We start from the raw sequence: 72089 nt of genomic DNA, 5'->3' as shown, positions 1-72089 counted from the left end.
TGTTTGAGTGATATTTTGATATGGACGTCTTGAGCGAGTAAGGTGGTCCACATCTTGATCTTCACTAGCCTTGACTAGAGGGTGTTCTGTGAGGTAAACATCTTCATCATTATCCTCCCAAACTTCATTGACGATACTGAGCTCTCTTAAGCTTATGATTTCAGCTTCTAGGCTTATTATTTGCTCGACTAGATCGTCGATCACTGCGATCACTTCTTGCATTGTGGATTCTTGAGATAAGATTGGAACCAATGACCTGTTTTCCCTAGGTATAGTGCTTGGACTGTGTAAGGATGCCACTATAGCTTCTAGCTCTGAAACTTGTCTACTGACACTCTTTGCACATGCGACAAAATCAACGATAGTATGAGAGATGGTCGAATAACTCTCCTCATTTTCTAGTGCATTGACCTCATCTTCAGCTGGAGAAATGAGGTGTGAGCAATCCAAGGTGGATTCCTCATTGGTGATCATCAGAATTCCAAGAGGATTCTGAGTATTGTTAGGCTTGCTTGCAGGAGGTATAGGTGAGCGCTCATCTTCAATCATGTCCTGAATGACATGTTTTAATTTGAAACATTTCTCTGTATCATGCCCTTTGCCTCTATGGTACTCGCAGTAGGCATTCTCATCCCAGAACTTAGACTTCTTCTCTGGGCCAGGCGTAGGTCCTATAGGTTGGAGCTTGCCTTGTTTCATTAGTCTTTTTAGAGCGTTGAAGTACGAGTCACCAACGTTGGTGAACTTCCTTTGCGAGTTATTCTTCTTGGTAGATGATTCGACAAGGTTGACCTCGTCGGTCTTTCTAGTGGATCTATAAGAACGACTCGTTGCGCCTTGATATCTGCGACCTACCGTTTTTGACAAGAGTCCTTTACGGATGTCGTCCTCAATTCTTGTTCCTAATACAGTTCCTCAATTCTTGTTCCTAATAAGAGTTGCATGCTAGTCTTTCTCCACCTACTTAGGAAGTCGGTGAATCCTTCTCTCTCATTTTGGGTAAGAACCTCTAGAGTGCGCATATTGACTTGAATTTCAGCATTATCTGCATACTGTTTGGTGAACTCAATTGCAACATCATCCCAAGTAGCAATTTTCTTGTGTTCCAAAGAGTAGAACCATTGCTTAGGATTAGTGTCGAGAGATGAAGGAAAGATCCTTAGGAACATCTCTGGCTTGATGCCTTTGATATATATATAATATTTGAAGGCACGAATATGGTTCAACGGGTTTTCATGCCCCTTAAACTTCGGGATGTCAGTCATGTTGAAGTTAGTTGGCAGTTGAGTGTTTACTGCCTCATACTTGCGATTGTTTTCCCTGTAGATGTCATCTCCCTTGAGGTACATTAGTTGCTCCTCCAAATATTGGAGTCGCTTTTCAGCTTCAGTAGGTCCTGGTGAAAGGTTGACTTTTGGTTGTCCAACAAAGGGTGGAATATTATCGTGTATGACCATGTCGGGAATGGCATCCTCTGCAGGAGGAAGTCTAGCTTCAACAGCGACAATTCGGCCTTCGATGGCATTAAGGCGAGCATAATCTTGGTCTTTGCTTGTCTGGAGACGAATGAGTGAAGCTAAGATTTGATCATTACCATTTACGGACGGCTGAGGTTGACCATTAACGCTTCCGTGACTATTTCCCACCATTTTGGAACTGAGGATAAGAGATCGACGATGAATCAAAACACGATTGACCATTTTCACACACTTACTCAAAAGAGACTCGACTCGTGAAGTGGACGTCTGCCGCTGTATCAAGTGAGGTTTGAAAAAGACAAAATTTGAAATGTTTCTCCTAGACAACTGTAGTGTAGTTGTAGGAGTGCTGACTTGAAGTGAGGTTTGAAATGGGTTTGAGGCCCGAATTTTGACTCGACACCTGGACAGAGTTTCGGCTTATATTGCGCTGTTTTAGGCCATTTCGAAAATATTTACATTTTGAAAAGGATTTTATTTTACAAAATTTCGTCATGGTTTTGTTTACAAAATTGTGATCACGTATATGATACAAACATACATATGGGCATTATAACGGTATGCTAAGTGCATTTAAAGGGTGTTGGCTTAAAAGGTGGGTTGCCATACTAAGCAATCAAACCCTGGTCTGTGGAGAGGCCCGTGCCAAACAAGAGTAAGGGCGGTTTCTAGTCCATTTCCTCGAGTAGTGATGGATCTTGATACAAAGATGAGTATGTACTACGGTATGGTTGACGTCAATAACTATCCATCCTTAGGCCCAGATAAGAATTTGGACCGTCCAGGCGGGACGATTGGTCGAAAGGGTTGGGTTAGGCCTAGGAAAGCCGAATAAAATGACCTAAGAAGGTCGAGTAATGAAAACCGACAACTGTCTAGTATAAACTATTCCCTAACCTTGTTCAAGTTTTACCTTGGGTAACATGTAAGTGTATCATCCCCAGCGGAGTCGCCAAACTGTGGACATGGGCCATCCACGCCGCGCGCACCCGTGCGTTGACTTCAAGGCGGCGGCACTACTCCCACAGAGCCTTGGTTTGCCAAAGCACGTCATGGGCCGTTACCGATTAGTGAGGCATTAAAATCGGTGAAAGGTTGAATATACCTGTATTTGTGGAGTCGCCATCAATATATTGTGGAAAAATTGGAAATCGTTCGAATACCTCGTGCCATATCAAGACACAAAGTAATGACATGAACACCAAGAACTCGTTACCCTTAACATTCTATGTCTATAATGACTCTCGAAGATGCCAATAGATACGGATGTCAAGAGATAACTGGAGTAAGGGGTGAGGGTACGTATTAGGAAGCTCTTTAATTCGAACACCTAATCCCGCCCGCCTCGATAGCGGCCTCTACTAATTATTAGGGAAATCGTTCATATTTGATATGTCATCGATGTAAATGCATGCAATGCAACATCCAATGTTTTCGTCCTAGCATGTGAATTAACTAAGTCGGTTAACACGTAATTTAGCACTTAATGTGGGTCGAAGTTGGAAGTTAGATTCAATTACATGTGAAAAATCAAGTAAATAAATCATACATAATAATAAATACGACAAATAAATTACAATAATTACAATGATTACAAAGCGTATTTTATCCACGACAAAAGCACGCTCAAAACGGGATTTCGAAGAAGGAAAGAAAATAAAATTAGAAATAAAAGTATGAAAAATATGTCAGATTAGGAGCGATAATACGATTAACAGTCAATTTAATACGTAATTACGAGCTACGTCAGAGCGAGAAAGAGTTCAGGGACAGAAGCCAACCCCGAACAGGCGCAGAATCTGTTGCGTCTTCTGGAAGAGGCGCAACTCTTCATGCGTCTGTTCTTGAGCTGGGCTTTGTCTGTAAAGTCAGAACCGCGGATTGTTAATGTTCATTGTTGAATTTAAGGTCAATTATTGATATTAGACTCAAGTAGAGGTGATTTAATTAATTTTATATATGTGGAAACGCCATAAAACGAATTAAAGACGAGAATTTATAGCGATTTATATGATTATACGACGAACTCGTGTCAGAACACAAAAAGAACTTTGAACTTGAAAACGAAATAGAATCAGATAAATTGAAATCAAATAAAGAAAATTATATACAAAAGATGAATTCCAGAGACTTGATATGAACGAATCGAACCTCTAAAATCCGGGTTTGAATAAGATGACGAAAACCCGCAAATATTAATTATAAGGGATTCAAGTCGAATTAATCGTTATATTTTGAAAAGGATTAATAAAGACATGATTTATGTACTGATATGAACAAAAGACATAAAATAAATAAGGGAAATAAGAAAGTTGCAGAAGATCGAGAAAGGAGAAGAAGGGCAGGAGCAGCGGCAGCCTCAGGAAGAGGCGCATCATATGCTGTGATTCTTCGAACAGGCGCAGCTGCTGGTGCATTTCTTCTCGACATCAGACCTCCGCTGTTTTGTAAATACGGTTTTAAAAGATGTTTTTTAAGACGGTTTTGAACGTGCTTTTCATATAAACCTTACATTAATGATACAAAATAAAAGTACAATAAATAAGATGGGATTTTACACCCTCAGACTTACATATTTGACGAAACGACATTGACTAAAGCTATTGTTTAGTGATTGCTCAACTCGAATATGCATGGAAAGTGCCCTTGTTAAAGGATTTAAAAGATTGATTAGATTGATTAAGTGGAGTTGGTCAAATTGGTCGTCCTATGCAACGTGACTGCTGGTAACTTTGATAAAAGATTGATTTGCTAAGGCACCTTGGTTGTGACACCCCCATATACCAAGGAGCCTTAACAAGACCTTCCCTAGCATATAAGGGCATCACCATCTCGGTTGCCTGAGGTAAGTAATCATCAAAAGTCGATAAAAGAACATTTATAATAACTTTACAAGGGATACAACCAAACTACTAATACAAAAGGTACATCTCATCAAAAGTATATAAACTACTTCTATCTTTACTCGTCAAGACTCATCCCGCCAAGACTCCAGCTACCATCCAAGACAACACCTGCTAAGACTGACTGCTCACCATAAGGGATCACGGCAGACACAACAGAAATAAACAAAAGACAAACCACACAAGGTCAGTAACCGAAGAGACACACTAACCACTAGCATAACAACATAGAACAACAACATTCACACAACCCACATCTCTACAATTCAATCACCGTCACCGACTGTCCACTGGACCAGCCCTGCCAGTGGGGGACCGCAGCCGTACCCACCAAATCCCCGCTCATCATACCGAGCGATAACTCTGTCCCATTAATGTGCACATCCCCTCCCGTGGCGGGTTCCACGGAGGGCGAAACTAGGGCGTGAAGCCACTCCCGCAAGTGACTCCACTCAGCCGAGGACGCACCTCGAGAACCATAGACAACCAATCACATACAGCTGCATCATAACAACAACCAATGGAACAATAACACACCAACCGATTACCATATACATTCAACCACACGGACACAACAACAATACGACAACCGTTACACTAGACAACCAACAGAAACTGAGTAGGCGAACCTACCTTTAGTTAAGCGCAGCCATTCCTTGATCAACCACATGACATCAACCAAGCAAGCAACCTCTATACAAACAACATACAAGCCTATTACTACCACTATAACCCTACAAGGAACAACAAAGACAAAGATGATGATGGTGACATACCTACGCATCTCACAACGGCCTTAAGACCGCTACCCGACTCAAGCAACTAATCCTCAAGGCACTAGCATCCTCAAAGGCTCCCATAGAAGGTATTTTGGTGAAGGGAAAGGAGGGAGGCGACATCTAGGTCTGAAGGAAGGAGGCGGAAATGATTTGCGGTTCTAACAAAACACGATTATAAACCCACGCTGGAAAGACGCTACTCGATCGAGTAACTAACTTACTCGATCGAGTAGTCCCTACTCGATCGAGCACCAAAGCTACTCGATCGAGTAGCCTCTACTCCATCGAGTACCACACATTCCCAAGGTCAATCATGCCATGAGGCAACTCTTGCACACATCCCTAAAGGCTATCACATGCCCCCAAGGTCGGTCAACATTGGTCAACGGGTCCCTAAAAGGACGGGTATTACATTGGTATTTGAGGGTGTTACAACATCCCGCTTCATATTAGGCCACCAAAACGTTTTCTTGAGGTCCTTATAAAGCTTGTCACCTCCCGGGTGAACTGAATAAGGAGAGCTATGAGCCTCCGTCATGATCACCCTTCTCAAATCCGCATCACTAGGAACACACCATCTCCCATCGAAAGGAACACTCGCATCTGTGTGGATAGAAAACCTCGACACTGTGCCACTCTCTACCCTTGGCTTCCATTCCTGAATCTTTGGATCAAGCTTTTGTTTCTTTTTTATATCATCATATAAGTCCGGCTCGATCGTCAAGTCCCCGATGGCATCCCCTTCCCTAATCATATAAATCCTCATCTTGGACATCTGTTCCCTCAGATTCAACAAGGACATGGCTGTACATAACGAATGAATACTCTTCCTACTCAAAGCATCTGCGACAACATTGGCCTTACCCTCGTGATAAATGATCTCCATCCATCTTCTCTGTCGCAGGTTAAGCTCTTTCTGAGTGTATATATACTTCAGACTCTTACGATCTGAAACACCTTAAAGGTTGCCCCAAAAAGATAGTGCCTCCAAATCTTAAGAGAAAAAACAAATTCACCCAGCTCCAAATCGTGAGTATGATAGTTCTCTTCATACGACTTCAGCTACCTCGACGCATAAGCTATAACCTTCCCATTCCGCATCAAAACATAACCCGGGCCATTATTTAAAGCATCGGTGTATACTTCAAAGTTCTCACTTCCCTCAGGTAGAGCTAGGATAGGAGCTGTGCTCAAACACTCATTTAAGGTTTGGAACGCCATCTCACAAACTCTCATCCTAACGAAATCTAGTCTCTTTCCTCATCAAAGCTGTGATAGGCCTCGCGATTGTAGAAAAGTCTTTCACGAACCTCCTATAGTAGCCAGCTAAACCCAAGAAACTCCGAATCTCAACAACATTCTTCGGTGATTCCCACTTGGTTACTGCCTCAATCTTGCTAGGATCCACCGACACACCCTCTTTAGATATCACGTGACCCAGAAAAGCCACCTTCTCTAACTAAAACTCACACATAGATAACTTGGCATATAACTGGTTATCTCGCGAAGTCTGCAAAACTAACCTCCGATGTTTCCTCGGGCTCCTCCTTGGTCTTACAGTAGACCAAGATGTCATCAATGAAGATGACCACAAACCTGTCCAAGAACGGGCTAAAAATATGGTGCATAAGATCCATGAAATCTGCTGGTGCATTCGTCAACCCAAAAGCCATCACTACGTACTCATAGTGACCATATCGTGAGCGAAAAAGTGTCTTAGGAATAACCTCCTATGATATCCTCAACTGATGGTACCCCGACCTCAAGTCGATCTTAGAAAACACTCCTGCAACACTCAGCTGGTAAAAAAGATCATCAATCCTTGGCAATGGATACATGTTCTTCACCGTGACATGATTCAGCTCCCTATAGTCGATGCATAACCTCATGCTCCCACCTTTCTTTTTCACAAACAACACTGGTGCTCCCTACGGTGAAACACTAGGCCAGATATACCTATTGTCTAAGAGATCATTCATCAGCTTTTTCAACTCTTCCAACTCTTTAGGTGCCATACGGTACGGTGCTTTAGATATAGGACATGTTCTTGGTGTGAGCTCAACATTAAAGTCGATATCCCTCTTAGGTGGTAACCCCGGTATCTCATCTGGAAAAACATCACTAAACTCCCCAACCACATGTATATCGGACGCCGTCAGTTTCTCCACACGCGTATCTCTCACTTGGCAAAGAATCAAGGAACACTTCTTCCTTAGACATGACTTTAAAGTCATCACAGCAATGAACTTACACTTTGGTCTCACAACAAACCCTTATATGACACGCTGACACCCTTGGGAATCTTTAAGGAAACTTTCTTTTGTCTGTAATTTATCTTAACATCGTACTTATCTAACCAGTCCATCCCGACGATGACCTCAAATCCATCCACATGAAGCTCTAACAAGTTGACCGGTAAGTCTACCTCTCCTACCAACATGGACATATCACTATATAACTTAAATAAGACACCGACTCCCAGAAGTTATAAACACACTATCTTTTACAAGTTCATATTCTCCCAAACCCATAGCTAAGGCATGACCCTAGACAACAAAAGAATTGGTTGCCCCGGAGTCAAACAAAATGAAAGACGGTGTATTATGAATAAGAAAGGTACCGGTAACTACATGAGCATTGTTCCTGCCTCCTGCTTGCCCATCATAAAGAGCTTCCTGGTGCTTTTCTGACCTCCACCCTGGACCGAGGTATTCGAAGTAGTCGGCTTAGCTGCCGATTTCTGAGTCACACTGTTATTCGGGTGCTGATAGGACCCTCCATTGTTGCGGTTGAAGCCGCCATTATTGTTGTTCTACCCTCCACGATTGCCCGATGACCCAGATGGCCTGTTGCTAGCAAAACTCTGACCCAAAGCCTGAGAAAATTTCCCTTGATAAGTCCCCCGGAAAGCCTCCTCCCACTCTGGCACCGGTACAATCATGTCTCTTGTGACCTACTCCGCCACAAATGAAGCAGGTAAGGTAGGAGTTATTACTAGTACTTCGACCACAACCTCTTCTCTACGCTCGAGATCCCCCTGCATACCCAGACCCTCCAGAAAAAGCCCTCGACTGACCATGGTTTCTCTTCTTGTGGCCCGACTGGTTGCCACTCTCACTCTATGTCTTTCTCTTCTCAGCGTTTCTTTCCTTAGCCTCCTTGGCCAAGTCCACCAACCTCTCAACATGCCCAGCTCGTGCATATACCTCTTTCAGATTGGTAAGTACTCCAGCTGGTAGTCTATCCATGATCTTAAGTGCCAACCCCTTTTTAAAACGAAAAGCTAAACCTCGCTAACCCAGTTGTATATCCTCTGCGTTACGTGACAACTCTAGGAACCGGTGATAGTAATCTGTGACAGTCATATCATCAACCATGGTGAAAGAAACGAACTCAACCCTCAGCTTGTGACGGATGTGCTCCGGCATAAATTGCTCCCTCATAGCGCTCTTCATACCTGCCCACGGTATAGCATCATATCCCTCGTCCTTGTGGTATGCTCTAGCATCCTCTTTCACATTCTGCCACCAAACCCCAGCCTCACCCTATAGGTACTACGCCACTTACACCACTTCTATCTCCACCAGACACTTCAAAACCTCAAGAAGACTCTCCATCTCACGGTGCCAGTTATCGAGCAGCTTTGTCTCGCTAGTGCCCTCATAAGTCGAGGGGTTGAAGTGAGCAATGATGGTGCTTAGATGGGATGCATCCATCGAGTTCTCACTTCCCTTTCCTACGTTCTTAAGAGCCTCCATGAGTGTATCTTGCTACTCAATCATACGGGCGACCTCATCCACAGTCATCTCAGTGGCTTCGATGTATGCTGCTGACTTCTTTGGTGGCATTTTGAGCTGATAAAAGCAAGGAAATGTAAGCACGTAGCCTACGACTCAAAATAAACAAGTCCCTCTGCCAAAGAAGTGCTCGGTCGAGTATGGACTACTCGGTCGAGTACTAATACTACTCGGCCGAGTGTTTCACTCCAGTAGACAACGTCAAAAACAAAGAGAACATACTCGGTCGAGTATGGATGTTACTCGATCGAGTATGCCTCACTCAGTCGAGTATGCCTATTACTCGGCCGAGTGCTCATAACCAGTAGCTACTGCTACGTACACATCAACCAACACTCGGTCGAGTGCTTGGTTACTCGGCCGAGTATCCCCTACTCGGTCGAGTACCCGCCTTGCTCGGCAGAGTCATGCCAAAAACGAGCTATAAACTTACGTTAACATAATTTAACATGCAATTCTACATATACAATACTTCACTACCCTTTTGAAAGCCAAGTAATAAATCACATGTCATGCTCAAGTCTATCATGTTCAACTATGCAATTTACTTTCTCATATATCACCATGTTCAAATTACGCAATTCACTTTTCATTCCATCCAACAACTTCACAAGATTCATAACTACAAGTACGACACACACAACTTTAAACACACAATGGTCCCCAAGACTCCCCCATGTTGGCTGGCTCGAGATTGTAAGAGCCTCAATGCGACTTCGGGACGTCTCCTAAGTCTTTGCGGTAGCTCTAAACAACTATCCCCGGGTTCATTTTATTTAGACTCCCTATGTTCATTAGGTTCATTGATTTTAGGTTCCAGAATCATCGCTCTGATACCACTTTGTTATACCCCCACATACCAAGGTGCCTTACCAAGGACCACCCTAGCATAAGAGACTGTTACCATCTCGGTTGCCCGAGGATAGTCTATCAAAAGAAACCATTCCACAACATTTATTAAAGTATATAAGTTAAAGTTTACAAGTTCAAAAACCAAATCCAAAACAAATGTTCACTAGTACTCAAAACAACTAAATCTAAAACAGCTAATCTCGTGACAGCGGAAGCTAGACTCGAAGTAATGACTCCCCATCTCGTCCCCATAGCTAAAGACCATCATCACGTGTCACATTGTACCCACCATCCCGGAATGGATCACCACAAATTTCACAAAACAACAACAAGGTCAGTTCAATGTATAATCAAAATAAGACAAAATGCAACAAAGATAAACAGCTGTTCCACCATCAACCTCCAACCTCCAACTCCCAATCACAACACATAACTAACTCACGAGCAAACCACGAACTTGAGAGAGATTAGAGATGATTAAATTTACGTTGAAGGTTTAGGTTTTGGTAAAAAGTGATTATGAAACTGTAAATCCCGTTTTTATAACTCTAATCCTCTCTAAATCAAACCTCGGAAATAAACATCCTCCGTCCGGATACTCGGCCGAGTATCCCCTACTCGGTCGAGTATTCCTGGACAGTAGCCTGACCAAAAATACATGATGCACTACTCGGCCGAGTAAGCCATATTCGGCCGAGTAACAGACTTAGAAAACATTAGTATTACAGATGATCACGATGGGTCGCAACCCATAGATAAGGGCCTTTTGTCAATCATCCGAATAGAATTCCTCTTTCCCCGCATCTTCTTCCGCCATTCTAGCTCATAATTTTCTTGCCTGACGAAAACTATCATGGCAGTTGGCTTCGTCAAACTCGATAAACCCGAAGTCTACAAAACCTTGCTTGTATGTCGACACAGGGTACACTTTTTTATCCGCGGTGAAACCGAAGTCATGAAGCATTTGCGTCAACCATCCAAAATCAGGGTTTAAACCCTTTCCATTCTCATCATAATGAACCGGGAGATTATGGAGAATGCAAGTAAAAGGCTGTGCGTAACGAGAACGTGATTGTAGTTCCGATACACCAACCATATTTTATTTAGAGAGAAATTATAGAGTAAATGTTTGATAATTTAGATTTTGACCTAAAACATTATGAAGACATATTTATAGAAATATTTTGGTCAAAATGAATATTATTGGTCAAATTGAATATTTATTAATGTTCTTATAAAATTTTGCATGCAGTGGTCAAACTGAGAAATTTAATCAAATAGTGACAACAGTTGAATTAAAAAACCGTTCTTTCATAATAGAGAATGATAACAGTTACAAGAAACCCGTAGCTATAACATAACAACGGGTACCACAAACAGTTGATGGTGTTAATTTAGTAACGGTTTTCGAAATGCCGTTTTCCTAAACTGGTAACGGTTGTCTAACAACTGTTGATAAGAGTGATTGTATAACGAGTTTTTGATGCTTGTTAAACGTTTTTGATAATTTTTTGTTAAGCAGTCATTGTCACATTATAATAACAACAATTTTCGAGGGAAACCGTTATTCTTATTAACGCGGTCTAGGTTTTCGCCAATATTTGGAAAACGGTAATCTAATTGTCGTTATTATATGGATTAAACCGTTGTGATACACTCGTTATTTATGGCCATATTTGGCGTAGTGATTTCAGTGGATTTGGAAATTGAATATTTCTCCAAAATTGAAATTTTTCTTTGAAAAGCTTGTGTTGATGGCCTCCCACCAAAAGACAGGCTTCTCAAAAGTCATATTGATGTCCACCTCATTGTGTTTTGTGCAACTATCCTATTGAAAACAGAGATAACTATTTTTTTACGAATGTCCCTTGATTGGATCTGTTATCCAAGACAAGAACATTATTAACTTCAACAATTTTTTGTCAAATTATGAAAATATTGCAAGTCAAAGTTTTATAATGAAACTTAATTATCTCAAAGACTTAATTCCAAAAGATAATTTCATTAAGATTATTTTTATTTGGTGAAATGCATGGTTCTATCGAAATGACATTATCTTTAATAATGTTCATACCAATATCAACAAACTTATTACTTTATTTAATAATGGCATTAAGACTTGGAATGAGACTAGACATAAGGATCTCAGCAATCCCGAGAAAGACGAGTGAGCTAGAAACACTTCTAGTAAGGAAGAAATCTGGTGGTAGAAACCTATAAACCGTTTCCTAACGTTAAATTTTGACGGTTTGAGAATAGAAGGTGTTAGAATACATTGAGTTGATGATGCCAAGTCCCCTTGTTATTTGATTGTTTGCTTTTAGTTGAAAATGATTAGTGATTGAAGCAATCAAATGGACTTTCAACAATGATTCAAGATGATCAAGGTAATCAAGAAAGTCAAGACAATTATATTATCCTAGCCTTAGTCGAAAAATGTAAGAGTAAATGTAACATTCTCATTCAAGTCAAGTTATGGCAAAACCATGCAACAGTACGTTGTACTGTGGTTTCTGATACTACCGTATGAAGGACGTTTTCAACAAAATGTTTAAGTGTTAAAACTTTGCAAATTTCAAACCTTAAACATTTGAATCTTCAAAAGCTTAAAAACAATCTGAAATTTTTGAGTCACAAATCCACTTGAATAAACCTCTAGATTTGTACAAACACCTTTTACATAAATGGTAAATTGGACTTATCAAACTTTTAAAGCTAGAAAAGTTTTTTGCCATTTTTATAAAAGGTCGCATGTTGAGTGTATTAGCTTAAGTTTTCTGATTTCTTCAATAACTTAAGCCCCAAGCCTATAGTCTAACACTTACCATCACTCAAAGCTACTATTTTTATATTGGATTTACTTTCCCTAAGTTGTACTTACTTGAGATCAAATCCACTATAAATAGAGTGTCTTAGTCTCATTTATTTCTTAAGACATTCCAAAACATTTATTGTGAAACATTGCAAATCATTTGTGCATTTAAAGCTTTGTTCTTCAAGTGTTTGCAAAACGTTTTTTTTCAGATTTTAAAGTCTTCGTTTGTTTTCGAAAAAGCTGTAAACCTCCAAGTATCAGTTCGTTGTACTGTGACATAATGAGTTTGTTCCATGATTCTCGTGTTAGATCTTAATTGTGATCTCTATCTTCATTTAGTGAACTCTTGAGATTCAAGATTCTGTAACGCCTTGAGACTGAACCCATAAACTCTTGAAGCGGAGTAGCTTTAAGTTTGAGTGCAACCGGAGTAGGTTGGCGAGTTATTTTCATTGTAAGGGGTTTAGTAAGTTTGAGTAAATTTCTAAACAAGCAATAAAATAACGGTTGGACGTAGGCCTCAGAGTAGAGGCTGAACCAATTTTTTAAAATGTCGTTTGTTTGTTCATTTACTTTTACGTTCTTTCACTTTGCTATTTCTCGCTTGTACCTAGTCAAGTTCTGTGTCACAGTCACCTATACTGTGACATAAAACTGCTATACCTTCTTGTGAACTTACATTCAATTAAGTTTCTCAAGTCTTGTACTTCAATATTATTTACTTAAGTTAATCAATTAACTAAGTTAAGGATAAAATTTTTAAAAGGTACACCTAATTCACCCCCACCCCCTCTTAGGTGTTTATCGTTCCTAACTCTTCAATTGGTATCAGAGCCTCGTGCTCTTAATATTGGTTAAATCCAAAGAGTTGATCCTATAGTTATGGACGATTCAAAACACACTAAGTATCCCATTTTGAAGGGAGAAAACTATGCCTGGTGGAAACATTGCATGGAGTACTACGTCAAAAGTGGGGACTATGAATGTTGGTTAATCATTCAAAAGGGTCCCCTCAAAATCGAAGTGACTAATGCTGATGGCACTAGTACCTTGAAAAGTGAGGATAATTATGTTGAGGCCGATTATAAGAAAATCGAGAAAAACTCTAAGGCCATGTCCATTCTTAAATATGGGATCGGTGACCAAGAGCTTAATCGTATATCTGGATGTGCTTTGGCCGAAGAGATTTGGGACACCCTAAACCTTGCTTATGAGGGAACGTCACATGTCAAAAAATACCATATTGATCTTCTTATGCAACAGTATGAGATGTTCAATATGGAAAGAGACGAGTCAATTAACAGTTTGTCTTCACGTTTTTCTTGTATTGTCAATGACCTTAAGAGTTTAGGTAGAAGTTTTTAATCCGAGGATTTAGTCCGTAAAATTCTTCGTAGCTTAACTGAAAAGTGGCAACCGAAGGTTACAGCTATTGAGGAAGTTAAGGACCTTTCATTGCTCACCCTTGATGAACTTATGGGCTCACTTATGGCTCATGAGTTAACTCTCATGAAACGCTCTAGTTAAAGCTCTAAAGGGAAAGGACTCGCTCTTAATGCTCTCTCAAGTGATGAGGAGAATGAAGATGATGAGTTTGCAATGTTCACTAAAAACATTGTTGGCATGATAAATGGTCGAAACTCTCAAAGGTATAACAATAATTTTAGCAAACGTCGGTTTCCTAAAAGAAGGTCTAATTCCACTGTTGGTTTCTTTAAATGTGGTGACAAAGGTCACCAAATCAAAGAATGCCCAAAGTGGAACGATATCAAATCTAAAGAAAAACGTGATTCCGCTAAACGTGAGTACAAAAACAAGGTAATGACTGCTATTCGAGGCATGTTTAATTCTGAAGAGGACGGTGTCCTTGACGATGAATTAGACGCCAAATTTTGCATCTCGTCTAGTTCCTCAAAAGGTGATTCCAAATCCTCAAAGAAAGAAGACATCAAATGTCTTATGGCTCACTCCCCAGATTCAGACTCAGACTCAGACCATGAGGTAATTAAGCTCAAGAAAAAGGTTCGATCCTTCTCTAAAGACAAAATTTATCTCCTCTTAGATCAATTTATTGATAAATGTTGTGTCCAAACTAATAAGTTGGAAGCTATGCAAATCGAAATTTGGGACATAGCTGAGGAAAATGTTATCTTAAAAGAAAGTCTAAATGAGAATGATCAACCTAGTTCCATGTTGAGTCTTGAAAAAGAAATAAAAAAGCTTCGAAAATAAAATTTGCTTTTAGCCAACAAGGTCGATGAAACGGGTGCAACAGATCCCTGCACTGTTGCATCCAGCTCTAACAAAGGAAATGTGTCGTCACTAACTCAAGAACGTGACCAACTTTTGATTGACTTAGCTACTCGTAATAATGAAAAAGATGATCTTGTTAAGATTGCTGAAATGTTGAATGATGAGTCTAGTCATGTCAAAAGTGCCTTTGATCGAGGCCAAAAATCAAATGATGACCTTCTTGCTCAAATTCGGAATTTGAAAAAGGCTGAACAGACTCATGATACAGAGGTCTCTACTGTGGCATCTGAGTCAAGAAAAGAAATAGATACTCTCACCAAACTAGTGTCTTCCTTGACTAAAGAACGCGGCTCTCTTCTAGCTGACCTCACATTCTGTCAAAGGGATAACAAACAACTAGAACAAATTAGGTTGTTAGTTAGTGATGAAGCTAGACATGCAAAACAAGCTTTCGACAACTTCGGTAAATTAAATCTTAGTCATCTAGCTAAAATCGAAACATTGACTAAAGAGCTAGATGAGGCTAAGATGTTTTACTTAAAATGGGAAGGAAGTTAGAATGTTTTGGAGTTTCTCTTAAAACAATCACAAGAATATGAAAAATTTGCAAAGAAAGCTGGACTTGGTTTCAAATGCAACAGTAGCACACACTGTTGCACTCGAAACCAGGATCCAAGCAAAACTGATTTCCGAAGAAGAAATTGAAGGAAAAGTAGATCTATATACATAACATATTCATATATGTTCCATTTTAATTTGTCATAAAATTAATAAATGATCTTATGCATGCAAACTAATAAACAATATAAAGAAGAAATGTTCATCTTACATTGTGTTTTACGGTTTGTAGGGCACAAGAGAGATCTCCTTCTCTATCTTGTTCTTGTGCTTTCCTCAATGGATGAACAAAGACCCAAGTGTAGGATCTCTCCCAAGGAATAATACCCAAAGCACACTCTTAATAAAATTAATATAATGTATACTAGATAATATTAATTTTGTAAGAAAAATTGACCTAAAAATATTTGGTTTTTACTCCCAAAACCGGTTGAGAGAAAGGAGAAAGGAAGATGAAAATATTTTATCTCTCTAAAATATTTTTGATGAGATTATTGAATGAATGAGCAACAATAACATTATTGTGTATAAGGTAAAAATTAGAGGAAAAACCAAAGTGGTTTTTGCCTCTCTAAAACCGGTTGGAAGAGAGCATGGGAGGGACCCAATGCATGCTCTAGTTGTTCTTCACAATGAGCAATAGGCATGCATGGCTAGATTAGTAGGTAATCATGGTGTTTACCACTAATAAAATTAACTTAATATTTGCCTAATCTTCCTCATATTTTCGGCACATATGGATCACATGGAATCCATTTTATTTTTGTCAATTGTCAATATGTCACATGTCATATGTTACATAAATTTGTTATGTATTTTTAACATATTAAAAATCAACGTATTAATAAAAATACGTCATATACAAAAATCGACTTAGTAATTCATAATTACTTGTACCAAAAATTTTACCAATTATAAATCATAACAATTTGTATTTATAATAATTCATTCAAGTTTAATTGTTTCCTTAAACAATAATTTCATCTGAGTAATGATACAATTCGATTACTCAGACCGTATCTCATTTTAATCAATTTCAATGAGATACGTAAATATTATTTCCAAAATCGTCCGTCAATTTTAATTAAATTAATTGACTCGTAACGTTATACGATCAATTAATTGATCAATTAAGAGTGTTGCCCTATAGGTATGACCTAGGGGATCAACTGATCACCACCGTCGCACGACAGTAATGTCAAACTCTAGTCAGCCAACCATTACCGATATATGTTGACCAGTTGACAGTAAAAATACTTCCCAATTGTATTCTTTAAAATGAGACTTAAACATGTGATCATTATGATCACTTGATTGTGATCGCATTATTGTCGGAGGACACTTATTCCAACAATCTCCCACTTGTCCTCGACAAGTGTGCGTCACCAATTCTCTTGTCCTATTACTATCTCCCACTCAATGCAAGGTGTCTTTCAGGTCGTACTTGCAAGTGATCATATCGAGAGTGGTTTCCTCGATCTGGAGAATAACTGATTGACCGGATTTATCTATCATAGATACCTTCCGAGCGTGGCCACGCATTTCCAGTTCATTACTCCTCGAGTGGCCCTGAGATATTGTTATAACCCTGACTAGGGGTGGACAATTCTTATCGCACTCGTTCCCTTCAACTAGCCACAGCCATTATAACCCAAAATATGCCCATTTGACCCCATTTACGAAGGTCGTAGTAACACAAATCAAAGTTAATCTGAAACTGTGCCATCTTAGGCGAATAGTCTTTAGTCAAAAGAATCGACTCATTTGAATACTATAGTAGCTCTCGCCACGACCAGGCTATATAAATTTGCCAGAACTCTATAAGCGGTCATTAGGCCCGACAAAATGTTCCCAACATTCTGCCTATGTGATCGACTAGTCATCTCGTATGACTCTATGGCACTTGAACTTGCCATCAATCGCATCACACTCTAGTCACTTCGAGTCGTCACCTCATACAAGTGGCTATGGGCAAATACTATGTTAATCCGTGTTCACTTTAACGGGGTTCAATTGTCTCTACAACCCGTTTGGATGTAACAATGTATAAATTAAAGATAAAAGACAAATGTGATTGTGAACATGAACAAAAACAACACTTTTATTTCATCTCAAAATTTAACAAAAACTTGGTACACGTTTAAGTCCCATGGACGTAACATGTCCATCATGCTTAGCCTGCGATAAAGGGTTGGTGAGCGGATCGGCTATGTTGTCATCCGTCCCAACCTTACAAATCGCAATTTCCTTTCTCTCAATGAAATCTCTTATTACATGATATTTTCTAAGTACATGTCTAGATCTATTACTAGACTTTGGCTCCTTAGCTTGGAAGATCGTCCCACTATTATCACAATAGAGAGTGATGGGATCATTGGCGGTAGGTACTACTCTTAGACCTTCCGTGAATTGCACGATCCACACAGACTTCCTTAGCGACTTCCGATCCGCAATGTACTCACCTCCGTTGTTGAATCATGATTCTGACTTCCTTGAAGCTTCTCCAGCTAACGGCTCCACCATTGAGCATGAAAACAAAACTAGCTTGTGATTTCATGTCATCTCTATCTGTTTGGAAGCTTGAGTCCGTGTAACCATTAACACGAAGTTCGGTGTCTCCTCCAAACACTAAGATAGAATCCTTAGTTCTTCTCAAGTACCTAAGGATGTTCTTGACTGCAATCCAGTGACTCTCACCTGGATTTTCTTGATATCTACTCGTCATGCTTAAGGCATACGAGACATAAGGATGTGTGCATATCATGGCGTACATGATTGATCCAACAGCGGAAGCGTAAGGGATCACCTTCATGCGTTCAACATCATGGGGTTCGGAGGGAGATTGAGTCTTGCTCAATATCGTTCCGGTTACCATAGGTACCAAACCCCTTTTGGATTTGTCCATGCTGAACCGTCGAAGAATCTTATCAACATAAGACTCTTGACTTAGTGCCAATATCCTCTTGGATCTATCTCTATGGATCCGGATACCTAATATGCGTTGTGCTTCTCCTAAATCCTTCATTTGGAAGTGGTTACCTAACCACTCTTTAACAGAAGACAACATCGGAATATCATTTCCAATGAGTAGTATGTCATCGACATACAAGATTAGGAACACAACATTGCTCCCACTAAATTTCATGTATAAACATGGTTCCTCAACACTTCGAGTGAAACCATTTTCCTTTATAACATGATTGAATCGATGATTCCAACTTCTAGATGCTTGCTTGAGACCATAAATGGATCTCTTAAGCTTGCACACTTTGTTAGGATTCTTGGAATCAACAAAACCTTCGAGTTGTATCATATACACCTCCTCTTCTAAATGCCCATTTAGAAAAGCGGTTTTGACATCCATTTGCCAAATTTCATAATCATGAAATGCGGCGATCGCTAACAAAATCCGTATGGATCTTAGCATGGCTACAGGGGCGAAGGTCTCATCATAATGGAGACCTTGGACTTGGGTAAATCCTTTTGCCACTAGCCTAGCTTTGTAGACATCGTCATGTCCTTCTATGCCAATTTTGACTTTGAATATCCATTTGCATTGAAGGGGTCTTGCCCCTTTAGGCAAATCTACCAAGTCCCAAACTTGGTTTTCATGCATAGAATCCATTTCGGACTTCATGGCTTCAAGCCATAAGGAGGAATTAGGACTAGAGATTGCGGTCTTGTAGGTAGCGGGCTCGTCACTTTCTATAAGCAACACATCAAGTGTTCCATCTTCTTCGATAAGTCCCACATATCGATCGGGATGACGAGAAACACAGCCCGTTCTTCTAAGAGGAGGAGGAATAACCGTATTTGTAATACCCGCCCTTTTAGGGACCCCTTTGACCAGCGTTGACTATCCTTGGGGGCGGGAGTGACCTTAGGGAAGTATGCCAAACCATCTTGGGGTGCGTTTTAAGAGTGGTACTCGATAGAGTAGAGGCTACTCGATCGAGTAGCTAGGGCACTCGATCGAGTAGGGGGTTACTCGATCGAGTATGTTTGGTACTCGATCGAGTGCCCAGTTTCCAGCGAGGGTTATATATCGCGTTTTGTTAAGTCCGCAAATCACTTTCGCCACTTTCCTCCTATCCTTCAGCCGCCTCCTTCCCTTCCCTTCACCTCAAAACTCCATGAAAGCCTTTGTGAAGATCCTTGTGCCTTAGAAGAGCGTCCTTTGAGTCGGGTAGCGGTCTTTTGCCTTGTCTCTCCCTAATAGGTATGTCGTAATCGTCATCCGTGCCTTTGTCTCTATAGTTAGGGTTTGCTTGTAGTAATAGATATTTGTATGGTGGTGATAGGCTTTGCTTGGTCGCTGGCTATGTTATCTATCAGCGTGGATTGGTTGCGGTTGCTTAAAGGTAGGTTCGCCTACTCAGTCTCTGTAGACGGTCTAGTGTGTCGGTCGTTGTGGTAGTATTGTGGTTGCTTGACATGGTAGTTGTATTGTGTGAGGTTGTGGTTGCGATCGTTGTTGATGGTTCTCGAGGTGCGTCCTCGGCTGAGTGGAGTCACTTGCGGGAGTGGCTTCACGCCCTAGTTTCGCCCTTCGTGGAACCCGCCACGGAAGGGGATGTGCACATTAATGAGCAGGGTTATCGCTCGTTCGATGAGCGGGGCTTAGGTGGGAACGGCTGCGGTCCCCCACTGGCAGGGCTGGTCCAGTGGACAGCCAGTGACAAGTTCGGTTGGGTTGTCGAGGTTGTGGTAGAGACTAGTGTCATTGGTTGCATTGTTGTTTGTGGTTGCTATTGTCTTATCTTGTCTCAGTACTGACCTTGTGTGGTTGTTTGTTTGTTATGTGTCTGCCGTGATCCCTTATGGTGAGCAGTCGGTCTTAGCAGGTGTTGATGTCGTTGATAGCTGAGGTCCGGGCAGGGATGAGTCTTCACGAGATACGGTGGTCATAACGAGTAGTCTTTGAGTTGTACCTTTATGTTGTATTTTGGTTTAAATCACTTGTAACCCAACTTAATAGTTCTTTTATTGACGTTTGATATTTACTTACCTCGGGCAACCGAGATGGTAACGCCCTTATATGCTAAGGAAGGCCTAGCTAAGGCTCCTCTGAATATCGGGGTGTTACAAAGTGGTATCAGAGCCAGGTTTTTGGAACCTGTAACAAATAAACATAATGAACGTAGAGAGTCTAATATAATGAACCTGGTGTATGTATGATGGGAGCCCCGGCTGATGCTAGATTTTGGGTGAGTAGGCGCCCTCATCTCAAAATCTTGGCCCCATGACACTTAAGCCAGTCACATGGGATGGGAATGTGAGTCCGTGTGTCTATGTGTGCTATGTATGTTAATTGTGCCGGAGTTACCTCCGGTTAAGTTTTGTTAGAATTAATTGAGGTGTGATAGTACTGTTTGGGCCGAGGTGGTAATCATTGACGAAATTATTGAAGCTCGTTGGATGATTAGTGAGCTTATAGGATAGCTAGGAGTTATGTGACGGGATTATATGTCATGAAGATGCATGAAAGTGTGAATTTGAATGTGTAATATGATTAGCGAACATGTAGGTGGTTGTCATAAAAATTTATGATGACGGAAGTTGTAAGTGAGCTTGTAGACCATACCGCGATAGCTATAATGAAAATTATAGTATGGATGAGTAATAATTCGGGTCACGATATATGGTAATGTGTATATGCTTTATTAGCTAGTTGAAATTTTCATTGCGAAATATTTGAATTATGCAAAATAGATTGCTTAGAATAACATATAATACATAATTGATTAAGTGATTGGCAATGTATATAATTATGTGATAAATAAATATGGGGATATTAATGTTAATCATACGTTTGAACTTGATGTAAACACGAGTTTAGTAATAGCATGTAAAGTAAGTAAATGTAATAATATGGCACGGCTAGGTTTATACATAACTCGGTGACAGGTAGACCGAGTTGGGTAATTTGTATAACATAACAGGATATGCCTCTTAGTTGTTGGAGAGTTGTATTTTGTGTGACGATGGTTATAAAACGTGATTGAATGCGATGACTAGTGTCGAATTCCGAACTTAGTTGGAATCGACACGCGGTGTTGTTTTTGCAGGAATCTTCAAAGTTACTTCATATTTTTGTTCGAGTACTTAACTATACTTGACCGAGTGCGAGTGCTTACTTGACCGAGTAGACCTCACTCGATCTAACTAGGGAGCTATGATGTCGGGATGTGGGAAAATTTCCATGATTACTCGATGATTTAGCTCCTACTCGATCGAGTAGGGTGGTACTCGATCGAGTACCCTGGCACTCGATCGAGTAGGTTCTTTGTCTGATGACTTCTGCGGGTTTTCTTAAAACCCCTAATCCTCCTATATCTTCTTCTTATTCTTCTATATTTCGACACCCTCACATCTAAACTTCTCTCAACTCCCCTATTTCCTCCAAAATCTTACCCTTCTCTTGGGTTAGTAGTGAATCTCGGGGTTAATTTTCTTAGTTTAATTCGTTTCTTACCTTACTAATCAATCAAGGTATGTTATTCTTCCTAATTTATGTGATTTGTTACTTGGAATGTGTTAAAATAGTGCAATAATCAGAAATTTTCGATTATAATGATCAAATTGGTGCTTTTAATTGTTGAAATATGATTCATATGTCTCCTTTTTCATGGTTGTTGGTGATTATATGCTGTAAATTAGATTAGAAATTGCAATAGTAGGACCCGAAATTTCTAGGGTTTCCAATTTGAAATCGATTTTTGGCTGTTTTGTAATGATTAGATAGTAAAATTGAGCTTTAATTATGGTTTATATCATGTTGGAGGTTAGATTTTAACGATTTTACCCTTAGAAAGTTGCCTTAAAACTCCGTCTTAAAAGTGTCTTATGAGAAATTCGTGACCTAGAACGAGAAAATTGATGTTGTAATTGACAATATAAGCATGAATAGAATTCCAACATGATAAAAGAAACAATGATTGATGAATACATGCCACAATTCTCACAGCTGTAAAGACCGTCTGAAAATTTTGATCGAGTTGTTTTACATAATAGTGAAGAGTGATAATGGTTTGTCATAAATTATTCTTTCTCTTGCATTAGTGACATGTAGTTTGCAATGTAAATGGAACGACCTTTAGAAGCATGCTAGGACATTCACATTGCTGAGTATATGTGCCCACATGCCAAACTTTCGTGATTATGGTTTATAAGTGGCTGCAAACTGAGATCATAGGATAAAAATTGAGAAAACTATTGATGATATATGAATACCTAGCGAAACATCTAAGTTTAATGACACTAACTATGAGCCTCGAGTATGGAATTGGTTAGCGAGTTAGTGAAGTTGCCAATTATATAAAATTCAAATTGTATGAAGTGTATGCCTACATGTCTTATACGAATTGCTTGAACTTATATGTCAAAAATTGGAAACTGTTGATAAACATGTGTACTTATCTTAATATTCAAGTTAATAACGTGAATTATGTGCTTCACATGTCAAAATTGTTGGGAAATTCTGTGCTTAGCTGGATATGTGAATTCAAGTTACATGAAATAATTGCTTGGATGTTTATACAAGTTGTTTGGACTCATGCCTAAAACAGATGCCGAGACTAAACCTTGGAACCCGTCAGAGTAAACGGGGAAGGGTTGATCCACTTGAGAGGGGGGAGGCTAGTGGACCGGTAGTACCCGCAGTTTCTGAGTACCCTTCTGTTGTTTTTGTTGACTTTAAGCAAAGGGAGCGTTTTGTAGCTTTACAAAAACGCAAGATGAGACCCACAAAGTGTATTGACACCGGTGTGTTAGAAGAGTTGGAAATAGAGACGGATGTCCGTCATATTTTCGAGACCTTGGGGTTTACGGGTTTGTACCGGTTGAGGAAGCACACTTATCCTTTCCTCACCCTTGAGTTCATGAGTTCCTTTAACTATGACCCAGCGGGTCAGACTGTTGAGTTCAGATTGATGAATACCAGTTTCTTGTTAACCATGGATCTGTTTGCCTCTCACCTTGGGTTGGCCAAGCCTCCCAAGGACTCCATCACCGACATTCCACCGAGTGAGTGCGGCGTACGCGCCTAATGCCTTGCTTGACCGGGAAGCAAGCTCCCACCGCGAGTAATATGTTGATTAATGACGTTCAGCACATCACCTTGAGAATCTTCCTCCGTTCCCTTTCAAACCTTCTCTATGACCGAAAGGACATTAGTAAGTTGAATAACCATGAGGTCCTGCTTTTGATGTCGTACCTCAATCCGGAGCGGGCCAAGAAAGTGGTCTTTAATGCTCCTTCCATAGTTTGTGCTGCTCTTGCCTTAATGGCTTCTTCTAATTCTCGATACCTGAGTTGTGGTGCCATTGCCACTCGGTTAGCTGAAAAGCTAACCTCCTTTGAGGCTTCTTCGGCGCACGTGCCACTAGCTACCCCTGTGCCTACCATGGATCGGGAATACTATCTCGACCTGAAATGGTTGAGGACTTTGGCTGACGGTAGCCTAGCGTGGAGGGTGCTTGGCATGAGTTGGATGAAGATTCCAGCTCCTGAGCACCTCCCGGCCCACGAGCCCTTGGAGCCGGCGGTGGTGACTGTGGATGGGGATGATGAGGAGGAGGAGGAGGAGGATGAGGACACACCCCGCCAGCTGCAGACCTATCTCATTGATGGCACGATCCTCCAGGAGATGCCGGAGCCGACGAAGGGCGAGAATGCGGAAGTTCAGAGGGTGGAGAGACCCAGAGTGGTGAGGGGACCCCGTCGAGTGAGGGAGAGGGCCCCGGAGGCTAGGCCACAGCCGGTAGCACCACCGCAGCAGCAGCAGCCTTTCCCGTACTACCCTTACCTTGACACCCCGGAGACGCGATCCAGTTACCTAGCGGAGAGAGTGTCATCTACCTTGACACTCCGGAACATGCACGAGATGGCGTACGCTCAGGGGATAGGTACAGAGGGACCGCATCCAGTTTGGTGGAGTGGAGTTGGGGACTACTCGGGGGTATTCCATTCCTACGGGTGGAGGAGCGATCGACGTGGGGACACCTCGGTCCTTCCCTTACGGCGGCTTGACTCCATGGTACGCAGCCCGGGAGCGGGGAGGAGCGGGGAGCGAGGAGTGGATGCGGGGATCGGGACGTCAGGGGCTGGTACTTCGGGTGGTGGTGATGATGAGGTGATGTTGGAGCAGCAGCAGCAGGGGGAGTGATACTCCTCGTTCCCATATTTGTTGCTAGTAGTTGATGTTAGATGGTAACGTTGTTGTTAGACTTTGGTAGTTATTTCCTTTTATTTTTCAGACTTAGTCGGATTTGTACGATTGGCCATAAGGCCGGAATTGCTACTCTAACTTTTGCAGGATTATTGAGGGTCGGGACATCATCCCGACTCAATTTATGTGACAATCGGGTGTTATATGTTGGCTTACGACGGGTTATGAGAATATACTTTACCTGCAGGTACTCGACAGAGTACCCCACACTCTATCGAGTAGCTGCAGGAAAGGAGGTAAGGAAACATTCTGATCTAGGGCTACTCGATCGAGTAGCCAACACACTCGATCGAGTAGCATGGCACTCGATCGAGTACCGATACTTACTCGATCGAGAGTCACTGTTACAGGGGGTTTTCGAAAATTAAAAATGTCCAATTGTTTTACAATTACGATTTTAATGTTTAAAGTAGTTGTGAGTGCGTAGTAACACATTTGAACCGTTAATTTCATATGTTACAAGTCATGATTGAAGTTTTATAAGCGTATCTGTCACAATTAGTGGGGCGGTAATAATTTCTTGTTGCTTCTATTCGTCGGAGTTGTAGCTTCTCGTACTTTTGTGCTTACCATATTAATATATGTTATCAATTGGTGGCTTGTTATTCCGGTGACGTGGGTATGATTTTAATTTAACGAGTGTATAATTAGTGAGTAATGTCCATAATAAATAAGATGGTTATCTTTAATGATTAGGATACAAGTAGTAAATTATATACGTGATAATTTGGGGTGGTGAACTTCGGGGACGAAGTTCCTTTTTAGAGGGGAAGAGTAATGTCGCGGAATAAAAAGGTTGTTTTGAATAATATCTTGCGTGTTCATAATGTTGTTAGTAGTTGTTTGTAATATTGTTGGCATCATGTATGGATAATGTTTTGCGTGTTTGTAACGTGGTCGGTAGTTGTTTAAAATGTTGTTAAGGTTATGACCTGCCTTAGCATAACGAATTACCTTAGTCCTTTAAAATGAAAGTGAGTGTGGTTGTATGTTTCGTTATGATGAAATCACGTTGCCAAATAACAAGGCGGTAGTAGTCACACCACATGAAAGTTGATATGAGACATGTTCTAGATTGACAATTTGATAATTGTTATGGTATGTTGGGAGATCACGAGTGACGTTTCGCATTGCAAGTTGGACGTTTTATATATATATATAAAATAACGGGTGACTGTGATAAAGTTTGCATGATAGTGACAAGGGTCGATAGATTCATATGTGGTCGGTGATGATGATGACATGAGGGGGAATGGTATTTTCAAAGGGTAATGGTTTGACCGGGAAATTTGGTAAGGTTGTGTTGGTTCCGTGTCGGGAGCGGGAGAGGTGTGTTGAACTTCGGGGACGAAGTTCTTTTTAAGGGGGGAAGACTGTAATACCCGCCCTTTTAGGGACCCCTTTGACCAGCGTTGACTATCCTTGGGGGCGGGAGTGACCTTAGGGAAGTATGCCAAACCATCTTGGGGTGCGTTTTAAGAGTGGTACTTGATAGAGTAGAGGCTACTCGATCGAGTAGCTAGGGCACTCGATCGAGTAGGGGGTTACTCGATCGAGTATGTTTGGTACTCGATCGAGTGCCCAGTTTCCAGCGAGGGTTATATATCGCGTTTTGTTAAGTCCGCAAATCACTTTCGCCACTTTCCTCCTATCCTTCAGCCGCCTCCTTCCCTTCCCTTCACCTCAAAACTCCATGAAAGCCTTTGTGAAGATCCTTGTGCCTTAGAAGAGCGTCCTTTGAGTCGGGTAGCGGTCTTTTGCCTTGTCTCTCCCTAATAGGTATGTCGTAATCGTCATCCGTGCCTTTGTCTCTATAGTTAGGGTTTGCTTGTTGTAATAGATATTTGTATGGTGGTTATAGGCTTTGCTTGGTCGCTGGCTATGTTATCTATCAGCGTGGATTGGTTGCGGTTGCTTAAAGGTAGGTTCGCCTACTCAGTCTCTGTAGACGGTCTAGTGTGTCGCTCGTTGTGGTAGTATTGTGGTTGCTTGACATGGTAGTTGTATTGTGTGAGGTTGTGGTTGCGATCGTTGTTGATGGTTCTCGAGGTGCGTCCTCGGCTGAGTGGAGTCACTTGCGGGAGTGGCTTCACGCCCTAGTTTCGCCCTTCGTGGAACCCGCCACGGAAGGGGATGTGCACATTAATGAGCAGGGTTATCGCTCGTTCGATGAGCGGGGCTTAGGTGGGAACGGCCGCGGTCCCCCACTGGCAGGGCTGGTCCAGTGGACAGCCAGTGACAAGTTCGGTTGGGTTGTCGAGGTTGTGGTAGAGACTAGTGTCATTGGTTGCATTGTTGTTTGTGGTTGCTATTGTCTTATCTTGTCTCAGTACTGACCTTGTGTGGTTGTTTGTTTGTTATGTGTCTGCCGTGATCCCTTATGGTGAGCAGTCGGTCTTAGCAGGTGTTGATGTCGTTGATAGCTGAGGTCCGGGCAGGGATGAGTCTTCACGAGATACGGTGGTCATAACGAGTAGTCTTTGAGTTGTACCTTTATGTTGTATTTTGGTTTAAATCACTTGTAACCCAACTTAATAGTTCTTTTATTGACGTTTGATATTTACTTACCTCGGGCAACCGAGATGGTAACGCCCTTATATGCTAAGGAAGGCCTAGCTAAGGCTCCTCTGAATATCGGGGTGTTACAGTATTAGACGACGAAGGAACTTCTTCTTGCGTCTTTATCTCGGTTTGTGGCTCATGAACTTCATCAAGTTCAAAATTTCTCCCACTCTGTCTCTTAGAAATAAATTCTCTTTCTAAGAAGACAGCCTCGCAAGACACAAACACTTTGTTTTCTTGAGGTTTGTAGAAGTAGTAACCTCGTGAGGTTAAGGGGTAACCTACAAAGATTCACTTTTCGGATCTTGGGGCAAGCTTGTTGTCGTTCTTAGACTTGACGTAAGCATCACATCCCCAAATCTTCATATAGGATATATTGGGAACCCTTCCCGTCCACATCTCACATGGAGTCTTTTCAGTGGACTTTGTGGGACTATTGTTTAAAGATCTAATTGCGGTTTGAATCGCAAATCCCCAAAATGAGTTTGGTAACTCGGTTTGACTCATCATGGATCGAACCATATCAAGTAGGGTTCGATTTCTCCTTTCGGCAACACCATTAAGTTGTGGTGTTCCGGGTGGAGTAAGTTGTGATATAATACCACGACCTTTCAAGTGTGAATCAAATTCAAGGCTAAGGTATTCTCCACCACGATCGGATCGTAGTGCCTAAATCCTTTTGTTCAATTGGTTCTCTACTTCGTTTTGAAATTCCATGAATTTCTCAAACGCTTCACTCTTATGCTTCATTAAATAGATATACCCATATCTACTCAAGTCATCGGTGAAGGTTATAAAGTAGTCATAATTACCACGAGCGGTGATACTCATTGGTCCACATACATCGGTGTGTATGAGTCCCAATAGTTCACTAGCTCGTGTCCCTTTACCACTAAAAGGATTACGAGTCATTTTGCCAAGTAGGCAATATTCGCATGTACCATATGATTGATAGTCAAATGGTGTAATCACATTAGTCGAAATTAATCTTTTGATGTGATTCTCGTTTATGTGACCTAATCGACAATGCCAAATGAACGCTTCACTTGGGTCACTTGATTTGAGTTTCTTTGATTGAATGTTATAGATATCATTAGTCGGATTTGAGGTCTCTAAAATGTAAATGCCATTGATGGAAGAAGCTTGGCCTATAACCAAATCATTCCTTGAAATAGTACAACGATTGTTCTTAATGACAAAACAAAAACCGTCCATGTCTAGCATGGCGATTGAAATAATGTTTTTAGAGAGCGTAGGCACATAAAAACAATTATGTAAATACAACTCAAATCCGTTAGGCAAAGCTAAAACATAAGTTCCTTTGGATTCGGCCGCTACTCGAGCTCCATTTCCAAGGCGTAGATCCACATCTCCCTTGCTAAGCCTCTCCACATCTCTTAAACCCTGTAAATGATTACAAAGGTGAGAACCACAACCGGTATCTAGTACCCATGTCGTAGTGGAAGTATAATTTATATCAATAACATAAATTTCCTTAGGAATTTTACCTTTTGGAGTGATGATTCCTTCCCTTATATTTCGCAAATATACGGGACAATTCCTAAGCCAATGTCCCATGCCATAGCAATAATGGCACTCATCGTTAACTTGCTTGAAGTTTTTGATTTTCTTTCCCTTCTTCTTGAACTTTTTGCCCTTTGAAGCAAGAGCTTGATTGCTTGAGCTCCCACTAGCTTTGGCATCTTTATCTTCCAGAGACAAAGATCCTACGGATTGTTTAAGGTAGTCTTCCTGAGACGGGCTCACACGAGATCTAGTAGTAGTAGGTGGTTTAGAAGAAGTGACGAAGTTAAGGTTTCCATCCGAACCTATCCCAAAATGAAGTTCCCTAGTAGTGTCGAAATCATTGTTGGAGCAAACGTCGTCAAAAACATTGTGGTAAGACTCAATAGTTATCGGTGCGGTAGCATTTGATGGATTCATTGTAATGAACTACAAATATGGAGGAAAAGGAAATATTAACATTTGTCTTTTAATATCATACTTGTAAATAATTAACAAGATATGAACATTTATATAGTGACCTCTACCCAACTATTATAAATGATTCCAAGACCCAAATTCATATCGACTTAGGCACGGTGGGGCCGATTCATCCTTTATCAATATAACTTGGTGGATTAACGTTTAATCGATTCTACTTTTAGAACTCTTGGTCGATAATATTACATTAACATTTATCTTTAGCCCAAAACACATCCGACAAGGGCACGGTGTGGCCGATACATCCCTTATCAAAAACTTTTGTTGAGTTCAATCCAAATTTCGAATAAATGTGTCCATGATCCAAACCCACATTAACTTGGGCACGGTGTGGCCGATACATCCCTTATCAACATGAATTCGGTGGATAGACATTTATCACCCATTTCCCCTACGTAACAAGGTTTGTACCCCGGTGTGGCCGAGTGCACTCCCTCACGAAATAGGTTTTCATGGTTTCTACTCTTTGGTAAGGCTATGTCTCAATTAATTGTTTTAGCGAGAGGTCATGTCAATTTATTATCTATCACGTTTTAAGCGAACTAAAGCGGTGAACTACGATAATTTTAATTGACACGGTCGATAAACTCGATGAAAGAAAATGCATGTTTTAGTTATGGCGATTTAGCAATGCATGCGACATATAAATAAAAATGCAAACATAAAATAAATCCTAGTATGGCCTTCCTAAAATAGAAAAACTATTTAACTATTACATATTCGGAAACCAACTCCATTGGTCCCTTGAACTTCGGTTGTGGCACGCATCTCGAGGTAACACCGTCTTTATGTACCGCCATTCTTGAAGAAATCCGTCTTTGGGAACTCCGAGATAAATAAAATTACATAGCAAATTACATAATTTCCTATTATACATTTGTAACTAAAATAAAATTAAATCTATTAAATTACAAAACGGTGATACGAGATCACAATAAATTACAACCGAATCGATATTCCCATACATTTCGGGTAATACCAATTAAAAACTAAGGCCATACTAAGTAAAAATTACATAATTCAAAATTACATAAATTAAATTATGACAATCATAAAGAAAATGCAGCATTATAATATGTATGAACATGCCCAATTTTATGCTAAATCGCCTTTAAATAGCCAATATCGTATATTACTCGGTTTTTACGGATTTGCGTGATTTCAACATTTTATAATCACAAAAATTACATAAATTCTTATTTATGCATAAGTTAATTACCCTAACCTCTTAGGACTCAAAATTTAGTCTTCACTAATTATTTGACCATAATTAACTCATATTACTAAAATTTGTTCATTAATGGACTTAAAATTATAATTAAAAAGCTATAAACTTCAAATAAATCACAAAAATTGAAATAAATTCAAAATTCAAAATTTAAATTCATAAACATTCTGGAAAAATACCATGACACTCATAATGTTCAAAAACTTAGGTTAAAAATTTCGAAATTTATCCGGAAAAACAATGTTGCGGTTTATCGGTTTTAACAAAAAAAACATAAAAACATGAGAAAAATTATATTCATCAAATTTTCAATTTTAGATCTGAAAAAGATAATAAAATGCAACATATGATGTTTTTCTTTAGTCATAGAGTATGTTTTATTAATATTTCACTAATAAAGTCACTATTTATGCTATTTTTCTTCAAAAATCCATAAATCATGCAAAAAGACTTCAATATAGCCTAATATTTTATACACATCTTGTAAAATTGCATGTGACAACATACTAAATTTTTATTACCAGATTCGAAATTTATCTCATATTAACCTATTTTTCACCTAAATCCGAATTTAATAATGAAAAATCCATTTTTCGAGCATAAAAAGTCCAAAAATTATGAAAATTTACAGGTTATCTCAAAATAATATATGTGACAACATATCCAAAAATCCCTGGAAAATTCGAAGTTTAGCTATTTATAGTCCGAAAATGACATTTTAATCATAAAATAATATTTTTAATGTCATTATTGTATAATATGAACAATAAAAATCCATAAATTAACCAAAATATCCTAAAAACATTTTAGGACCAGAAATTTTAACATGCATTAATTAATTTCGTGATATATCATAATAACACAAAATAAACAAGTTTTATATGTTATTCTTATAACTCGGAAAAACTTTTAACCGATTTGCATGCAAACAACCATGGCTCTTGATACCGATTGAAGGAAAAGTAGATCTATATACTTAACATATTCATATATGTTCCATTTTAATTTGTCATAAAATTAATAAATGATCTTATGCATGCAAACTATTAAACAATATAAAGAAGAAATGTTCATCTTACATTGTGTTTTACGGTTTATAAGGGCACAAGAGAGATCTCCTTCTCTCTTGTTCTTGTGCTTTCCTCACTGGATGAACAAAGACCCAAGTGTAGGATCTCTCCCAAGGAATAATACCCAAAGCACACTCTTAATAAAATTAATATAATGTATACTAGATAATATTAATTTTGTAAGAAAAATTGACCCAAAAATATTTGGTTTTTACTCCCAAAACCGGTTGAGAGAAAGGAGAAAGGAAGATGAAAATATTTTATCTCTCTAAAATATTTTTGATGAGATTATTGAATGAATGAGCAACAATAACATTATTGTGTATAAGGTAAAAATTAGAGGAAAAACCAAAGTGGTTTTTGCCTCTCTAAAACCGGTTGGAAGAGAGCATGGGAGGGAGCCAATGCATGCTCTAGTTGTTCTTCACAATGAGCAATAGGCATGCATGGCTAGATTAGTAGGTAATCATGGTGTTTACCACTAATAAAATTAACTTAATATTTGCCTAATCTTCCTCATATTTTCGGCACATATGGATAACATGGAATCCATTTTATTTTTGTCAATTGTCAATATGTCACATGTCATATGTTACATAAATTTGTTATGTATTTTTAATATATTAAAAATAAACGTATTAATAAAAATACGTCATATACAAAAATCGACTTAGTAATTCATAATTACTTGTACCAAAAATTTTACCAATTATAAATCACAACAATTTGTATTTATAATAATTCATTCAAGTTTAATTGTTTCCTTAAACAATAATTTCATCTGAGTAATGATACAATTCGATTTCCAAAATCGTCCGTCAATTTTAATTAAATTAATTGACTCGTAACGTTATACGATCAATTAATTGATCAATTAAGAGTGTTGCCCTATAGGTATGACCTAGGGGATCAACTGATCACCACCGTCGCACGACAGTAATGTCAAACTCTAGTCAGCCAACCATTACCGATATATGTTGTCCAGTTGACAGTAAAAATACTTCCCAATTGTATTCTTTAAAATGAGACTTAAACATGTGATCATTATGATCAACAGTTGTGATCGCATTATTGTCGGAGGACACTTATTCCAACAGAAAGTATGCCGGTCTTCCCGAGTACATCATTTGTTACTATTGTGGCAAAACAGGTCATGAGTTTAATGGTTGTGAAGAAAGAGTCCGTGACTTAGAAAGAAACACTAAAAATTCTAAACAAGTTTGGATCAAGAAAGAGGAAGTCAAGAAAGTCGTTGCCAAGAAGGAACCCAAACTTGTTTGGGTTCCTAAACTAAATGTTTGATTTCTTATAGGCATTAGTGAGAGGTAGCAGCAATTGATACTTAGACAGTGGATGCTCTTGTCACATGACGGGAGATGAAAGCCAATTCATCTCGCTAGAAGCTTACGATGGTGGCATGGTGACTTTTGGCGACAACAAAAAAGGTGAAATCATTGGCATTGAAAAGGTTGGTAAGTCAAAGTCATTGTGCGTGGACAAAGTGTTGCTTGTCAAAGGTTTGAAAAACAATCTCTTGAGCATTTCACAACTATGTGACCGAGGTAATATTGTTGAATTTCTTGCTAGTGAATGTAGAATCATCAATGGAAAAACTAGAGAACTCATACTTGAAGGTAAACGTGTCAAAGATGTCTACATGACTAATTTATACTCATTGTCGGGTCAACCACTATCATGCATGAGTGTTCAAAAGAACGACCCTTGGCTTTGGCACAAACGACTTGGTCATGTAAATGCTAAGACACTTAACACCCTCAATAGACTTGATCTAGTTGACGGCATTCCTAACATTAAGTTTGAATTTAAATTTGTGGACAAGGGAAATTTACATCCACGCGAGAATATGTGATTTAGAGTCGCCACTAAATTTTTAAATGGAATTTAGAAACCAAGTAGAGATTTAGGTTCGTTTGAGTTTACGTGTTAGGAAGTTTGATTAAATTCTTTAATTAACACCCAGCCCCGCCCGTTGCAATTACGGCCTCTACTAATAGAAAACAATGGCTATATTGGCTACGAGTTCATGTATGCAATCGTTGTTTTAAAACCCTAGCATGTGACATCAATTCTATGTCGATTTAATGCAATTAAACTTCGTCGAGTTATTTAGCATGTGAAGTTCATTAATTGTTCTAGTAAACAAACAAAAAGGAAATAGAGAAGAAAGTTTACTTATCTTTAGCATAAGATAGATTAGCAAACATTAGTGGCATAACAATTATAATAACAATTGCAAATCAAACAACAAACGAATGCAAAAGAGCAAACCAAGAAGGGCACGCATAACGAGGTTGGCCGAGACCTATTCGGTCAACTTGGGATCGTACAAGACCTATTCTAAGTCAAGTCGGGTTTCATTCATGTGACATGTGGTGAACAATCAAGGTAGATTAAGTCATTTCATAATTAATCTGATTAAAACAAACACGCAATCTTCACTTGAATTATTTCATAATTAACTTAGACATGTGAGTAATCATGTGAAAATAAGACTAATTCCTAGTCTTAGAAGAAAACGTGACATATGAAGGATTCAAACATATGAGAAAAACAAATCAACACAAACAATTCTATTCATGCGATTTCATGCAATTCTAATTAATCATATCCAATTGATTAAAGCAAAACATGTAAATTAATAAAAAAAGATTTCATCTTTTATTTATTAACATACCAAAAATATCAGATCTAAACAAATTCTAAGATAGATCTAACAAAAGAATATAATTAAACAAGTTCTATGCTTAATTGAAATAAACATGCGATATGTGCAACAAGATTGTCAGAAATCATTCTAATTCCTAACAGAAAACAAATCCATATATAATATAAGCCATCCATCGGCATTAACAACGGCATATGATATCCTATCCTCCTTCATACATAAATTATATCACAATAATGTCGAACTGAACATGCAAACGAGTTAGTTAACGATATAAACAATATATGATAATAATTGAAGAAAACGAAATAAAGGAGGAAAAAGAGAAAGGAATTATTGCACCCTCAACCTACATGTATCGTTGACAAAGTCTTCGTGTCATAATAGATTGTAGATATTGTCTTGAGGGGCCGCCTTCGACGAGTTTGTTTGCAAAACCGAAATCTTCTTAGAAAATAAAGGTTGATTTTGTTTTTAGCTTTGTGAATTCGTTACTAATCCGATTTTAGATCCGAAAGTTGTTTTAGAAACCTAAGAGAGTCTAATTTTTAGATCTGGGATTTAGGTCAGGTCGTCTTAGGCTTTGAGGCACGAAATTTTAGTGTTTGTGTCTCGGTGTCTAGTGATTTGACGAAGGTTTACACTTTGAACTGTATTCGCCTTCAATCCTTTTGAATGAAAGGTGAATGAAGGGTATTTATAGTGAAAGGCTTGCTTGGGGAAGGGTTTAGGTGGGTTGGATGGTTCACACAAAAAATAAAGAGTATTTTCAAATTTTAAACTCCTTCCAGATTCAGATACATTCCCTTGACAAAAGAAAAGATATCGATTGAATTATGGAAAGTAAGGAAGTCTTACTCTCACACGTTTGGAATAAGCAATGTGAACGAGATTTACAAGCTTATTTTAATGAGTTGTAACTTCCTAAAAGATAAATTTATCAGGTATGGAAAATATACCAACAAATATTTTACCTTAAACAAAGATTGGATTGAAATTAGGAAAGTGGAATAAACTATTTTTGGCCGTTTGTGTGGTTCAAAATTTTGGAGGTCTTTTATGGTTATTTTCTGAGTTGAAAGCTCCTAAAATAATATTAATTAGTCTTATTAGTATTATAGATAAGTTACCTACTAGAACTGGAAGGTTTGGATTGAATTTATAGAAGGAAGAATAACAACTTCTTAGAAGTTGTAATTCACGGTTTTGGCAACGAATTAGGAGTAGTATTTAACTGATATTTTTAATTGGATAAGGCTTAGTGGGTAGGCTTGAGTGTCTATTTTGGATAGGTGTTGGTTCGAGCTCGAGCTTCGAGGCCCAGGGTAGGTCGATCCGACCATAAGTGAGCAAAGGTCGAGGCTCACGCTTGATTTTGGTAGTTGTGTCGATGGGAGGTATAAGGTGGGCTAAAAATGGTAGGTTGGGTTGCAAGCAACGATATTTGAACACTAGACTCTCTGTAGATGAAAATGGATTAGAAATCTTTCTGAAAATCAAATCAAAATGAGCTCAAAATCGAGCTCCAAATCGAGCTGCTTCGAGCTAGAGATCGTAACGAAACTCGAGTTTTTCTAATCGAGATTTATAATGCAATTTAAAATGATTTTTCAAATCAAAATAAACTAAATGACAAAAATTAATATTTTTTTTATTTTCAATAAAAATAAATATGGGTAAATAAATCCAAATTAAGCTAAAATAAAATGAATCCATTTAAAATGTGAAAACTAATTTAAATTTCATTTAAATTATTTAAATTCCTCGTCGATAAGGCCCATTCTTCATCGAAAATGAGCACGGAATAATGACTAAGTTGAACAGTTGTGTACATGTCGTCCTATCATCATCGGGTGTTGGTCGGGATTTCTATAGATGCCAATATCGACAGATACGGGTATCTAAAGAGCCCCCACTTTGACTGAGGCTTGGACAAGGCGCTAGTCAAAGTATACCCCAAGTCCAACGACCTGTGGATTCCGCTAGTCGTTTAAGGTCCATTAGACCACGTATATAAGCTCGTCAGCCATAAGAAGAGATCATACCTGAAACTCCGTGGGGATTTGTTTCTCCCGCTTCTGATTTGTTGTCTTCGACCTTGGTATTTGAATAAATGGTGGGATGAGCCTTATTCTCAGGCGCCTACGTATCCGTTTGTGACGGATTCAAACCCGCAATCGTAGTTCGGCATTGAAGGGCACGTATTTCTTGCTAATATGCCTGGGTGAACGGATTTATTTCTAAAAAGATAATCGTTGCTTCTGTTATTGACAGAGATTTACGATTTTCTTGAAGTAGATCTCTAAAGCCTACGGCTTTAGAGCCCCCAGTTGAAATGTTTCCTGCTATATTAGAAAAGGCACATGCAACAATAACAATCACATAAAGCATGTAATTGGATCTTAGATCCTTGAAATTGAAAGGTTTGAAATATTCGAAATGTTTGAAATTTTTGAAATGTTTGAAATGAAACCCTGCTGGGGAGTTGTAAAATGAAACTCTGCTGGGGAGTTGTAATAAAATTGATTTGTACGGGAGGTTGATCCGAGATTTGAAAGTTGGTAACCCGCTGGGGATAAAAATATTTTTGGATCATCGATCTTTGAAAAATGATTTTAGGCCTTAGGCCTGTAATTTTGAAAACGTTGGGTCATTGACCCGATCTATCGTCGAACACGAGATTCTGACTCCGACACGACTCAAGAAATTGAAATGGGCTTAGCCCGTGCTTATAACTCATAAAATGTGCAAGCTTATACTTAAATATTGACTCGCTGGGGTTTAAAAATGTAGATTGGACGATTCGACGCCCGAACATAAATTGAAAAACTCGCGAAAACACGCGACTCGAGGAGGAAGAGGGGCGGTAGCCCGCCCGACCCGGCTTGGCCCGTGTCCGAGGCCCACGCGGTTCCGTGGATGGTAACTCTTGGAGTTTCCATAAACGGATCCCCTTGTTTCCTATATAAAGGGGATCAAGGCTTTCATAATTGCATATCTTTTGCAACTTTTCTTCTCAATCTTTTTCACAAAAAAAAAATCCTCAAACATGAGTTCACTAATTCCAATTATTAAGGGTTGGGCTAATGATTTTAGAAAACATGATACCCAAATACTTGTGGAGATGGGGATTCAACAAATCCTTGTCTTTAGACAAATTTCTCCTCAAATTGTCTTCTTAGATAAATGCTTGAAAAGATGGGATCCTACCCATCATGTCTTTACCTTTCCCGAAGGGGAAATTTGCCCTCTTCCTGAGGAATTTACCATTCTAGGAGGGTGGAACCCTTCTCTAGAGCCTGCTATCCCGGATTTCTTACCAAGATGGGAGATACAATTCCATGACTACCTCAACTTATCTCGTTCTGAGGTTGACAATATCTTTGATGGAGGGCGAGTTAACCTACTTGCCTTAGCTTACAAGTTTAAGGAGACTAATGATCCCGAAATCGCTATTGTTTACCGACGACGGGCATCTGGGCTTATCTTGCTTCACCTTTATTGTTTTGAAGGTAGCATGAATGACTTATCGGGCCAGGGTCAAGCCCTTCTAATTTGGATTGTTGAGCAAATGGGAAATGGTTTAAACCTAGCTTGGGTTATTCTTGCTGAAACCATAAGAGGATTGGATGCTCGGAAACACAATCCCGCCTTGCCATATACTGGATCAACCCGAATTCTTCAGGTTTGATTTTTCTCTTTTTCTTTTTTCTTTTTTTTCGGCGTTTTTTTTTTTTTGTTTTTTGCCGTTTTTTTGCTCCTTTTTTTCTCTTTTTTTTTGCCACCGCCTCCTTTCTTTTCAGCGGGCTTTCCATTTTTTGATGTCGGGTTTTTGGCAGGCCTGGCTGTTCGAGAGGCTTGGATCGATTGATAAACCAACTTCAAAGAAGTATCGAGTGAGAAGCTTTCCTTCTCGGACACCAAGATGTAGATTTGGTATGACCGCAAGCTATTGGCATGATGTGATAACTATTGGAGTTGGGTCCCATTTTCGTTGGACTTTGCCATGGCTATCTTTGGACTCTCTTACGGGCCTCTCTGATATGGATAAGACTAGGTATACTACCTTACTAGGCTTAGATCATTCGACCTATATTTATCTGGACCGAGTACTTCGCCAATTCGGACGTCGATAGATTGTCCCTAAGATTGAGGCTGCTAGAGGCCCAATCTTTGATGTTAGCCGTTCTAAGTGTCTAAGTTGGTTGCGGGCTTGGCATTCACGAACTATTTGGCTTATGGTCAAACCCGCAGAGACAGCATGGGTTTCTAATCCTTATTCGGCATGGACTACTGCGAAATGCTTCGAGATCCGCAAGAAATTGCAGAAAGATGATGTTCGAGCTTGGGAGTATCGCCAAAAGGAACTAGAGAACCGGGCCTATTTCAAGGACATTTTTCCGACTCTGGATGAGACCGAAGCTGAGACTGATGAGGGTTCTAAGACTGACCCTAAGACTTCAAGTGTTTGGCAAAGATTGGGTTCATCGACCATAATTGGGCTGACACTAGCTGACAGGCTCGGCTCTCGACTGAGTGTGATAGACCGACTAGGCCTGCGGGAAGAAGATGTGAGTCCTCCGGTGAAACGGGCCAAAGTGAAGATGGGAAAGACATCATCTGGTGGTGATGGGCCGCGCGGCCCGGGTTATAGCTAGGCTTAAGACTTAGTCTTGGCTATTTTACTACTATTATTTATATTATGTTGTGTGTTTTCCTTCTCGTTTATGTGATGAGCTTCGTCTCGGAAATAAAAGTTGTAATGGGCTTCGCCCGGAATTAGAAATAAATAAAAAACTATTATTTATTAAGAGTCCCCAATTCTGCATTCAAAAAAAATTTCATTTTTGTATTACAAAATTGATGTTTTGGTTGTACTCTTTTCATGAGTTGCCTACGTATCTGCTTGCACAGAATCAAACCGAGTCCATAGGTCCAGTTACAATGGTATTTAATGCATTGTCGGCAAAATACCGACAACTTATGATTTATTCTAAATGCATTGCAATTTCAAATATTATTTCATAACATTTGAGAATGAGGTCCCTTTTCAAGGGTAGTACTTCTTCAGTTGATCTAAGTTTGTTGGGTTTGCAAAGTCGTTCCCATCCATATCTGTCAATCGAACGGCTCCGCCCGAAAAAATCTTCTTGACCAAATATGGGCCGTCCCAATTTGGTTTGAATTTACCCCTAGGGTCTACCGGCAACAATGCACGCACGGATTTCAAGACCAGATCTCCTTCTTTGATTCCTCGGGGTTTGACCTTCTTGTTAAAGGCCCTCTCTATCCCCTTCTGGTAGAGTTGTACATGAGATAAGGACTTTAAACGACGCTCATCGAGCATTACTAGAGAATCATATCGGGCTTGGACCCAATCCGCTTCTGGGACCTCAATTTCAAGTAGGATTCTTAGAGACGGTATTTCTAACTCGACTGGTTGAACCGCTTCCATCATGTACACCAAATAATATGGGGTTTCTCCCGTTGCTGTCCTTATTGAAGACCTATACCCCCATAATGCAAAGGGTATCTTCTCAGGCCATTCACGATAATTATCGGTCATTTTCCTTAGAATAGTTGCAACAGTCTTGTTGGCAGCTTCTACCGCACCATTTGTCTGTGGGCGATAAGGTGATGATTTGTGATGTTTGATCTTATACTTATGAAGTATAAGTTCGGTTTCAGCTTGAAAATGGGTACCACGGTCACTTATGAAATCGTGTGGGACCCCATATCGGCAAATAATGTCATTCTGAATGAACTTTGCCACTTGTTTTGCATTGAGAACCTTATAGGATTTAGCTTCTACCCACTTCGTGAAGTAGTCAATGGCAACTAGAATGTAGCAATGCCCTCTCGTTCCGGAAGGGTTTACCTTTCCAATTATGTCGAATCCCCAGGTTGAAAATGGCCAGGGAGATGTCATAGTGTACAACATCGAAGGGTGTACATGTTGGACATTCGCGGAAACTTGGCAATTATGACAGTGCCTAACATATTTCCGACAGTCCGCTTCCATCGTGGTCCAATAGTAACCCAATCTCATGATTTCCGGGCCAACATGTGTGGGTTCATGTGTGGCCCACATTCTCCGTCATGGACTTCTTCCATAACCTTCTCGGAAGTTGATTTATCGATACATCGTAAAAGAACTCTTTGGGCGGTCTTTTTGTATAACTGCCCGTCATCGGTCTTGATAAATTGGGCCGTCAACATTCGAAGGGCCCGCTTTCCTCGTGTATCGAGGTCTGAAAGGTATTCTCCCGTCTCTTTGTATTTCAAGATGGAGGTATACCAAAGATCGCTTTCACTTTCCTCTGGATTGTCGATTGCATTCACATATGATGGTGCGGATCTCCTTTCCACACAAATGGGCATACTATCCATATGCTCGGGAATATTGATTAAGGCTGCCAATTTTGATAATTCATCGGCAAATTTTTTTTCATCTCTCGGAAGATGAACATATTTGACATCATCAAAGAATCTTTCCAATTCCTCGATCCTCATTTGATAAGGAGCCAAACTTTCACTTTGATTTTCCAGGACCCGGTTACTTGATTGATTATCAAAGACGAGTCCCCGTGCACTAGAAGTCGTTTCACGCCCAGGTCTACAGCGCTACGCAAACCGAGCAAACATGCTTCGTATTCGGTGGCATTGTTGGTGACATTGAAGTCCAATTTGATTGAGACTGGCACATGTTCACCTGTTAGGGAAATGAGGAGAATTCCGATTCCATATCCCATATAGTTGGATGCTCCATTTAAATATAGGTCCGACACGTCATCTTCGATATGGATTACGTTCTCATTGGGAAATGACCAAGTGTCGATTGCCTCGGTTTCTTCAATTGGATTTTCGGCAAGGAAATCGACCACTACCCTTCCTTTTATAGCTTTTAAGGGTACGTATTCTAGGTCGAATTCGGATAGCATAAGGGTCCATCTTGACATTCTACCATTTAGTAGCGGCTTTTCAAACAAGTACTTGATTTGTTCCATTTTTGAATAAATGCTAACACTGTAGCTAAGCATGTAGTGCCTTAACTTCTTTGTGGCCCAAACCAAAGCTAAGAATGTCTATTCAAGCGGAGTATATTTCACTTCATATTCTAAGAACTTTTTACTAATGTAGTAAATTGCTCTTTCTTCTTTGTCAACAGTTTGGGCTAGTATAACCCCCATTGCAGTATCCGTAACTGTAAGGTACAGTGATAAGGGAAACCCAGATACAGGTGGGCTTAGAACTGGAGGTGATGATAACACTTATTTGACTTTGTCAAAAGCAGCTTGGCATTGTTCATCCCAGATTTCATGTTCTCTAACCTTTAGTTTCTTAAAGATCGGCTCGCATATCATTGTCAGCTTCGCGACAAATCGGCTTATATATTGGACTCGGCCCAAGAAACATCGGATTTATTTCTCGGTCTTGGGAAGAGGCATTTCTACGATAGCCTTGATTTTGGACGGGTCCACTTCGATGCCACGGTGGCTAACGCTGTGGCCCAATATTTTACCCAAAGTGACTCCAAATGCACACTTATGTGGATTTAATCTCATGTTGTATTTTCGCAATCTTTCGAAGAACTTTTGAAGTGCTTCGAGATGACCACTTCGTCCTTTGGATTTAACGATCATGTCATCGACATAAACTTCTACTTCTTTGTGCATCATGTCATGTATCAACGTCGTTGCTGTCCTTTGATATGTTGCCCCGACATTGATCAAACCGAAAGGCATCACGGTATAACAATAGGTTCCCCATTGCGTTGTGAACGCGGTTTTGTGCATATCTTCCTCGGCCATTTTTATTTGGTTATATCCGGCATACCCATCCACGAATGATAGAAGAGCGTGATTAGCGGTATTGTCGACCAAAATGTCGATATGAGGAAGTGGGAAATCGTCCTTCCGACTTGCCTTATTTAGATCACGAAAATCCACACAAACTCGGACTTTCCCGTCTTTCTTTGGTACTGGAACGACGTTAGCAACCCAATCTGAATATTCCAAGACTTTGATAAACCCGGCTTTGAATTATTTGTCAATTTCTTCCTTTACCTTTAAGGACCACTCGGTACGCATTCTACGTAGCTTCTGTTTCACTGGCTTAAAACCCGGCTTGATCGGGATTTTATGTTCTGCAATTTCCCGGTCAATTCCCGGCATATCCTTGTAGGACCATGCAATCACATCTTTGAAAGCCCCCCGTAGATTGATAAACCCTCGTCTTTCTTCGGGATCTAAGGTAGTTCCTATCTTAAGTTCCTTCGGTTCAACTAAGGTTCCCATATTAATGGTTTCGGTATCTTCGATTACCGAGCTTCTTTGGTCGTATTCTTCCAACCCTTTAACCAATTGTGGAGGCGGTTCTACCTCCTCATCATCTTCAATCAATTCGCCTTCGGCCTCATTCTCAATGTCATTACTAAAACAATCATTTTCGAAAAATTGAATTGCAATGTAAATAAAACAAGTCATAAGCAAACTGGTTCATTTTATTATTAATTTGAAAATTCGCGAAATGCGATAACATTTGGGCCAACTGATCAGAATTCAGTTGTGGAATAGGGGTATTCGGGACAGGCCCCGAAATACCAGCATGAGAAGGAAAGACTGGGGAGAGGGTGTTTTCAACACTTGACTCCTTAGACTCAGACTTAGGACTCGACTCAGACTCAAACTCGGACTCGGACTCAGACTCGGAAACAGTTTCATCATCTGGGTTGAATATCTTGCCTTCTCTAGTAGTCAATTTGAATAAAAGCCCTTCGTTGTCGGTCCATTTAATGGTTTTCCGCCATCCCGAACTAGTCCTCTAAGGATCTACCTCGAAAATAAGGGTAGATGGATCGAACCTTTCAGTTCTAAGGATCATGTTTACCAAACCTTGGTTCAGTATCTCAATTCTATTCTCTTCTCTGAAGAGAAGGCTCAAAGCCCTATTATCAGTGATTGGGGCCGATTTTGTCTTAGCCGGCATCACGGTTAGGATGTCCTCGGGGATGTAGTAACAATCTTGGAATATTTCAATTCCGGGAAGTAGTCTCTCGCTACTAGAAAAACGGCATATTGGGGCGCTAAGTTTGAGGCGCTCTTAGAAAAAGCGCTAACTTAGATTCAATAAGCCCAAAATTGAGGCGCTTTTAAGAAGCGCCGCCCAACAACACCGCCATGATTATATTCTACGCGGGACTTGAAAAATCTAAGATCTCAATTTCCCCAAATAAAAAACCAAAAGGAATTTAAAAAAAAAAGCTTCCCCTACTCTTCAAGTCTTCGCCTCCTTCAACATTAAGGTTTATTCTTCCATTAATTGAACGCTTTATACTGTAATTTCTCATGATAAATTGGTTTCTCTTATGATTTCTCATTGCTCTTTCTATATATTTGTGTTGATTTTGAAGTTTAATTATGATCTTACTTTTATTTGTTCGTTTTCTATTCAGAATTTGGGGTTTCTCCAATTTTACACAAAGTTCATTCTTTATGTCTTGTTTTCTGAGTGGACATCATTTCCGAACCCAGTTTAATCTCATATTCTTAAAGGTAAAGTATGAATTTTCTTCCGGTGTTCTAATTAAATGGACATTTGATCTCAGATCTGTTTCAAGCGAATAGTTAGGGTTTCTTAATTTTTGTTGATTTTAGTAGAATATTGAAATTGGATTTGAATCAATTCGGAAATTTTATGGTGTAGACTAATTGATTCAGTTATAAATGTTATTGTTCTAGTCATTGTTCTACTCATACTACTGATTTTGAGAATGTTTTTGTCTTTGTTAATCGACCAAAATCATACTACTGACTTTGAGAATGTTATTGCTCTAGTCATTACTCTACTCATACTAATGATTCAATTAGGGATTGTAAAATATCACAACTTTTAGTACTCATATTATTCTTCCCCTCATCTCAATTGATATTTCCGTTGGTTTGGTGAAAATTAAATAAATTGAATAACAACTACACACTTTGAGGCACAATCTGATTGTTCAAGTTATTGTTGATAGGCTGTGACTAAATTTCTAAGCGCTCTTTATATTTAGTTTGTGTTAAATCCAAATGATGAAAGTGTATTTAGTTATAACTTAGTTTTTGATCTTACTGCAACTTATGAAAATTAAAGTGGTCAACTTGTAGATTGTGATGATGAATCATTACAATCAGGTATATTTGATATATCGCAAGCGTCAAGAAGTTTAGACTTAGGCCCTGTTCTTTTGGACTTAAAGTTACTTAATTTAAGTTCACTTCAGATCCTATAAGTTCAATTCAGTTCAGTTCAGATCCTATAAGTTCAGTTCAGTTCAGATCCTATAAGTTCAGTTCAGTTCAGTTCAGATCCTATAAGTTCAGTTCAGTTCAGATCAGATCAGTTTCAGTCCAAAAGAACAGGGCCTTAGTATATTTGTTTTTTCTGTAAAATTTTGTTTGCTCTTTTCTTACTTTATTAACTATTGTAAGGACATTTGATCGTGTTGAATATATATGAGGACTTCTATCCAGAAGCGACATTCGACATCAGGTGAGTCGGGTTAATGTATATAATAACTTCCATAGTATTATATGCTCACTGGGTATCTTATATGCTGATATGAAGTGTGAATTTTGTTTATTTTTATACTAAAATTTGTTGTCATTGGTTAGCTTTTAGAAACATTTGTCAATGTGTTAGATTTTACATACTGGACTGATCAATGTACCATTGCTAAAACATTTGGGTGATTTCCTAGTTTCACAGTAGATAATTGATATTGTTAATAGTTTCCTCTTTTTCAGCTTTATTTGTTGTAAATAATCTAGTGGTGATTTTATTCTTTTCAGGTTACAGTTCTGTATGTTTCTACACTATGGAGCGTAAGTTGACATCAATTCAACTCTCTTTGAGTTAATGCATTCTACTTCTGGTACAGGTGGTTGTTTCAGGCATAACCTAACATAGAAGATGGCATTGATGTTCCTCGCTCCTTGTTGCATCCTGAGTACATGGCCTGATGATAATCATTTCATGCTTTCCCATTTAGTACTTAAGTTGTTCTTTTTCTTGTACAAGATATGTACGGTCTTGGATTGCTATCCGTATTTGACAATGTAAGGAGTTTGAAATTTTGTATCAAAAAATTGTGAAGATATGTATAAGATATTAATAAGAAAATTGTTTATTTGAAATACGTATTGTGCTTATCATATTTTAATACTATCGGTAAAAATGTGGTCTTTTAGCAACCTCAAAAGCTACTACAAGTTTTGAAGATATCTAGCACAACTAGCGCGATGCTTTTAGAAAGCGTTGCTAGGCTTTCGCAACGCTACAAAGCGCTGTAATTTCACTCCTATAACGCCTCAAACATTGCGGCTCTTTTAATTGATCTATACCGACGCTAACAAAAAGCGCCGTAATAGGAGGTAGCGGCATAGGCAAACGCGGCGCTTTTTATAGCGTCGGTAAAACCCATTGCGACGCTATTTAGCGCCGGGACAAACAAATTAAAGCGCCGCAAGAGCACTTTTTTGTAGTAGTATACTTCCAATCATAAATGGGTTCGGGAAAATCCAAACAAGGCTCGGCTTCGCCGGCCCCACATAAAGTATCCATTTAAAGTAAGAAGATACGGTTCCATTTCAATTTCCCGGTCTTCGATCGGTTTCTTACTCTTCTTGAGATAATCTCTCTCGGTGGGTTTATATCCAAGCCCAAATGTCATCCCTTTGTCCATGGGTAGTTTGACTTCGAATTTATCTTCTCTTCGAGGGTATAATGATAAACCCAAGTTTTTTCCGGTTTTGAAAACGACCTCGCAAACGCGACTATTTGTGTATAGGTCCACATTCTCCAACTTGGGATTGAGCTCGATGGTGTTGACTACTTCGAACCCACACAGATTGTTGGGGGAATTGTCCCTCACTTCGTAAGTGATATCCCCTCCGTCCACTACAATTGGAGTAGCATTGATGGTAATGACCTCACCCTTGAACGGGATTTTGATTTTTCGATGTAATGTTGAAGATACGGCCCCTATCGCATGGATCCAAGGCCTACCCAAGAGCAAATTGAAGGATGAAGCGACATCTATCACTTGACATATTATTTCTCGTTCCGTGAATCCAACCCGAATCATTATGTTGACTAGTCCGGACACTCGACGTACTGTACCATCGAAAGCTCGAACCGTTTGATTGGTTGGTATGAAGTCATTCTTTTCAAGGCCCAAAATGTGAGCGGTCTTCAAAGGAAGGACATTTAAAGCGGACCCGTTATCCACTAAAGTCATCGGAATGTGTTTGTTCCGACATATAATAGCAATATAAAGGGCCAAGTTGTGTTGAGGCCCAAACGGAGGAAGATCCTCATCTGAAAATGTCACGGCATTGGTGAGCCTTGGTTGGACGATGGAATTAACCATGTTGTCGGGAGTGACATTTGGTGACACGGTCATATTCATAAGAGCTTGAAGTAAAGCTTGTCGGTGTTCGAATGAACTCAACATGAGTTGCCAAATGGATACATCGGCCTTAGTCTTTTGGAGTTTCTTGATTAGGGAAGCCTCGGAGGTCGTCCCATCACCAAGAACCTCGACTGTGGCATGCTCTTTGGAGAACACTTTTTCAGGGATGTCCTTAGAACTAGAGGCATGGCTTCCCTTCTAGACGCGAAATGGGCGCCCAGATCGAGTCAAATGATTAGACTCATGGGCTTCTTTCCCTACTTGTTGGATTTCTGCTTGTGTGTGAGGAATAGTAGGACCCTTAGTAAGGTATATATCATCCTCATCATCGGCCCAAATACCGTTAACTTCGTTGGTATTTCCGGAGAGATAAGGAGTACAATCTATAGCAAAATTCCCAATTTGAATTTCATTCTTTGGGCATGGTAGGTACTTAGAGCAATCCACAAATATACTCCTGATGTACACTCCCTTTAGATAACATGGACGAGTGGGACGGAAATGATCAACATTGTCTTCGACAGTGATGAAATTGACATGGTCACCAAATGGGTTAGTGACGTTGTTGGGCTTAGTAGTCGGGATTGGAAGCATTCCGTTCTCAATCATATCTTGGATTTCATGCTTTAGCTTAAAGCAATTTTCGATGTCATGACCCTTTCCTTGATGGCAGGTACAATAAGCATCGGGTTTGTTCCATTCCTTTTGTTGTTCAACCGGTATATCGGGAATTGGACCAATGGGCTTCAACTTTCCTTGGGCCATTAGTCTTTGAAGAGCGTAAGCATAGGTACATCCAATATCAGTAAATACTCTTGGGCTTTGGCGGTGTGGCCTTTTGGACCCATTTTTGAGTGCATTAATGGCTTCCACAAAGTTAGTAGTTGCGGGAGCTTTACCCTTAGAAGATTATCCCGGGTATCCCACAGGTTTTTCGACTTCGGTGGCTCTAAGATCGTCTTCGACTTTCCTTCCACTTCGGGCGAATTCTTTAAAAGAATTGAAGTTATGATACTTGAGAGCATCTCGGTACATGGGTCGTAAATTCTTTATGAACCTATCCACCATTTCAACCTCATCGGGCTTCTTAGCTAGCTTCACGCTTTCACCACGCCACCTTGAATAGAACTCGGTGAAACCTTCCTTTTCTTTTTGGGTCATCACCTCTAATGTTCTCATAGAGGTTTGGATTTCCACATTATCAGCATAGTGTCCGATGTCTTCAAAAGTGGGAAAATTCTTTAGGTCTAAGTTGTAGAACCATGCTTTTGGGTGAGTACCCAAGGTAGCAAATAATTTAGAGAGCATTTCAGCAGGTACTCCCTTCAAATCTAGGTAACCCTTGTAGGACTTAACATGATGGACTGGATCCTCAGTACCCTTAAACTTTGGAATATCAGTAAGTGCAAAGTTTGCGGATAGCTTGTCTAGAACTGGGGTATATGTCCTTGCATTTTCGAAATGGATACTTTTCCTTTGGGCTAATTTCAATCTATCTTCGATAAACTGAAACCGCTTCTCCAAATCGGATGGAGGTGGGACAGATGAGTCGGTGAGCTTGGACTAGATATTCTCCATCGGAGCCATCATACATTCCATTGTCGCACTATGCTTGTTGATTGCGTCTTCCATTACTTTAAGTCGGGTATTCGGCGGCCTTTCTATAAGAAAACCCACAACAATCCATATTTTAGATAAAACCTGCACACCTTGGACTTGACCCAAAAACTTGACCCATATGAGAAGACTCGGACTTGAACAAGACTATTGGTTCGACCCCTAGGTTCATTTTGACATGGGTTAGACTTATGGTTGAATTTAGACATCGGTTTGACCCAAACTTGGGATTTTAACGAGATTCGACTGCATAACGACTCCATTTTAGAATGGGCTTGGTATCACCAAACCCATGATTGGACCGTGTATGGCCCATGGGTTCGATGGAGGGAGCTTATGTGGGCTAGTTGAGACGTTCCTTGTGGTTTGACTTGGACTCATGTGATTTGGACCCAAGATTTTAACTTGTGTGATCCAAGTGTGTCATATCTTAGATTTTTTGGGATGCGGGGTAGATGACCTTGTATAGTTAATGTGACACCCCCATACTCCAAGTGCCTTACCAGGACCACTCAGGTATAGGAACGTCGTCATCTCGGTTTTCCGAGGCAATGATAATCAAATGACAATAAAGAAACATAAATTAAATAGTAATAAAGTTTAAAGTTATTACATAACCAAATCCAAACTGTTAAAAATACGATACATGTTATCAAAAACCAAATGTCTCAACAACTAAAGTATGACAGCGGAAGACTCGAAACTGCTCGTCGTGACTCATCCCAGCTAGCCCAATTGTCTTAAATCAAACCTGCTCAACAACTGCTCACCATCCCCGAATGGATCACCACAGTTTTACAAAACAAACGACGGGGTCAGTACTAATCACACAACACAATCACAATAAGATAATTATCAAACAGCTCAACCGTCACATCAATCCCAAACTCCGCAATCAATCTCCACATTACTAACTACACACTAAAGTGTGTAGTCCTGCCAGGGTACCCATCGCAATAGGTACTCCACACCGCCAGTGGGGGACCGCAGCCGTTCCCACCTAAGCCCCGCTCATCTCTGTCGAGCTATAAACCCAAGTCCATTAATGTGCACATCCCTTCTGTGGCGGGTTCCACAGAAGGCAAATCAAGGGCGTGAAGCCACTCCCGCAAATGACTCCACTCAGCCAGGGACGCACCCCGAAGAACACAGACAGATAAAACAACAATGATAATATACAACAACCGTCTCAACACCAACATTATACTTTAACAACAATCATAATCAAATCACTAACCACATCATGTGACTAATAATGAGTAGGGAAAACCCTACCTGGAATGCAAACACAAAAGCCGACGATCTAGCAGCTGTCTCAAAATCTTTCTTCTACAAACCCTCTTCCTATACACATATTCATACAATCACTACTATAAAAACATAATCATAAAAACCCCCAATCCCAATATTAGGGTTTAACCAACCTCAACCAAATGCTACAAAAATGGTATGTAGGACTTACCCTTGACGCAAGGATCACAATGATATCAAGAACAACGGAAATCGACTCCTCTAGCTTCGGGATTTGCCAATAATGCGGATGAATCAAACAACGTAGTTGCAATCTCTCTTTTTGTGAATTAGGTTTGTAAAAAGTGTTTAGAAAAGTTAACGGAGTATTTATATATATTAATCCTGCATTATTAACAAAACCCGTCAAACATTACCCGATAACCGACTTACTCGATCGAGTAAGTAACATACGCGAGCGCCACTTACTCAATCGAGTGCCAAGGCTACTCGATCGAGTACCCTAAAGGCAGACTACTGTTTCGTAAATCAAAACATACGTACTCGACAGAGTAAGCCCCACTCGATAGAGTACCCAGAGACTCATAAAACCGTAGTATTACAGTCTTCCCTCCTTAAAAAGAACTTCGTCCTTGAAGTTCAAACCACAACAAAATAAAAACACACTAACACACTCCCGACACAACAACCAAAAACAAAACTCAAGATAAAACTCTAACACATGTTACCAACCAAACTCAACCCGACTCAAACCACTACCAGCTATATCAAAATTAACACAAAAAGATGTAAAAACTCTTCGCGACCATCTCCTACCCCTCCTAAAAGAAACAAGGTTACGTCCCCGTAACCATACATACCTGATAAAAAAGAAACGGGTAGCGCTCTCTCATGGCCTCCTCCGCCTCCCATGTAGCTTGCTCAACCTCATGATTAGACCAAGGAATCTTAAGTAATACTGTCTCACCATGTCTAGTCTTCCTAACCTTCCGGTCAAGGATCTGTTTAGGCACCTCAAGATAAGACAAGGACTCATCTAGCTCTATGTTCTCCAACTCTAACACATGTGACGGATCACTAACATACTTCCGTAGCTGAGATACACGGAACACATTATGTACCCTATCCAAAGTAGATGGTAAGGCCAACCGATAAGCAACCTCTCCAACATGGTCTAAGATCTCATATGGTCCTATGAACTTCTGACTCAGCTTGCCTTTCTTACCAAATCTCATGACCCCACGCATAGGAGACACTATCAAAAGAACCTTGTCCCCAACCTGAAACTCTATATCCCGTCGATGTAGATCTGCATAACTCTTTTGTCTATCCTGGGACGTTCTCATCCTCTCCCTGATCAGCTTAATCTGCTCTACCATCTCAAATACCATCTCTGGTCCTAAAACCACTGCCTCAGCACAGTCGTCCCAACAAATCGGACTCCTACATCTCCTCCCATATAAAGCCTCAAATGGCGCCATGCCAATACTGGTGTGATAGTTGTTGTTGTAAGAAAACTCAATCAAATCTAACCTCTGTTCCCAGCTACCACCAAAATCCATCACACAAGATCGTAACATATCCTCCGGAGTCTTGATTGTCCTCTCTGTCTGACCATCTGTCGCAGGATGCAATGATGTACTCATCTTCAATGTAGTTCCCAAAAGACTCCTGCAACTCTTTCCAAAAACGTGAGATAAACCTCGAATCTCTGTCAGATACTATGTCTTTTGGCACCCCACGCAATCTCAGCACATTCTTCCGATAAGCCATAACTAATTGTGCCTTAGTCCATGTATCTTTCATTGGCACAAAATGAGCTGACTTGGTCAGTCGATCCACTATAACCCATATCATGTTGTTTCCCTGTTGACTCTTCGGTAAACCCACGATAAAATCCATAGAAATGGACTCCCATTTCCACTCAGGTACCTCAAGAGACTGAATCTTACCTTGTGGTCGTCGCTGCTCCCCTTTAACTCTCTGACATGTCAAACAACGGGCCACAAACTCAGCTGTTTCTTTCTTCATCCCAGGCCACCAGAAAGTCTTCTTTAAATCTTTGTATAGCTTGTCACCACCTGGATGTACCGAATATGGTGTACAATGAGCCTGTGTCATGATTGTCTTTTTCACCTCCTCATCATTAGGGACACACCACCTCCCATCAAACCTCAGACTACCATCTTTATAAATAGAGAATCTAAACATTGTCCCTTTCTCTACTCCAGCTCTCCACTCCACCATCTTGGGATCCAACACCTGTTTACCGCGAATATCATCATACAGATCAAGCTGCACTCTCAAATCTCCCATGGCATCCCCTTTCTGGATCATATGTATCCCAAACTTCCCAACCTCATCTCTCAATCTCATCAAAGATATGTCTGTGCTCAAAGAATGTACACTCTTCCTGCTCAAGGCATCTGCAACTACATTGGCTTTCCCTTCATGGTAGATAATATCCATGTCATAATCTCCAATCAACTCCATCCACCTCCTCTATCTCATGTTCAACTCCTTTTGAGTCAAGATGTACTTGAGACTCTTGTGATCTGAAAATACCTTAAAGGTCGTCCCATATAGGTAATGTCTCCAAATCTTAAGAGCAAACACAACTGCACCCAACTCCAGATCATGTGTAGGGTAATTCTTCTCATAAGGCTTCAATTGCCTAGAGGCATAGGCAATCACTTTACCATTATGCATCAACACACAACCCAACCCATTCTTTGAGGCATCTGTATATACCTCAAAGTTCTCACTCCCTTCAGGCAATGCTAAAATTGGAGTTGTGGTCAAACGCTCCTTTAATGTTTGGAACGCCGTCTCACAACTCTCATCCCAACGAAACCTGTTCTCTTTCCTCATGAAAGTTGTCATAGGTCTAGCAATCGTGGAGAAATCTTTCACGAACCGTCGATAATACCCAGCTAAACCCAAGAAACTTCTGATCTCAGCTACATTCGTTGTGCTTTCCACTTGGTGACTGCCTCAATCTTTGCAGGATCCACAGCTACCCCTTCCTTTGAAATCACATGCCCCGGAAAAGCAACTTTCTCTAACCAGAACTCACACTTGGACAACTTTGCATACAACTCATGCTCCCTCAAGGACTGCAACACAATCCTCAAATGCTCCACATGCTCCTCCTTAGTCTTAGAAAAGACTAAGATCTCATCTATGAAAACCACCACAAACTTGTCCAAAAGCTGACTAAAGACTTTGTTCATCAAATCCATAAACACAGCTGGTGCATTAGATAACCCAAACGTCATCACTACATACTCATAATGGCCATACCTCGACGTGAAAGCTGTCTTTGGTATGTCCTCCTCTCTAATCTTCACCTGATGGTACCCCGACCTCAAATCAATCTTAGAAAAGACTGTTGCACCACTCAACTGATCAAACAGCTCATCTATCCTTGGCAAAGGATACTTGTTCTTCACCATCACTCTGTTCAGCTCCCTGTAATCTATGCACAACCTCAAGCTCTCATCTTTCTTTTTCACAAGCAGAACTGGCGCTCCCCACGGTGATACACTAGGTCTAATGTATCCCCTCTCAATCAGATCATCTAACTGCATCCTTAGCTCCTCCAACTCCTTAGGACCCATCCGGTACGGTGCCTTAGAGATTGGCTTTGTCCCCGGTTTCAGCTCAACACTGAAATCTATCTCCCTCTTCGGTGGCAACCCCGGAATCTCCTCTGGAAAGACATCAGGAAACTCCCCCACAACTGGTATCTGCTCAACGGTCGGACTCTCCATCCTGTCATCTCTCACATGGCACAAGATCAACGGGCACCCCTTCCTTAGATAGGACTTCAAGGTCACAGCTGCAATCAACTTAACTTTGGGTTTGATAACAAACCCACGATAAGACACACTAATTCCCTTAGGACCTCTCAGAGAAACTTTCTTTTGATGACAATCTATCTTAGATTTTTACTTTCCTAACTAATCCATCCTCACTATCATCTCAAAGCCCTCTAAAGGAAACTCTAGCAAGTCTACAGGTAGATCAATTTGCCCAACTATCATGGATACATCTCTATACAACCTCCCACACGATACAGACTCACCCGAAGGTATAAAAACTTCCTCTCTTACAGACTCATACTCTCTCAAAACCAACCTCTTAGCATGACGTGAAGATACAAATGACTGTGACGCCCCCGAATCAAAGAAAACAAAGGTATAAACACCATTAACAAGAAAAGTACCAGTGATAACATGAGCGTCATCCTCAGCTGCTTTCTTCTCCATCATAAACAGCTTTCCACTGGTCTTCTGCCCACCTCCCTGGACAGTACTAGCTGAGGTAGTCGGGTTAGCACCCGACCCCTGGTTGTTGTTTATGTTTGTAGCTGGCTTCTGATAAGAATTACCGCCATTGCGGTTACCCCCACCGTTGTTGCTCTGACCTCCCCTGTTGTTCCATGACCCAGCCGGTTTGTTGCTCGCATAACTCTGTGCAGGACCCTGTGAAAAGCTTCCCTGTCCCGGCCTCTGGAAACCCCCACTCACCGCGCTGGTGCACTCATGTCTCTTGTGGCCTACATCGCCACAGTTAAAACAGGTCATTCCCTAGCTACTGCTACCACTCCCACGGCCACGCCCATAGGAAGCCCCAGCACTAAACCTCGAGCCAGATGAATATGCTCTCGCCTAAGGGTGGTTACCCTTCTTATAGTTGGATTGGCCACCACCCTCTCTCTCAGCCTTTCTTTTCTCAGCACTTCTCTCTCGGGTCATCTCCACCAACCTCTCAGCCCTCCCAGCTCTCTCATAAGCTTCCTTAACATCTTTAAGGACTCCCACCGGTAGCTTCTCCATTATCTTGGAGGTCAACCCCTTCTCAAACCTCAAAGCTAGGTTCTCCTCACTCAGTCCCATATCCTCAGTGTACCTAGACTTCTCATTAAACTTACGGTAGTGCTCAGCCACCGTCATATCAGATGCCATCTTAAACTCATCGAACTCCTCTCTCAGCTTACTCCTCACCATGTTCCGGTACGAACTCTCGCCTCATGGCTCTCCTGAACTCATCCCAATGTATAGCAGGTAGTCCCTGCTTCATGTACATCTCCCTAGAACTCACCTTGACCTTATCCCACCACTCTCCTGCCGCCTCCCTCAAGTAGAACACAGCTTGTTCCACTTTCAACTCATCCGGGCAGTGCACCAACTCCAGGATAATCTCCATCTCCCTGTGCCAGTTATCTAGAAGAATTGGCTCCCCAGTCCCCTTATACTCTTTCGGGTTGAACCTTGCTATGTGGATGCTGATCTTTGAATGATCAACCTCCTTATCCTTTCCCACTCTCTTCAACTCTTCCGTAAGAGCATCTTGGTGCTCCAACATCTTTACTATATCATCAATGTTCATGCTCTCCGCTCTAGCATACAAGGCGGTTTTCTTTTGCGGTATCATGTAACTATATAAGAAAAGGTAGATATCAACACGCATACTATAACCCAAAACACGCATATGACCTGCACAGACCCCACTCGATCGAGTACCAGAACCTACTCGATCGAGTTGAGGCTACTCGATTGAGTGCCCAACCTAATCGATCGAGTGCCTCGACTCCAGAACCTGATCAAACCTCTGCTCATAAACATACTCGACCGAGCTGACACTCCACTCGATCGAGCGGCCCCTACTCGATCGAGTGCCCCTATGTACTCGATCGAGTACCCAAAAACACGATTCTACCTAGAAAAACACTAACTACCTACTCGACCGAGTCACACCCACTCGATCGAGCACCTCACCTACTCGATCGAGTGCCCCCCACTCGATCGAGTCATCCAGACTCGTATACATTACCCGCATGTTCATCTTACTTTCCCAACATAATATACAACTTCTATAATTTCAATAAATTAACAACAACTACGCATACATATATACGAAACTCGTTATAAAATCAACAAAACGATTTATTCACACCACTAATGTGCCATATTATAAACAACCAACATGCTTTTCATCCAATTCAATATAAAAATCACATATCTTTCAACTTCTACTCCATACCTCCAATTCTTCACATTCAACATCCATCAAATCACACCACATGCTACCATGTACACATATAAACCAAAAGACAACACATAGGACCCTGACACATACCCCATGTGACTGGTTCAAAATTGTAGGGCGAGTTCGCGACTTTAGGACGTCTCCCAAGTCTTTGGATTAGCTCCTACAACTTCTACCCCGGGTTCATTTTAATTTACTCCGTATGTTCATTAGATTCATTGGTTACAGGTTTCAGGATCGTCGCTCTCATACCACTTTGTGACACCCCCATACTCCAAGTGCCTTACCAGGACCACTCAGGTATAGGAACGTCACCATCTCGGTTTTCCGAGGCAATGATAATTAAATGACAATAAAGAAACATAATTTAAATATTAATAAAGTTTAAAGTGATTACATAACCAAATCCAAACTGTTAAAAATACGATACATGTTCTCAAAAACCAAATGTCTCAACAACTAAAGTATGACAGCGGAAGACTCTAAACTGCTCGTCGTGACTCATCCCAGCTAGCCCATCTGCCTCAAATTAAACCTGATCAACAACTGCTCACCATCCCCGAATGGATCACCACAGTTTTACAAAACAAACGACGGGGTCAGTACTAATCACACAACACAATCACAATAAGATAATTATCAAACAGCTCAACCGTCACATCAATCCCAAACTACACAATCAATCTCCTCATTACTGACTACACACTAAAGTGTGTAGTCCTGCCAGAGTACCCATCGTAACAGGTACTCCACACCGCCAGTGGGGGAACCCAGCCGTTCCCACCTAAGCCCCGCTCATCTCTGTCGAGCGATAAACCCAAGTCCATTAATGCGCACATCCCTCCTGTGGTGGGTTCCATAGAAGGCGAATCAAGGGCGTGAAGCCACTCCCGTAAGTGACTCCACTCAGCCAGGGACGCACCCCGAAGAACACAGACAAATACAACAACAATGATAATATACAACAACCGTCTCAACACCAACATTATACTTTAACAACAATCATAATCAAATCACCAACCACATCATGTGACTAATACTGAGTAGGGAAAACCCTACCTGGAATGCAAACACAAAAGCAGACGATCTAGCAGCTGTCTCAAAATCTTTCTTCTACGAACCCTCCTCCTATACACATAATCTTACAATCACTACTATAACAACATAATCATAAAAACCCCCAATCCCAAAATTAGGGTTTAACCAACCTCAACCAAATGCTACAAAAACGGTATGTAGGACTTACCCTTGTGTGGACATGGGCCACGTCTCGGTGTGCGGATTTAGGCCGCCTACCGGTCCGTAGTCACGGGCCACCTGCACGCCAAGCCAAATTGAGGACATGCAGCGGTCTAGAAAGCCACGCTCGGTGGCGTAAAAATGCTTTCGACCGGATCGTTTTAGATCGGTCGGTTTCGTCTCGGTGAAGGTCTCGAAACGATTAGAGATGTTCGGAGTCTCCACGAAGCATTTGTGGGATGCCTGGAACCCGTTCGAAATCCACTTTATACCTATGTCAATCAAGGCAAAAAGCGGTGTATGACATAGGTACTAAAGATAAGGACTCGTCCCCCTTTTAGCATTCTATGCCAAAAATGACTCTCGTACGCCCTGGATAAGGCCATCCACTATCCAAAGGTTCTGAGTAAGGGGTGAGGGTATGTATTCGAAAGCCCTTTAATCGGACACCCAATCCCGCCCGCGTTAGCGGCCTCTACTGATCGATCGTGGTTGTTTAAGTGCAAAAGTTGATAAAACGGTGTAAATGCATGAATGCACATCCAAAAGTATTAACCTAACATGTGAGAGCTTTCTATGTCGGTTGATTTAATCCAAGTATCCAGCATAAGATGTCAAGTTGGATTTAGATAGATTTGCATGTGAAAACGGAAATTAAACATCCATTTACCAAGTTCGGGTTACGATGCTTAACACGATCCGTTTGTTTGAAAAAGTGTGTTTAAAGGATAAAGCGTAAAATGCAAACTCGTCAATCTGATCCGTCACGTATGCGGGTAAACCGTAATCGGGATCATCCTAGACAAGTACCAAAATGAGGCAGAACAGTGCCAGGCAGCCCTGTTAAGGCGCGAGCCTATTAGCGAGGTAAGGGGCTCTGCCCAGGTTTTGAAATATGAAAGCAGAGGGCCTCTTGGGGCGCGAGCAATGAGCCGACCCAAGGGGGCGTCTTCTGGTTCTTGAAAAGGTTATTTAAAACCGTATTTATGATGAAAGATTTGCAAATGTTGTTTGCATGACTCGGAATAATTACTATTGTGTTAGTAACATTCGTTGTCGGATTTGCATGTTTGAAAAGCATAGTTTACAAATAAAAATGTAAAATGTTTGATTTGAACTAATCATGTTAAGTTCATTTCTTTGTAATTAGTCAAGTTTGTCATCGTACTTGGATTAAACCGACATGGTATAAAGAACCAAGGATGATTATGAATTATGACTAATATGTTAACAAATATAAACAAATGAGAAAAATGGTAAATAAAATAAAAGGGTGTTAAAATATCCATTAAAATGTAATTAACCAATAATATCATCGAGTCACGGAATAAACCGTCATGGTATAAGGAACCGAGGATGATTTTGATTTATGGTTAAAAAGTTTGTCATAAAAATGATTTGAAACATTTGAAACGGTAAAAATCGATTACAAATAAGAAATGAAATAAAGAGGAAAGACGAGAACAATCACGGTTGAGTCTGACCTGGGCACCCATAAGAGGCGCGAGCCTCCCTGCATAGCAAGGAGCTTCTGTCTCAGGCCAAAACTCGGTTTTGGCTCGTCTAACCTATATTTGAATCGTGTTATGCATTCTTCATGTTTATAAACTCATAAAAACAGTAGAGACATGAAATAAGTGAGATATTTACACCCTCAAACTTACGTATTTTGATGTTTGCGTGGTAGACGGCTTTAGAGACGGTTTTCTCGTTGTGACTACTCGCGAACAAAGAAGTTTAAAAAGAGTGCCTTAAAAAAGGATTTCGTTTTGAAAATGTGTTGAAAATATGTTAATTAAAACATGTTGATTAATGAGTGGAGTTGGTGAAATGGGTCGGTCGAATGCACGGCGACGGTACCAAACAAAATGTGTAAGGCTTGTGTTTACGATCGGTAGGTCGTAAACACGTGTCGATTTTGTGACTTAGGAAATCGGGTCTAGAAGTTTAAGGGAGGAGGAGGGGGCGGACTCTCGCGTGAAGATTGTGTTGTGTGATGGTGGGTATTTATAGAGAAATGTGGGATGGTAGGTCGGTTGAGTTTGCTTAGAGGCTAAGCAGACACCCTAAAGAGGCGCAAGCTACCCCGTGATACAAGTGGGTGTATTGTCCCTTTCAATTTGGACGTGGCCTATTCTCCATCCATTGTTGATTTGTGGTAATCAAATAGGATGTCGTGTAACAATATGGGCATCTAATAAGATGATTTTGGTGTTACTTGAGGTAGGTGTTTTGTGTGCTTGACTCGGGTTTGACCGTGTGAGTCGGGATTTGAATTTCGAGTCGGTTTTTGGCCCGGTGTCGGTTTTGACTCTAATTAGTGTCATTTTAATGGAAATGAAATTATGAAGAAATTTATGGCATTATTTTTGACATTCGAGATTTGGGTTGACTCAGGTTGACTCGAGTTGCGGGTTTCTGAGTCGGTTTTGGGTCTGAAGACGGTTTTAACTCTAAATAGTGTCATTTTATTGAAAATGACATGATGAAGACATTCATGGCATTATTTTTGACATTCGAGATTTGGGTTGACTCGGGTTGACTGAGGTTGACTCGAGTTGCAGGTTTCTGAGTCGGTTTTGGGTCCGAAGACGGTTTTAACTCTAAATAGTGTTATTTTAATGCAAATGAAGTTAGAAAACTTTTGAAATCATTTTTCATATCCGAGTAGTGCATTAAACCGTCTCATATATAGCCAATCCACGCACGCATATCAAAAACACGTTATAGTCCGATCATCATCGGGTGGTTTTTGGGAGGTACAGATACTGGGTATCTACAGAGCCCCCACTTTGACTGAGGCTTGGACAGGGCGAAAGTCAAAGTATGATCTCTAGGTCAATTTGAAGATTACAACCTGAAGACCATTGCGACGTCGAGGCGACTCAAAAGGGCTTGAGCCAAGGACCTGCCGTCGGGAAGGGCGACGTCGAGGCGACTCGGGGATTAGAGTCAAGGACCTGCCGTCGGAAACAGTTTAGAGTCTGTCGACTTCCGGTTCGGGTCGTTTAAAGTCCAATAGACTACGTATAAAGGCTCGCCAGCCAAAAGAAGAAGTCACACCTGAGGCATCTTCGGGATATGTCCTTGAATCTTTTGCGCGCAAAGGCTCGCCAGCCGGTGTTGAAGGTGGTGAGTTTTGATGCTCGCCGACCATAGAAAGGAGTCATACCTGAGGCATCTTCGGGATATGTCCTTGGATTACTTCTTATTTGCGGACAAAGGCTCGCCAGCTGTGATAAGGCGTCGTACCCGAGCCATCTTCGGGATATGTCCTTGAGTTGTATCTTGTTTGCGGACAAAGGCTCGCCAGCTGTGGGAAGAAGTCGTACTTGAGGCATCTGAGGCATCTTCGGGATACGTCCTTGAGTTGTATCACTGTTTGCGAACAAAGGCTCGCCAGCTTGTGAAAAGGTACGTTTTGAGGCTCGCCAGCCATAGAAAGGCGCGTCTTGAGGCTCGCCGGCCATTGATGGTCGGACGATCGACTGTGGGAAATGGCCTGGAACATCGGGCTTATTTCAAGATATTGTCTGGTAATGACGTTGATAGGTTCGGCTAGGGAGCGACGAACTCCAACTTGATGAACTTCGTGGGGATAAATCATCTGTGTGACTTCCATTTGAAAATCGGCACTCGCTGGGGAGTTAGAAACTTCTCAGGACTCGCCGGGGATACGAGTTGCTGCTCGTTGGGAGGTAGCATGTGCCATGTAATCGGCGGGGTTAAAGCTCTTGGAATTGATGGGTCGCCGTTTGTTGGGAAGAACCCAGTACTCAGTTGGAGTGAGTTTATCTTCTCAAGATTATTTGCATGGTTAGTGACCACAAAAATCTGCAGGAGACAAGCACGTTGAACGCAAGAATATAAGCACGTAAGCACATAAGCATGTGAGTAGTTAGCATATAAGCAACTAGCATGTAATATCTCACGCGAAGGGAGATAGAAGTTTTGAATGTTGTGAAGCTTAATGGCGAGTCTTGTTACTCGTAGATCTGTGATTTGACAGATTGGAGACACGTGACCGTTGTGACATTGACTCACACGGACGCATACTGACAGACGGACAAACAGCAGTCGTGAACGTGATACAAACTCAGTATCGACATGACACGGGGGTGACTCTGACAACTTTGCACAAGTGTGTGTAACTCGTAGCCAAGAAAGGGTGACAACGCATATTAAATCCCTGAGGTAGAAGGTCCGCTCAGCTAGGGAACACGAATTGATTATCTTCTCCAGACATCTTTGCCCCCGTTTGCTTGTTGGAGATGCCTTCTCGAGGTATGATGATTCAGAGAGCGGAACCAAGACCTTGTCATCGTCTGAACCGAGAACTAGGCTATGAGCGGTTTATTTTGGACTGTAGTTGAGACTCGAAAGATGCTTGTGGATAAAGGACGGGTGGCGTCTTGAAAGAGAATCCCCTAGAGTGAGAAGGTGGAAAACAAGGAATGAGCGACGTCTTAAGGAAGAAGCCCCCAGTAAAGAGGTATAGCATTGAGCGTGTGGCTGAGTGGGCTACTTTTGAGGATTGATGTTGATGGCTTAGATTGAAATGGGTGTGCGGTTGTGTCCTTGTTGGGGGGACTGCCTACGTATTCGCGTGTTTGCGAAATCAAACCAGATAGTAGTTCTGAGCTGGTTATTGAGTATTGAAAATTATAAATGTTGTGAAAGGAGTATACGGTTGTGCCCTTGTAATAGGACTGCCTACGTATTCGCGTGTTTGCGAAATCAAACCAGATCGTAGTTCTGAGCTGTGTGCGCAATGGGTTGCAAATTGAAGGTGTGAAAATTGAACGTGTGTGGGGGTATGGTTGTGTCCTCGTAATAGGACTGCCTACGTATTCACGTGATGTGAAATGAAACCATATCGTAGTTCTGAATATGTGCCTAAGCGAGTTGTTAGGACCTTAAAGTGTGAGGGTCACGACGGTAAATTTCGTTTGGTGACTCGAAAAATTGATTTGAGAGAATTCCTCCTTGATCATGAATCGAAGAGGTGTAATTTTTGAAAATATTCCTTATCATGTGAGCACACTAAAAAGTGGACCCTAAGGGTAGATTGGGTATGTCCCGTTCTCGGTAGCAAAGCATTCGAGGACCCCGCATCTGGGTCAGGGTGAAAATGGCTTCGACATTAGGGAATGTGGAGCTTGGTAATAATAGGTTTGTTTGACAAATAAAAATCTGGAGTTGAGGGTCACGACGGTGAATTCCGTTTTGTGACTCGAAGGTTGATTGGAGAGAATTACCTCTTGATCATCAATCGAAGAGGCGTAGCTTGTGAAAATATTTTTTGTTGTGTGAGCACACTAAAAAGTGGACCCTAAGAAAGCAATATTTTTTTTTAAGACTCTGAATCTGAGTCAAGGTGAAAATGGCTTCGGCATTTTGGAATGTGAAGCTTGGTAAAAAAAGGTTTGTTTGACAGATAAAAATCTGGAGTTGGTATTTTGTGGTGTTTAGGCCGGTGGGTTACGGCTTGTAATGTGGTGCGGAATGGGGTCTCCGGCTTGATGTGGCCTGAGCACGAAATGGTTGGTAAAAAATGTGGGATCAGATTCCCATGTCTAGACCTTAAAGGTTAAGGTGTGATATTACGAGCTTGAGGGGAATCCTCAGAAGCCTGGATAGTTCTCCCTATAATAGTCTCTAGAAGGACTTAAGGGTAAAGCGATGTTGGTTATGATCTTGAGGGGAAATCCCAGGATCCTAGATAGGTCTCCCTGTAACAGTTTGTTGAAGGACTTAGGGATGAAGCAGTTTTGGTGTTGGACTTGTTGGTCCTGGACTTTGTGTGTTGGACTCATGGGTCCTGGGCTTTGTGTGTTAGACTCATGGGTCCTGGGCTTTGGACTTGTTTGTCCTGGACTTGGTGTTTTGGACTCATGGGTCCTGGGCTTTGGACTTGCTGGTCCTGGACTTTGCATGTTGGTGTGGACTTGTTGGTCCGAAGTTTGAAAAGTGACGGTTTAATTCCGTTATTCGAAATTGTGGGAAAATAACGAATTTGAATTTCGCTATTTCATTTTTTTGAAATGTGACGGTTTGAATTTCGTCAGTTGAAATTGTGAGAGAATAACGAATTTTCAATTACGTTATTTCGTTTTTTTGTTTTGGCTTTAGCCCAACATTTTGTTAGACGTTTGTTTGTGATTTTGGGGATTTCGGCCTTTCGAGAAGGGTTTCAATCTGGCTTTGTTTTGATTTTGGCTTAGGTCTTGGCCTTGACGTTGGGTGAGTAGCCCTTGGCTTTGGCTTTTGCTTTGAGTGATTTGATTTCGGCTTTGGTTTTTGCTTTGGCCTTGAACTTTGGCTTTGGGTGAATGGATATTGGCCTGGCCTTTGACTTTGGCCTTTCGCTTTGACTTTGGGTGAATGGCTATTGGCTTGGGCCTTTGATTTTGGCCTTTCGCTTTGGCTTCGGGTGAATGGCTATTGGCTTGGGCCTTTGATTTTGGCCTTTCGCTTTGGGTTTGGGTGAATGGCTATTGGCTTGGGCCTTTGATTTTGGCCTTTCGCTTTGGGTATTGGTTGAATTGCTATTGGCTTGGGCCTTTTGATTTTGGCCTTTCGCTTTGGCTTTGGATGAATGGCTATTGGCCGAATGGCCTTTGGCTTGGGTCTTTGATTTCGGCCTTTCGCTTTGAGTTTGGGTGAATGGCTATTGGCTTGGGCCTTTGATTTTGGCCTTTCGCTTTGGCTTTGGTTGAATGGCTATTGGCTTGGGCCTTTTGATTTTGACCTTTCGCTTTGGCTTTGGATGAATGGTTATTGGCCGAATGGCTTTTGGCTTGGGTCTTTGATTTCGGCCTTTCGCTTTGAGTTTGGGTGAATGGCTATTGGCTTGGGCCTTTGATTTTGGCCTTTTGCTTTGGCTTTGGTTGAATGGCTATTGGCTTGGGCCTTTTGATTTTGGCCTTTCGCTTTGGCTTTGGATGAATGGTTATTGGCCGAATGGCTTTTGGCTTGGGTCTTTGATTTCGGCCTTTCGCTTTGAGTTTGGGTGAATGGCTATTGGCTTGGGCCTTTGATTTTGGCCTTTCGCTTTGGCTTTAGTTGAATGACTTTTGGCTTGGGCCTTTTATTTTGGCCGTTTGCTTTGGTTTTGGTTTTTGATTCATTGGTTCTTTGGCGTCCTTCGTTCGAGGAAGGTAAAGGTGCAGACGGGGATGTACCCGTTGGTGATAGGTTGATATTTGGTGATGGGACGTTTTTGTGGGGAATGGGCTTGCCTTCCGTCATTGATCATGAACAAGGAGATGTTCTGGGTTGTTATCTAGGTTCATCGTAGAATCCCTTTGATAAAAGCTCGTTTTAAATTGGGTGCTATTGAAAGGCTTCTATTGCCAGACATGGAATAGGTAAAGAAAATGGACACGGAGTTTCGAGTCCTCTACCTACTCGGTACGGAATGTCACTCGAGCGTACTCACGTTGAATTGGAACACGTTGTTTGTTTTAAATCAATTCTCAAATCAATTCTCGTTGTCAACGGGAAATGGTAAAGTGGAGAATATATGATAGTTGGAAATCGAGCTTTTATTTAGATAAATAAGATGTCGGCACAGACTCGATGAGTACATGTGACTTATGGGGACAGCGCCCAGTTTGTCACTTAGGAATAAAAGGAAAGACACTAGGATAGATATGAGAAAGCCTAAGACTCGGACTCGGACTCAGACTGGATCATAGATACGAACTCCTAATCATCACTTTCCTCCTCGAAGGTCTCCTTCGCAGCATCCAGCGGCTTAAATGTCTGGTCTTGAGCATTGATCCACTTGAGCACTTCACTCTCGTTGTTGGGAATGATATGAGGACAATAGTCGATGAGACTTCCATCTCCTTGCAGAAAGAGATGTTCATTAGGGTTATTTTCATCACTTGGTTGGCATAGGGATGAAGCTATCGGTTCATGGTTGTCGAGCAAATTTTGAATAGCATGTTTCAGTTTGAAGCATGTTTCAGTGTCATGAACTTTTCCTTGATGATATTGGCAATAGGCATTGCCGTCCCAAAAACGGGATTTCTTGCATTCAGGCGGGTCAAGAGTGGGCCCGATTGGTTGTAGCTTCCCTTCAGTCATTAGCTTTTGAAGAGCTGCGGCATAGGTTGTGTTGAGTTTAGTGAATGTCCTTTGAGAACGCTCAACCTTGCTGTTTGATTTGAGACATTCAGGGGGATTGTCTTGACTGAGAGGTGCGACTTTGATTTTGCCAGCTTCAATCATATCTTGAATGGCATGCTTGAGTTTGAAACAGGTTTCGGTGTCATGGCCCTTGCCTTGATGATATTGGCAATAGGCATTACCATCCCATAATCGGGCTCTTTTGTGTTCAGGTGGGTCCGAAGTCGGACCAATGGATTGCAGCATTCCTTCTGAAGAAAGTATCCCCAAAGCGGTGCTATATGTTATTCCCAGATCTGTGAATACCCTTTGACATTTTCTAATGGTTCCCACATTGGTGTTTTTTGGGATGTTTTTGTTTTTGATTTTGTCAGTCCTGGGTGGAAGCAGGATTTGGTTGTTGTCAATGGGAAGTTTTTGTGATGTTGTTTGGTATTTTGAAAGGGATTTTGGTGAGGCCATTTCATGTTTTTTGTTGGTAGGTTCGTGGATGTGGGAACCATCGGACGACTCCTCATTTTAAACAGTTGTTGGTTGGTGAACGGAGGGTTGGTTTTCTCCTTGATGGTGAGGTTCATTTTCAGTACTACCAAACCTCGTCTCCAAATTAGCTACCCGAATGTTCAAATCATCGATAGCCACTTGCAGCTTTGAGAATATGTTGTTGATGGAGACGGAGAGCATCATTATAGCGCTTTGTATTCCATCCTCATCAATTGCATGAATTTTCTCATCGTCGTGAGAGATGAGGTGAGAGCAATCCAGGGAGGATTCCTGACTGTGTTCAACAGGATTTTTTGGAGGGTTGATTTTGTTGTTTGTTGAGGGAGATAATGGTAACTCGCCCTTTTCAATCATATCAAGGATGGCACCTTTTAGGGGGAGACACATTTCAGTGTCATGTCCGCGACCTTGGTGGTATTGACAAAACAGTTTTCCGTCCCATCTACGTCCTCGTTTGTTTGGTAGAGGGTCTGGAGTTGGACCAATCGGTTGGAGTTTTCCTTTGTAGATTAGCCTTTCCAAGGCTGTGGCATAAGGCATACCCAAATCAGGGAAGGGCCTATGAGGTCGTCTGGTTTTGTCGTTGGCAAGTACTCGGCTTTCAAGGAGCTTAACCCTTTGCTCAATATCAGAAGAGAGAAAATTCCTGGTCATCAGTTTGTCCTCAACTTGGGAGAGACGAGTTCCTGGTTGACGATTGATGGCACCCATGGAATTCCTATTGACATAACGATAGGCGTTATAACCTGTCTTGGCAAGGAATCACACAAACAAAGGCAAGTACGGCACATATGCACAAAAGGCAGTTTTGCTGTGAAGACGCGACGGCGTGACTATTATGAGTTCATTAAAGATCGTGAATGACCTTTTGTGTTTGAACTCTTGGTGAATGACGTTGAACTTAGACTCGAGTGTCGACCTTGGCATAGTGATTCCTAGACAGATGACTTCTGACGAGATTTGGAGGTTTGTTGCTGGCGTGACGCCGTTGGACAAGACACATACAAAAACTTGACCTTTGACCTGTAATGTAGGGGAAAGACGGGTTTAATACCCGAGAGGTTTTGACTCTCCTGACGCCATTGAAGATGTCTCGACAATTAGGCGACACGACCTAGACTAGAAGGTAGGTACTAACTTCGGCGGAGACTCGACATTATCTAGACGACTTGACTTGAAATCGACTGAACTCTAATCGACTCGAGGCTGAATCGGAAAGGTGGACTGAAATTTTCAAAACCAGAAACTTTCAAAAAGATTCATTTGTCATTTTATGGATGGCTTCCGAAGAGTAGAGATCTTTAGAAGGTCCGCCAGTTGAAAGGGTTGTCTTAGGTTTGTTTTCAAAAGACGGTTTAAGTTGATATTGCGGCGGCTCTGAAAACAATGTGTTGTTTCCGAAGACGGTTTTTGAAATTCCGAATCGCGATTTTGAAAATCGAGAATCGAAGAAATTGGAATCGTCATCACAATGGCCATGAAAACGGTTAAATTTCTTTTCAAAGGATTTTAAAATTGGGTTGAAAATTTGAAAACGGTTAAATTTGTTTTCAAATAATTTGAAATTGGAGAAATTGAAAACGGTCAAATTTGTTTTCAAAGATTTGATTTTGAATTGAAATTTGAAAGCGGTTAAATTTGTTTTCAAATGGTTTGAAATTGGATTTGAAATCTGAAAACGGTTAAATTTGTTTTCAAAGATTTGATTTTGAATTGAAATTTGAAAACGGTTAGATTTGCTTTCAAATGGTTTGATTTTTGGTTGGAATTTGAAAACGGTTAACCATCAAATGATTTGATTTTGAATTGGAATTTGAAAACGGTTAAATTCGTTTTCAAATGATTTGATTTTGAATTGGAATTTGAAAACGGTTAAATTCGTTTTCAAATGATTTGATTTTGAATGGGAATTTGCAAGTGGTTAAATTGGCTTTCAAATGATTTGATTTTGAATTGGAATTTGAAAGCGGTTAAATTCGCCTTCAAATGATTTGATTTTTGATTGAAATTTGAAAGCAATTTAATGATTTGAAATTGGAAATTATGAGGATTGAATTCGTCATTACGACGGGTTAGAAAACCGTTTTAACCTTTGAAAGACGGTATGTAAATCGAAAATTGTGAGAATTGAAATCGTAATTACGACGGCTTAGAAAAGCCAAATTTGATTTCGAAAACGAGATTTGAAATTTGAAAAGTTGCACGGGTTGAAATCGTCATTACGACGGTTTGAAAAACCTTTTTGTTTGAAAATTGATTTTGATTTTTGAAAATTCGAGGGTAGAATTCCTCATTACGACGGCGTAAAAGGGCGCTTTGAGAATGCAACGGTCGGCAATAGACCGAAGTTTGAAATGGCCATTATGACGACGTAAAAGGGTATTTTGAATGGTTTGTGAAAAAATTGAGGCTTGAAATCGTCATTACAACGGCATGAAAAGGTGTAATTGAAAATGGTTATAAAACCCGGGTTTGAAAATCGTCATTATGACGGCCTAGAAAGGCGTGTTGTTTTGAAATGCAACGGTCGGCGAAAGACCGAGGCCTGAAATGGCCATTATAACGGCGCAAAATGTGTTTTTGAAATGGTTGTAGAAAACCGAGTTTGAAAATCATCATTACGACGGCCAAAAAAGGTACCTTTGAAACGGTTGTAGAAAACCGGGTTTGAAAATCGTCATTACGACGGCCTAAAAAGGCGTGTTGAAATGGTTATAAAACCGGGTTTGAAAATCGTCATTACGACGGCCTAGAAAGGCGTGTTGAAATGGTTGTAAAAACCGGGTTCGAAAATCGTCATTACGACGGCCTAGAGAGGTGTGTTGAAATGGTTGTAAAAAACCGGGTTCGAAAATCGTCATTACGACGGCCTAGAGAGGCGTGCAACGGTCGGCGAAAGACCGAGGTTTGAAATGGCCATTATAATGGCGCAAAAGGGTGTTTTGAAAGTTGAAAATGACACGGAAGGACTCATGATCATATAGCACATAAGCACTCGCAGTTTCATTATATTATGCATAATGCTAACACGGGTTTTGGCTTAAAAGGGTGGGTTACACACCAAGCAATCAAACCTCGATTTGCGAGAGGGATACCAATCCAAACAAAATGTGTAAGGAGGGTGCCCTAGCCTCGTGCTCGAAGGTGATGAAAGCTCTTTGACGAAACAGAAATGTGTAACGTCAATGGTATGCTTGACTCAATCGGGATTCGAAACGCGGGGATGAGAGAACTCACGCCGACGAGACGAGCCAATTGGTCGAAAAGGGTTAGGTTGTGGGCCCGGGCAAGGAACCCGACTTATGACCGTAATATCAAATAATGCACTTTAACCACGACCTCGTTCGAGTTTCACCTCTAAGGATCACAAAGACACAAGTGTCCTAGTTTTCCCCAGCGGAGTCGCCAATCTGTGGACATGGGCCACGTCTCGGTATACGGATTTAGGCCGCCTACCAGTCCGTAGTCACGGGCCACCTGCACGCCAAGCCAAATTGAGGACATGCAGCGGTCTAGAAAGCCACGCTCGTTGGCGTAAAAATGCTTTCGACCGGATCGTTTTAGATCGGTCGGTTTCGTCTCGGTGAAGGTCTCGAAACGATTAGAGATGTTCGGAGTCGCCACCAAGCATTTATGGGATGCCTGGAACCCGTTCGAAATCCACTTTATACCTATGTCAATCAAGACAAAAAGCGGTGTATGACATAGATACTAAAGATAAGGACTCGTCCCCCTTTTAGCATTATATGCCTAAAATGACTCTCGTACGCCCTGGATAAGGCCATCCACTATCCAAAGGTTCTGAGTAAGGGGTGAGGGTACGTATTGGGAAGCCCTTTAATCGGACACCCGATCCCGCCCGCGTTAGTGGCCTCTACTGATCGATCGTGGTTATTTAAGTGCAAAAGTTGATAAAACGGTGTAAATGCATGAATGCACATCCAAAAGTCTTAACCTAACATGTGAGAGCTTTCTATGTCGGTTGATTTTTATCCAAGTATCAAGCATAATATGTCAAGTTGGATTTAGATAGATTTGCATGTGAAAACGGAAATTAAACATCCATTTACCAAGTTCGGGTTACGATGCTTAACACGATCCGTTTGTTTGAAAAAGTGTGTTTAAAGGATAAAGCATAAAATGCAAACTCGTCAATCTGATCCGTCACGTATGCGGGTAAACCGTAATCGGGATCGTCCTAGACAAGTACCAAAATGAGGCAGAACAGTGCCAGGCAGCCCTGTTAAGACGCGAGCCTATTAGCGAGGTAAGGGGCTCTGCCCAGGTTTTGAAATATGAAAGCAGAGGGCCTCTTGGGGCGCGAGCAATGAGCCGACCCAAGGGGGCGTCTCCTGGTTCTTGAAAAGGTTATTTAAAACCGTATTTATGATGAAAGATTTGCAAATGTTGTTTGCATGACTCGGAATAATTACTATTGTGTTAGTAACATTCGTTGTCGGATTTGCATGTTTGAAAAGCATAGTTTACAAATAAAAATGTAAAATGTTTGATTTGAACTAATCATGTTAAGTTCATTTCTTTGTAATTAGTCAAGTTTGTCATCGTACTCGGATTAAACCGACATGGTATAAAGAACCAAGGATGATTATGAATTATGACTAATATGTTAACAAATTTAAACAAATGAGAAAAATGGTAAATAAAATAAAAGGGTATTAAAATACCCATTAAAATGTAATTAACCAATAATATCATCGAGTCACGGAATAAACCGTCATGGTATAAGGAACCAAGGATGATTTTGATTTATGGTTAAACAGTTTGTCATAAAAATGATTTGAAACAATTGAAACGGTAAAAACCGTTTACAAATAAGAAATGAAATAAAGAGGAAAGACGAGAACAATCACGGTTGAGTCTGACCTAGGCACCCATAAGAGGCGCGAGCCTCCCTGCATAGCAACGAGCTTCTGTCTCAGGCCAAAACTAGATTTTGGCTCGTCTGACCTATATTTGAATCGTGTTATGCATTGTTCATGTTTATAAACTCATAAAAACAGTAGAGACATGAAATAGGTGAGATATTTACACCCTCAAACTTACGTATTTTGATGTTTGCGTGGTAGACGACTTTAGAGACGGTATTCTCGTTGTGACTACTCGCGATCAAAGAAGTTTAAAAAGAGTGCCTTAAAAAAGGATTTGGTTTTGAAAATGTGTTGAAAATATGTTTATTAAAACATGTTGATTAATGGGTGGAGTTGGTCAAATGGGTCGGTCGAATGCACGGCGACGGTACCAAACAAAATGTGTAAGGCTTGTGTCTACGATCGGTAGGTCGTAAACACGTGTCGATTTTGTGACTTTAGGAAGTTGGGTCTAGAAGTTTAAGGGAGGATGAGGGGGCGGACTCTCGTGTGAAGATTGTGTTGTGTGATGGTCGGTATTTATAGAGAAATGTGGGATGGTAGGTCGGTTGAGTTTGCTTGGAGGCTAAGCAGACACCCTAAAGAGGCGCGAGGTACCCCGTGATACAAGTGGGTGTATTGTCCCTTTCAATTTGGACGCGGCCTATTCTCCATCCATTGTTGATTTGTGGTAATCAAATAGGATGTCGTGCAACAATATGGACATCTAATAAGATGATTTTGGTGTTACTTGAGGTAGGTGTTTTGTGTGCTTGACTCGGGTTTGACCCGTGTGAGTCAGGATTTGAATTTTGAGTCGGTTTTTGGCCCGGTGTCGGTTTTGACTCTAATTAGTGTCATTTTAATTGAAATGACATGATGAAGACATTCATGGCATTATATTTGACATTCGAGATTTGGGTTGACTCAGGTTGACTCGAGTTGCAGGTTTCTGAGTCGGTTTTGGGTCCGAAGACGGTTTTAACTCTAAATAGTGTCATTTTAATGGAAATGACATGATGAAGATATTCATGGCATTATTTTTGACATTCGAGATTTTGGTTGACTCGGGTTGACTCAGGTTGACTCGAGTTGCAGGTTTCTGAGTCGGTTTTGGGTCCGAAGACGATTTTAACTCTAAATAGTGTTATTTTAATGCAAATGAAGATAGAAAACTTTTGAAATCATTTTTCATATCCGAGTAGTGTATTAAACCGTCTCATATATAGCCAATCCACGCACGCATATCAAAAAAACGTTATAGTCCGATCATCATCGGGTGGTTTTTGGGAGGTGCAGATACAGGGTATCTACACCTTGACGCAAGGATCACAATGATATCAAGAACTACTGAAACCGACTCCTCTAGCTCCGGGATTTGCCAATAATGCGGATGAATCAAACAACGTAGTTGCACTCTCTCTTTTTGTGAATTAGGTTTGTAAAAAGTGTTTAGAAAAGTTAACGGAGTATTACATATATTAATCCCGCATTATTAACAAAACCCGTCAAACATTACCCGATAACCGACTTACTCGATCGAGTAAGTAACATACTCGATCGAGCGCCACTTACTCGATCGAGTGCCAAGGCTACTCGATCGAGTACCCTACAGGCAGACTACTGTTTTGTAAATCAAAACATACTTACTCGACATAGTAAGCCCCACTCGATAGAGTATCCAGAGACTCA

General features: G+C 40.7%; 3 protein-coding genes across 3 annotated transcripts; all 3 read right to left on the bottom strand.

Annotated features, from left to right (window-relative positions):
• Positions 1-40319: 40319 nt before the first annotated feature.
• LOC141607486 (uncharacterized) lies at positions 40320-40787 on the bottom strand. Its single transcript, XM_074426838.1, has one exon. It carries the CDS (start codon positions 40785-40787, stop codon positions 40320-40322), a length of 468 nt encoding a protein of 155 aa, XP_074282939.1.
• LOC141607485 (uncharacterized) lies at positions 40784-41281 on the bottom strand. The gene has a single exon (XM_074426837.1). It carries the CDS (start codon positions 41279-41281, stop codon positions 40784-40786), a length of 498 nt encoding a protein of 165 aa, XP_074282938.1.
• Positions 41282-42316: 1035 nt separating this feature from the next.
• LOC141607484 (uncharacterized) lies at positions 42317-46719 on the bottom strand. Its single transcript, XM_074426836.1, has 4 exons — positions 45936-46719; positions 43138-43375; positions 42826-43023; positions 42317-42707 (listed from the first exon to the last, which is right to left on the bottom strand). The coding sequence occupies exons 1-4, from the start codon at positions 46717-46719 to the stop codon at positions 42317-42319; spliced, it is 1611 nt and encodes a 536-aa protein (XP_074282937.1).
• Positions 46720-72089: the final 25370 nt, after the last annotated feature.

This window comes from Silene latifolia, chromosome 10 (genome assembly GCF_048544455.1).
Source record: "Silene latifolia isolate original U9 population chromosome 10, ASM4854445v1, whole genome shotgun sequence".
Taxonomy (NCBI): Eukaryota; Viridiplantae; Streptophyta; class Magnoliopsida; order Caryophyllales; family Caryophyllaceae; genus Silene; species Silene latifolia.
Note: the sequence above shows the minus strand (reverse complement) of the source record. Positions and strands in the feature narration are given on the sequence as shown.

Bases quoted from the DNA above. Each gene is read 5' to 3' on its own strand.
- LOC141607486 (XM_074426838.1), bottom strand. From the start codon at position 40,787: ATGAGGATCGAGGAATTGGAAAGATTCTTTGATGATGTCAAATATGTT.
- LOC141607485 (XM_074426837.1), bottom strand. From the start codon at position 41,281: ATGGAACAAATCAAGTACTTGTTTGAAAAGCCGCTACTAAATGGTAGA.
- LOC141607484 (XM_074426836.1), bottom strand. From the start codon at position 46,719: ATGACCGTGTCACCAAATGTCACTCCCGACAACATGGTTAATTCCATC. The intron at 43,024-43,137 runs GTTCGATCCATC...ATTGACTACTAG, and splicing joins ATGATCCTTAGAACTGAAAG to AGAAGGCAAGATATTCAACC. The intron at 42,708-42,825 runs GTTGGCCCAAAT...TGATTGTTTTAG, and splicing joins CCACAACTGAATTCTGATCA to TAATGACATTGAGAATGAGG.